At 38.7% G+C, this 72,089-nt stretch overlaps 1 protein-coding gene across 2 annotated transcripts; it reads right to left on the reverse strand.

Annotated features, from left to right (window-relative positions):
* Nucleotides 1-3,899: 3,899 nt before the first annotated feature.
* Nucleotides 3,900-49,232, reverse strand: CMC1 (C-X9-C motif containing 1). Of its 2 annotated transcripts, XM_049799294.1 has the most exons (4): nt 49,021-49,224; nt 37,148-37,240; nt 5,535-5,625; nt 3,900-4,161 (listed from the first exon to the last, which is right to left on the reverse strand). In XM_049799294.1, the coding sequence occupies exons 1-4, from the start codon at nt 49,043-49,045 to the stop codon at nt 4,047-4,049; spliced, it is 324 nt and encodes a 107-aa protein (XP_049655251.1). In that variant the 5' UTR covers nt 49,046-49,224; the 3' UTR covers nt 3,900-4,046. The 2 variants fall into 2 exon arrangements, with proteins under 2 accessions (XP_049655251.1, XP_049655252.1); XM_049799295.1 differs by lacking the exon at nt 37,148-37,240 and having other exon boundaries at nt 49,021-49,232.
* Nucleotides 49,233-72,089: the final 22,857 nt, after the last annotated feature.

The following is a 72,089-nucleotide window of genomic DNA, read 5'->3' on the forward strand; positions in this document are numbered from 1 at the left end:
GAAGAACCAAAGTCCTACAAGTATGTTAAGTGACACCAAAAAAACCTTACCTTGAATGCAAACTTTGAACATTTTAAAACTTCACCCAACCCACTGATTTGACAATATTTAATTTAAGCAAGCACTAATTCCATATAACAGAAGTGGAAGACAGCTTTTGGGGCAGGAGGAGGTTGTTGCTTTGCACATTTAAGCGAGCATATGGCAAGCTGATGAATATGTATTTGGAGAGTTGGACTAACCTTCATATGTCAACTTCCACTGTTTTGTTCATTTTAAATATTTTTTAAATCTGATCATTTTAAGTCTCCCTGCCAGTTTTGTGGGTTTACAACTGTTTAGTTTTCCTCTTACATGAAATAGCCATATCGAAGAAAGCAAACTGCCAAATTAGCTGTGATGCACTGTCAAATTTTTACAGCTGGAAAAAGACAAGAGCAGTACTAGACGTATGCTGGATTTACAGGAAGACCCACTCCAAGTAATTTAACACAGCTCCACATAAGTATAATACGAACTATACTGGTGATGTAAAGCACATTTGATTTTATTTCAAAACCAAATTGCAGTAGACCTTGAGACTTCTGCAGTCCCACACCTGTGTTTGTACTGATGCTGTGGCCTGGTAAAGGAAGAGTGAAAAGCTCTGGTACCTGACTGACCCACCTGCATTTTCTTCTGATCTTCAGACAGGGCCTGTGAAGAACAGCGTTTGCTGAGCGGTAAGGCATTTCCCTGTTGCTTTGTGTAGTTTGAATACAAAAAGGCATATGGGGGGTTGTGTGGGGGTTTTTTTAATTGTTTTGTTCTTTTAGGGGTCAGGCTTTTGCCCCTTTCTGTAGGGGGAGTGGTGTGCTACTTGCAATTGTATGAACATAGGACAGTGGACAAAAGTATTTCATTTTTTTTTCTTATTATCAGCACTAAAGGTAAATGCTAATTTTAATCGAGTTGCAGTTGAACCATTTAAAACCAAAACAAACCAAAACTGTTGTCTGCAGTAAATGTGATGTGAACTGAGATCAGTGTCCAGCAGAATTCATTTCATTATATTTTAAGATGGAAGAGACAAAGTGGTTCAAACATCAAGATACAGTAATTAAGCAGTAAGATGATGGTATTCCGAGTATTGATGTTTGATCTAGGAGAGAAGTATGAAAGAAATAACCAGCTGCTTACTGTTACTGAACTGATTTTTAACTAGATGGAACACTTAACATTTCAACTGTACTTGACCATTTTTGGACCAGTAGAGTAAACAGAGAACACAGGCGTTACTTGGAGGAATTACCTGAGGAGGAGGAGTATGGGCTGTACTAAGTATGATGCAGACTGGGTTTCTGGCTTACAAATTGGGTGGTGTCTTAGACTGTAAGAGTAGGTAGTTGCACTCCTCTGAAAACCCTGTGCGTTACAAACTGCCACTCATCTGTCCTCCGAGGCTTCATTTTACTCTATGAAGGCAAACTTTTTAAATAAGCATACGGCAACTTTTTCCTCCTGCCTTTTAGATCTCACATTTGTAGGGGTCTTGTCTCAGGAGTTTGAAGAAGGCTTTATTACACTGGAAGCACGCAGTCTCAAGTGAAAAATGTGGGTGTTTTGGGTGCTTGCCAAGTCCTCCCAAGTGCTACGAAGAGGCAAAGATAGGGCCCTTTGCTGCAGAAACTGTGACAGACGCCTTGCTGCACCCTGTGAGGGAGCTAGGTGACAAATCAGTTAAGACCTTATTGCATCAATGTCAATCAATAGTGCCACAGGGTGGGTGGTTTTAAACTGGCTGAGCACATTTTCCTGTTCCATTCCCGTTAAAGGAGGTAAGCATGGGGTGCAGGCTAGTTGTACAGCTACAGGGAAAGCCGCGCAACTTTGTGAGAGCTTCTAGCTGTAACAGGCAATGTTAAAACTGGAAATGTAAACACTTGGTAATGCCACCTTAATTTTTAAGAAGGCCACATGTTAGAAAACATCAGGCACTTTACAAATGTTAACTATGATGGGGTAGCGGCATTGCCACGCTTCAGACTTTGGATGACCTACCTGAGTTAGTCCCTGCCTCCGCACTTACGTAACCTTTTTATATTAATAGACTAACTTGAAAACACTGGAGACGCGCCTAGATTAATTCCACTAATTGTCTACTCCTACGCAGAATAATAACGTATGAGAATCCTACAGAATTGATTTCAAAACGAAAAGACACACACAAAAAATCTAGGGACTGTTAGAGTTGCAATCCCCGGTTTAGATGGAATGGCTAGCTGAAGTACTGCACATCTGCACTGATGTCAGCTCTCTTCCTCATTACCCACAGCTGGCTACTCTCAGTAAGTACAGGCAGTGAAGGTGTTCTGTTGTGTTGGGAGGTCAAAGGGCTGAGGGGGGGAGGTCCAGAGCTAAACCCTCTCATCGTTCACAAGTAACTTGTGACAAAATAGAAGTAGTGCTTTTTAAAAAATACTCAACATGTAGCAAAAAAGCCTCCCGTTCACTGCTGAAGCACAGTTGAAGGCTTCGTCGACTATTGATGTTTTTTCACACCGATTAGTATCGAAGGCTGCTTCCTGTTAACCTGACTGGGAAGGAGAGGTTGCAGCCGAGATAAAAACAAAACTGAAAGCAAGTTACTAGTATGAGTTTGTCACTTCATAGTACTCATTCTTTTGTTTAAACTTTAAAAAGATGTAAATGCAATTAAAATACAGGATACTGCAATTAAAATACAGGATACTGCACAAGAAATTAAGTGAAAGGTATGAAATCAAGAATTCAAAACTAGGAAACATTGCATTACAGCCGTGGGTGTACTACAGAGGAAGTTGATGCCGAAGCCGAGGGGAAAGCCCAGCTCTAAGCGCATGCCACAGTAAAGACAGGAGGAGCTGCAATAACCCAGTTCTTCCTTACACACCAGTGCAGGTAAAGAGAAATGAATGGCTGACAGCATAATTCAGTACATGCAATTTCAGTCTTGACAGTAGACCTTGGTTATTGGTGCAGGAGTTGTCATAGTCCTTCACATACAGCATGTATAGAATGGTAGGGGAGTAATACCTGCAGGTTAAACTGGGCTTTGTTCCACTACAGGTGTTAATTCCTTCCCAGCAGTACTGGTCAATGCACTGGGGTTCCCCCTCACCTGCTGAACATACTTTCTGCTAAGCCAGAAAAGGGGAAACCCACACTGGTGCTGTTGTCTGTGTTCAGCATACCTAGCTTAGTAGTTTGCTCACCTCTACCCATAATAATTTTGCAAGTGTGGTCACTCGCTCAATCCTTAAGTGTGGAAGCTTATACAATCATCTTCATTCTGAAAGAGAAAAGCAGGGGAGGCTACTGGTCTCAATGATTTTGCCTTCAGCATGTGTTCTCCCCATTCTCAGGGAAGGTCTAGATCAGATGACTTTTTCCTCTGGAGTGAAAACAGTCAGTCTGGGCCACACAGGGGCATGGGGCATCCATCTCTTCTGGCAATGTAGACTTGAAAATGAGTCACAATGTAGGCAAAAGTACTATCAGTCTCTCATATGACTCAACATTTTCAAGAGAAAGATAAATCAAATTGGTCCAAGAAGCTGTTCCCTTCTGCATTTGCCACCCTTCTCTTCTAGTAAGAGCATCAAAAGCATCTCCATACACCCACAGCTCCAGATGACAAATAGACCAATTTTAATGTATACCCAATTTGTGATCAGTTAATACAACTTAAGTTATTCACCCTTAAGTTTTTACGTAGCTGGCCACACATAACTAGACGCAAGCTTTAAATTCCAAAAGACCATTTGTAAATCAGTAACAAAATCTCAGGTCTAGACAGAAGAACAGACCTTTGCAACTTTCCTTGCAAAGTGTGACAGCATGCCTTGTAACTGTAATTACAGCAAATTAAAAAATTGACATTTGAGCTCAGAGATTATTTTATTCTCCATTCATATTGTGTATTTCAGTTATAGTCCACACAGAGGGGTACAGATGATTTAAGTCTGTTTAAATCAAGTCAAATCAAAGTTGGATATAAAATTTGAAAAGTTCACTTTAAGTTTTAACTACACATTTGAACTAAGCTTCTGTCTTTTCTTCTTAATTCCAGTTGCTCTGTATTCTTCTCTTTGCTTCAAGTATTCTGTTTTGCATTCTTCATAGAACAATGGATCAGAATAGCTACAAGACAGACAAATACATACTGTTTTTCATCTTGGAATATGGAACAGATATTGCATCAATAACACTCATAACTGATCTTCCTTTCACACCCAAAGAAAATTTGCCTGCCTTCGATAATAAAATACCTTTTTTATAAAGTACATAAGTGTTACAAAGTTATCCTGTAAACTCTAAATACTGAGTTGGTTTGCCTTCTCGTGATAACTGCTCTCTCTTGAGGCACAGTCATTTTTAAGCCTCTACAGTGAAGCCATGAAGAGGAAAGGTAGAAAAAGGGAAAGACATTGGATATTTCAGTTCAGCTAAATAATTTGTTGTTATTTGCCATTAGTTTCTTCAACATGGGAATCTGCTGGAGTACACTTATATTTTTTTATGCACCCAAGCAACTACTGGGAACAGGTTCAAGTGTGTGTCTCAAACAATAAACATGTAGGTCCTTGATCATTAAATTAAATTCATTTGGCTTGTAACTTTAAGTGTATTTATTCAAGCACTAAACTTTTTTTTTCAGTAGAATTTTGTTTGTGTGTTGCTTTGTTTTGTTTTGATTTTTAAAAAAGGCAAAGGTACAAATAAAAATGAGTAACTCCAGCAAGTTCTCACTGCAGTTAGGCCTGAACTTTTGCCTGGCTGCACATGTTTTTTTCATTAGTTCCCAAATACTTGAGAATAACTGTGACTAGTTCAAAGGCATTTAATCTTAATCTCTGGTTTAACAGGGCAGGACACACATTGCACCAAAAAGCAAACCAGCCAAGTCAAACTCAAAAAATCCACAACCCTCACCCTGTGAAATTCAAGAATCTAACACTTCAGCCTGATGGCACTGGGGATAAATTAGGACTTCCAAAAGAGACGTTTCAAATCCACCATGGCATCAAGTTGACCTCTCTAATACTGAACAGTTTCCCATTGCTGCTGCTATTGCTGTTCACAACAGCAGGACACTTTCAGGACAAAGACTAAATCTTAAAAAACAGTTCAAGCAGCAAAATCAAAACAAACTTATCCTGTCTCACTAACAGGGTATGAAAGTGCTTCTACTGCTCACCCTCATCCCCACATGTCGTTCAGCATTGTGAATACAAAGCTATGTGTTGTCTGGGCTGAAAATCTAGATCCGTCACCATTTAAATCAAGAAAGGAGTCTTTATAGTCATAGAACAGCTTTATTAAGGAAATAAAATCCTGTCAGGTAGGGCCCTGACCAACATGTTTTTTAATAAAGCGAAGATACAATTTTCAGAAAATACGTCAAAGTCACTAACCTTGCATAAGCCTTTTGAGAAGACTTAAGATTTCTACTCATTTCTAGATTAATATAGGCCATGCAACAAAAAAACAACAAAAACTTGTGAGGGACTTACTAGCCAACTAGACAGTCTTTCAGTGCTGTGTTCTCTTGCCGACACTTCACCACCATAAGAAGACCAGTTTCCTGACAGCATTTAGTAAATGCTGGGAAAAAAGAAGAAAAAACACAAACTAAATTAAAGTTAGAAAAATGACCATTGGTAAAAAAATTCTCCTATGTCTATACTATGTCATTTAAGAAAACCTCACAGACCAGATCTGATTTATTATTAATATAACCATAGCGGGCCTGGAGTCTCACGTTGTTTGTAAGGTCTCTGTCACTTGTTTAGCAACAAGATTTTAATTGGGATTCTCCCCTCATATCACGTAACACGTTCACACACATACTGCTGTTGCTAATACCAACAAATTTCTGAAGTTATTCTTGCAGCAAATCCATGATTCTTGTGCCTGCTTTCCATACCAGCTACTCAGGGCTATCACAGCAAAACAAAAGGAAGCATGAAAAATGAGGTAAGCCAGGGTTGTTAGCATTTCCTCTACAATGAAAGCTTTTTAAATTATGGAAGCACATTTGTATCTACAAATGAAGAGGGCAGTAATGTTGACAGCAACAACCTTCTCAAAGAAATTGACTGGCATTTCACCTCCTGTGAAGGTTCCCTTGGGACAGGAGATAAGAAACTGTGCGGTCATGGTTCTTTCCTGGCATTTCCAAAAATGTCTCCTGGGAGTGCAAGGAGAAAGCTGGGAGTGCCAGGCTGTACTCCATGGCACTATACTGCTCCAAGAAGCACTTCTATCTTCCCTGTATCTTCTCTGCGTTGTGTAGTGGCCTGTAGCTGTTCTTCAATATGGAGTTTCTTCAAAGTCCAAATGTCTAGTAAAGAGCATTGCCCACAAAAATATTAATGATCATCTACCTTTCTGGGATCATGACCTCTGGCAGAACAAGGGAATATAAAAGGGGGAAGAGACAATGATCTGTCTCTTCCCAACCTGTTTGCTCAATGAAGTAAAAATACCCGGTCAGTCTTAAGGGTCTTGAGACTTAAAAACAAGTCAGTGAGATGCTAGATACTGAAACAGAACAGCAAAGTCATGGTTAAGGGTGTGGGTTTTATCTGGGAGTAACTAAAATTATACCTCGTTGTTACCACCACCCTGTACAGATGTTTCACTAAATAGTAACTCTAGATAAGAATTAGCTGTTATTCTTATCAGGAGATTTCAAACTATTTTGTTATAAGGGGTCTGAGTTAGTAATCATCTGCATTTACATAAGTGAAAGAGAGGGAGAGAGAAAGCCAATTGTCCGAGATCAACCAGTAGCCAGGTGAAGAACAAAGTCAAATCTACTGTGTCCCCTTCCAGAGTTCCATCCATTTCTACTCTTCTGACCTTCTCCTGGTAGTGGTTTAATATCCAGCAAATTTAGGGCATACAGAAATTGTTATATCCTTGTACATCTTTCGCAAAACTTAGAGCTAATCCAGTAACATCAAAACTTAATGATGCTACATCATACAAAGGGTAAATCACATAATCTATACTCAGCGTACATGTACACTGAAGTATACGCACATGGAGTGTCATATGTGTGTATATATGCTCAATGCATTGCTCTGTTTTGTCCAAAAACTTGTACTTCATGTACTCGCACTAGAATCTTCCACTTTTCATACACAGCAATCAGATACAAAAATTGCTATTTCTGCAAATACTACGTATCACTTCCGTTCTTGAAGCTTACTGTATAGATATACCTCTGAAGTCATGCTGGGCATCAAAAAGGTACCTCAAGCACCTGGAACGTATTGACCATGTGACTATATGGGCATGACTGTCAAACATATCAACTGTAGCACAGTCCTGTACCTGTCCTTGTATGTTTTCAAGACATTTAGCTGAAGTTTCAGATTTGCATACTAAGCAACTTTTGATCCTGTATGATGATGTGATGTCCTATACATCAAAACTTAGAAGAAAACAGAGATTTGTGCCTATAAAAGCAGCAATCCTGTCCTTCACTCACAGCACATGCCCACTGAAATGAGCATTAAGCAATCACAGACCTCAGTGGAACCAAATCCACCTTCTAGTAGTATCCTGGACACTACTGGCAAGACTTTAAAGGAGAAGTGATCCAACAGCTGCAAGCAACCCCCAGATGAGGCTAATCTGCTTGCCCATGGCTATATTAATTAGGCTTTTAATAAAATCCGTGTTTGCTGAAAGTGTTGATGACAGTCTTAAGTGTCCTTACACTGCCAAACTTAAATATATCTTTGCAAAACTCTGCAGAGAATTGACATCTTCTCTACTTTGAACATATTATTTATGAACACTTAAAATGTGCCTCAATACAGCACCTAACCTTAAACACTGGTAACATCACCATATGCCACCTGAAAATGTATCAGATGAAAGTATGCAAAAAAATGGGTTGAAATTAACCAGTTAATTACCAGTTGGGAAGACACTGTAACCTGTGCTTAAAGGTATCTATTAACAACCATACTCAATTTCTAAGATCTCATTTGGTATGTGTTTTAGTTTTAGACCTAAAATCATCCAAATACATATCCACAACTTTAAGGATACTTCTGGATAGCTGACGTTTACGAAGCAGTGTAAGCTCAGAACAGTATGAGAAATATCAGGTTATCAAAATATTTCTTTGGTTTTAAAGGTGAATCTGACATTTCTTCTGTTCTTTCCTGGACTGTTTACAATGAATGTCCCTACATCAGCACCTCAGAAAAATCATACCTATTATCACATTTCTAGAAATGTCCTTTGTTTTTTCTGGGAAAAACATCAGAAGCCTTTGAAAGCTTATGGTTTGTCTAGTGACCAGTTTGATTTCTACTCTCTGCAGACACTTCCTTAAGTGCTGTTCTGGTTTTTTTTGGTAGTAATCATTCCTTCTGGAAGCTGTGAAGTAAAAAAAAACACCGAAGACAACAGGAGGTCCCTCTCACTTGTTAGCTCACCAGTCTTGATTGGTTACAGGCGTGATGTCCCAGCGAACAAAACCTGAACTGCAATTGCAAGCATTCCCTGGCTTCAGAAGGCCCTGCTTGCTGTACGTGGCCAGGCACTGCTGCAAAGTGATAAAACTGCTTCCAGGTATCTAGCTTTAATGTCGCTGATGCTTAACAACAGAGGGGAAAAAAGGAGCAGGTTAAAGCATATCGGGCATCCTCATATAAGCACACAAAACTTGATTATCCTTCTCTTCTCTTACTTCCGGCACTTTAAAATCCTTTTGGCAGAGGCATAAGGAATGTGCTGCAAGATAGGTTTAGCTGTAAACGTTTACCAGAGACCACGCAGGAGTCTGGAGCATGTTGGTTTATTTTTAATTATGCTCTGTCTTGCTCACAACTTTTTCATGAAACAAAACATCTCAATGTTGAGCAGCACAGAGTGTTAAAACTACTGGTTTGGAGAATAATCTCACAAATTGTGCACAATAGTTCCAGATATAATCTCAAACCAAGAATTAATCTCCATCTCCATAATCTTGACAAACACCACTCATTCCTCACTCAAGCAATATCTGCATTGTAGACCAAAGCTTCAGGGTGCTTAGCGAGATACCACAAAAGGAGCGGATACCCAGCATCTGATTACAAACCCATTGTAGTTTAACACTTTAGCAGCTACAAGCAGTAAGCAGAATGCTAGGGAAGCGGGTCTCACACTCAAACGAACTCCTTCCTGATATACTGCATGTGATACAAAGAACAATTGCTCTTTCAGAGCAGAATTGATCTTTTCAAAATCTTGTGCATCATCCAATCTTTACGACTTTAGCGAATGGCTTTCCATGACTTTTCAAGTTCATGGCCCGATAAGATGTCTTCTTTCTCCTTGCAAGCAGCAAGCTACCAAAACAGAACTTCAGGCAGCAGCGAAACTAGATGTAAATGTTGGCCAGTCTGCAAATTCACTGCAGATTGTAACACAACAGAAAGAAATGTTTCAAACAATAAAAGTTATCCCCAGTATTTACAAATACAAGCTAAATGAAATGAGGGATGGAGCTCAACACAACAGGAGTCAAAATGCCTTGTTAGAAAAGGGAGAGAAAGCTTGCCTTCTTTAAAATGAACCCTGATGAGGCTTTGCCAGGACAGCTACATATGTCTGTCACCGAGTGCTCTTTGCACAGATAAGGACAGATCCAGTACTGCGTCAACGAGCTGCAGGTGCCTACCAGTTACCACGGAAACTGGCTATGGACCCCTCTTTCACCTGCAGCAGTTACAGTTCATGACATCATATCTGACATAGGTTTGCCCCACAGGCTCTTCTCTGTGTCACAGGCTGTGTCTAAGGGGACACACACCGAGCAAAGAACTCTTCTCGAGGCTACAGCTCAGAAATAGTTCACTGAACAGTTCCGCACTGATTCGGGGACAGATTTCGTCGTCTTCCTCTCTCGCGCAGAGAAAGCTTTGCAATTCTTTTTTAAGGCAAATCCAATATGAGTTTTGGGCACAGTCCTGAGAATTTTAAGTCACATTACTTTTGGACCGTTACAGCCACGTAGAGAGATTTTAGCTGCTAAAGCAAGCTTGCAATTTAGTACCTTCTCTACATCAACCAAGTATGTAAGGCCAAAAGGTATCTTTGCCAAGACGAAGGTCTGCTTTCAACTGAACAAAAGCTGAACAACCCCATTTGAATACAGAGCAATTCAGTTTTGCCAGTTCCCACCTGCTATCTATGGCATGCGAGCATATATAGGTGATCTGCCTATGACAGGAGGACCACTTAGCTCCTACGATTTTCAGGGACAGACGTGACAGCTTTGTGGCCGAGGCCAGTGATGAGTGAGCCCTTCCATGGGCTTACTCTTCAGCAGGGAGCATCTGGGGCCCGGAGCAGCTCAGGGAAGCTGCTGAGTTTGGATCCCGGCACCTCCGTATCTCCAGCTGCCCAGGATCCAAGAGCAGTATTTCACTGGGTCTCCCTATCTCAACTTAACTACTCGAGAAAGCAGGACACAGAGAACAAAAGGAAAAACATCTGCTTTTGTAGATCCTGGCACATGTAAGGTCACAGAACAATGGAAGAAAGAGCTTTTAAAAGCCTTCTAAAAATTATTTCTAAAGCTGTCTGGACATGCAGGTTTTTATTTTTTATAAAAATCCTATTCTGAGTCTTTGTATAATTCTGTTCAGATACAGACGTATACAAATAATGTTGGAGGTATCATGAACTATTTTTTAATGTCTGACTATTAGTATATTTGATGGTTGATTAAGAACTGCTTTAAATTACAGAGCACTCTTTTATTAAGGTTTCTTTGATAATTAGCTAGAAGGTTGACACAGTAAAGAACTTTGTTTACAAAGATCTTTACAGTCCACATAAACCTTTGCTGAAAAATAGTATCTAAGAATGTTTTCCTTTAGTGGTTTTAATAGCTTTTTCCCCCAACTCTGTTTTATAACTTTACTACAAGATAATATGGGAAGCAGATAAAAAACGAAGTGAATCTGGGTAACAGTTCACTTATCTCAGACTAAAGACTGGACAATTAATTTCCCTGTCTATCCAAGCAGTCAGAGAGGCATATTCAATAATCAGCACATTAAAGTGTTGATTTTCAAATTTTAAAAGATCAGATACATTACCAGAAAGTTAGTTACAACAAAGTTGGTGGGGGTCCACCAACAGACATCCTGGTACATACACTTCTTCATAAAAAAAAAAAAGGAAATAAAAAGCCACAGTACTGCCCATTTTCATCTTAGAACATATTCAGAGGTTCAAGAAATATTTGCTCCTATATGACAAAAACGAAAACAAACTTGTAGGATTTTGACTCAAAGGGACAAACCAAGATCTGACGAAACACAGAGCCACAGCTCTGCTGCATAAAGATAATGATTTTCTTCTGCAGCATTAAACCAGACAAGGTTAAATTTAACATTCTTAATCTCAGTGTCTGCAGACCTACAAACAGTGGACAACAAAAACAAAGCACCATATTTAGGATGCAAGTGTTCTTTATGTAGCCTACAACACCCCTCCACCCCCAAGGAGAGGTAGGCTGGTCTCTGCACTGTGCTGCATTTAAAATGAAATGGCAGAACCAGTGTGTTGGACTGCAAAAGTTTTAGTGACATATATGTAAAGGAAAGACTTTATGAAGAAAACTGTAACGCCCTGCCCCCAGCATTAAAAATAAACAAAAAGTTTTTATTTTTTGGTGATTTAATGAAGGGGAATGACCAGCAAGTAGATTATATTTGTAGGCGATTTGTAAAGTAATTTTTTTTTTACTTTAAGTATTTAAAAATATTAGATACTTAATTGCTTCTTTCTGCAAACATGAAAGCCTTTTCACATGCAAAGCAAGAGAAGAACAAAAGTGGGACTTAACCTCCAGACAACCAGCTGCATTGGAAACTGTGTTGATATAACAATACCAAGGGACCACCATTATTATTTTCAGTGTATGAACTGTATGTAGCATGAAGGCTATGTCTAAAAGTTCTTTTTTTGCAGATTCAGATTATAACAATACTTGGCACTTCCGTATTGACTCATATTGCAAAGTGTTGTGCAATTCATATAATATTAGAACTCTAGTTTTATAAATCATAATTATGTATCTATTTTGCAGATGTTATTGTACACAAATTAAATGAAATATTCCCCATTATCAAGATAAATTGATCCTCTCAGGTCTGGCTCTAGTTTATCTAAAGACTTTACAATTTTACTACTTAAGAGAAAGTCCTACAGAGGTGTTATCTCACCATTTATATTTTCTCAACACTTATGATACTGCTATCACACTCTTAAAATAAAAAAAAGCAGCTTGTATCATGATCCAGACCAGGCTTATGTTCTATTCCTGGGATAGGTTTTTTCCTTTACACAGAAAAGGAAATAGTTTTGTCCAATGTTTGGGTCATTCCTTGAGCTCTACCACTGAGTGGAGAAAAGATGACCAAGTAACAGTGGGGATTTGGGGGGTGATGGTGGAAGGAGGACACAGGTTCCTTCAAAATGTAAACAAGGACAAGATTTTAAAATCTATTTTTGTAAAATGTGTACAAAAACATTAAAATGAGACAAAACATTATCAGCAACATTTTATGGCAAAGTTATTATGCTTTTAATTTTGTATTAAATTGTGATTTATTAGCTTGTTACTTTGAAGATTACTCAGTATGCACAGAACAGATGACTGGTGCATTTAATGAGCCAGAGGAAGTAGTAGGATGAACATGAAAAGATTGTTTTACATTGTAGAGTACAAGCTATTTGATATTTCCAACACAGTACAAAAGAAAGCTTCTCTGTAGATTGATCATGGTTCAGTTAACATCACTGAATATCTAATACCTCCAACTCAATTAATTCTCACCTGATTAAGATCAGTCTGATATTCAAACTAAATCATCTCTCCAGTCAAGTAGAAATCAATATTTCTGATTTTACTTTTAAATTACAGTAACAAATAAAATACATGCATCGTCAGTGTGCCAGGAGTAGCTTTCCTATTCTAGTCTACTATGGCATGCATAACACAGCTGATTAAAGAATTATTCTAATTTGAGCAACAATATATATAAGACAGATTAATTTGAATAGAAGGAGATAGCATGAAATAATTAAATGCATCTTATATAGGGCAAAGAGAAAATTGACATAAAATAACCTTGATTCTTTCAAGTGAACCTCTGTTATCAGATCAAATACTTTGTCTCCACAAATACTTATTTGCTATAACATAAAAGTAATCATACCCTTTCCATTTTCCTCCCTATCACCACCACCCCAAAAAGCTGCTCCATTTCAGCTTTTGTAGCTCCAAGGTACTGATGGGGGCATCTGCCCTAGGGCAGATGATCAATACATAGTAGCACACGACAGAGGACCAGGGAGGAGAGACAATTCCAGGAATCCAGGAATTTTAGGGAAGGGATATTCACTGTGTTAAAGATGTCTTCCTCCCCAGTCTTTTCCAGGGCACTCTCAGCATGAAAAACCAGCTTTGTCTTAAAATATACAATGCAAACAGAGGATCCTCCAGTAGATTAGAGCATCTCTTGCACACCAGTATGAAATGCTGAAAAGTCACTTGTCTCATGATTGAGAGGTGAACATACAGCAGGAGAGAATTGTCAAGAAGGCAGACAGCACAACTGTGATCTGCAGAGAAAGAGTATTTCCCAAAAAACTAGAAATGGTTTCTCTAAACACATTGTCTTGGGGTAAAGAACACGTGTTATCAATATCCCAGAAACAAATCTGAAACCTTTGCTTTAGGGGACATTTAAAGTTAGAGATCAGAAAATAACATACCGAATCAGACAAAGGGCCCATTTGTCCTGTATACCATCTTTCTCAGAAGCCAGTAATAGCTGCTTAAGAAAATGGTGCCAAGAAGGTCTGCATTATGGAAAAACATTTTCTCAAGTGAAGTTTCTTCCTAACCCTTATCAGCTGTAAACTTGGCTTATACCTTGAAGCATAAAATTCTCACATACCTTTCAAAACCCTTACGATCACTTGCACAGTGGGCCTAAACTGACAAGGCTCCAAGAGAAGAGGAGGAAGAACGAGGAAAAAAAACCACCCCAATACCAAAAACACATATGCTAGCCTGAATTCCTTCAACATCTAACTGCCCCGGCTTGCTTAAGTCCTGCTGAAGTCCCAACTATTGCAGTTGTGGTTATTTGTGTCATACCAGGGATGCCTTTTTCATTAGCAAGTTTTCAAAATCCTGCTCAAAAATTAACTGGCCTCAAAGTATGCATCAGCTGGCTGTAGAATAGGCCAAAGCAGTAGGAAGGAAAGGCACTCTGTGCAGATTAAAAATGTTTGGGGGTTGTTTTTTGTTGGGAGTTTGTTGGTATTTTGGTTTTTTTGGTTTGGTTGTTGTTGTTGGTTTTTTTTTTTCCTCTCAGAACAATGCAGTTATTTGCTCTGTAAATGCCATCTACCTTCACTGAGAAGCAACAGTCTTCAAAGTTTTCATTTCTTAAAACACATAGATAAGTTTCTAGGTTTGGTCAACTGCTCACACCTGGCAAGAGCATTTCTTTTCTGAAATGAAGGCTTAGAAGGAGCTTTTCAAATTAATATAGGAAATCAATGATTATTTAAACTTTCTGTTTCAAAAGTTATAAAAAATTACTGGTTTTTTTTCATTTGTGTTGTTGGGTTTTTTAGAAACCACAATACCATGCCAATTCTAAAAACACACATAAGGCGCGTAGGAATTCTCCAACAACACTTAATTCAAAACAGAAGTCATTGCTCAGCTGCTGATCTACTTTTTATTACAGGAACATTAACAGGGTTTCTGTTGTTTTCAAAGCCAACAATCATTAAAGACCAAATCTCTGGAAAAAGAGGGTTCTAAGAAACTAGCATCAAGGAATGACAAATAAAACCAAGAAAGGCATGAACAATGAAGACACAGTCCCATTCCCATACGATGCAGAAGCTCACTCTGGGGGCACCTCCCTCAGACTCACTATATATGCTCCGCAGTCTAAAATTTGCTCCTATTTGGACTGAGAATCGTAGATGTTTGTCAGAGGTATATCCAGAAACCTCAAGCAACAGCAGGGAAGTACTTCTGTCTGTCCCAATTAACCCACACTTGTCCACAGTAGATTGTTGGACCTTTTCTTCCTAATTTCATAATGAGCACTAAGAGACAGTGAATGAAAGTGAAAAGCAAATTTAAGAAAGGGAAAAATGTTTTCATTTAAAAAAGAGTGAGGAACACAGCCTAACACAGTAATTCAAGTCAACCCAATCAGTACAACTAACAAAAAATAGGCAAATACTTAAAACTGTTAAAAAAAAATATGCCAGATCAAAGTAATTAGAGTTAAAAAACTGAGTTCTGAAAAAAACCCAACCCTTGGAATCTCACAGTCCTTTCAGCAGCTCTCAGTTCTGCCGCTTGGCCAATGACAGGTCAGCTCTCCTCATTCTACATTTCTGTATCAGTCCTGCACACATGAGATCTGACCAAAATGACTTTTGGGGGATGAGGGGTGGAAAAGTTAAAGTTAGTTTTCGGTTTGATAAGAATTCTGAATGAACACATGAAACTTGACTAGGGAAAGTGTTTTCCTAAGTAAATCAGAGACCCAGAAAAGATTATTTTTTTCAAAAACAGACACCTTAAAATGTCAAGACAGTACTTTCTTGACTATTGCTGAATGCTGATGAAATGCTGTAGTAGACATAATTTCTTAGTAATATGTGTTTAGTCACTAGAATTTCAACTGAACTTGGACTTCAACAACAAATGGAGCTTTGGCACAGATGATAAGGAGAAATATCTACATGTTAGCTTTAGCGTAGTGGGCACAAGCTTGACCTGATCTGATCTCCCATCCTGGATTTCCAGATTTGTCAGCATTTTTTGTCTGTGTGTATACACACATACCTATACGTGTGTTATTTTGCCCCAAACACACAGAAATATAGTACACTGTCACATTTATGAAATAAGTTCAAGCAACCCAGCTCTTTAAGAGCTAAGAGACAAGTTCTCCTGCTTCTGACTAAGCAAGACATCCAGAGCACAGTAATACAAAGAAGAGGGTTATGTCCTCAGAAGACAGGGGAGAAATAGCAAGGGCATAACTATTATGTATAAGGCTTTACAGTGACTGTACTTTGTCAAGCAAGGCAGATTTAAGTGCCCAAAGATGACAATCTGCTGGGCTATTCAGGCAGATTTGTCAAGAAAAGCAGACCTCTTTTTCTTCCCATAGAAATTACACAAAAAAAATCCTTTTAAGCAAAGTAAACACATTGCTGTGAAACAGTTTACTTGGGTAAATCATTTGTCTACTAAAGATACTTGCTTTAAGAATGTTCTTGTCAAGTACAACCATTGCCTTCTATAAAAAGTTTCAAGTAAAGCACGCCCAGCGAGTACAGCCACCTAGTTAAACTGCACTGTTTTAAAATAACTGCTTCCTTTAAGACTGACTTGATCTAATTTTCCTCCTACCCCACAGTAAGTATCCCTGACATCAAGCATTACCATACCAGGCACTGGAAGAGGCAGAACTGGAACAAATGCAAGTTCCCCCATGGCTACTGTCTGTCACTGCCTGCTTCTATATAAACAAGTGCATCCAACTTGAGCTGTGCAGAGTAGCCGCACTGCTGCTTATCCTCCCACCTCCTTTGGGAGCTGCTGAGCCACTCAGGGACAACTGAGAAGTTAGCATAACAGATGATTAAAAGAAACAACATCCCCCTCCCTCTGTCCCATAGTGACTGACTCCTTAGCTGAACTCCAAAGTTAAAAAAAATACCTATTTATAAAAGACAGAGATTCACCAAGTGGCAGGAATAGCAGTTATGTCCTTCCACCACGCGGTGGAGATAGAGCAGGTAATTTATGTAACTCTTGGAAGAGACAATTACACAGCTATTCCACCATGACACCACCTCTAATTTACAGCATGCTGTTTCGGGGATAATTCCCCGCCCCCCCCCCCCCCCCCCCCAGTTCAATTTACTGTATTTCCAAAAGTATGACTTCAACGCAAAGTTCCAATACCAATGGGGGGGAGTGGGGGTATTATTATTACTACTATTAAAGTATTATTTCTCCCTCCTCTGAATAAAACAAAATACCCTCTAAGCAAAAGTGAAACTGATTTCAGGGTTCCAGCTGGAGTCTGTGGGTGGGATGGGGTATACAGAATAGGGTCCAAATTTCAGGCCTTCTGAGCACTCCAACAAGGGTACAATATTAAAATTAATACACTTATGCTCTTTTAAAAGAGGAAGTGACTTTCCCTCACAGGTCACAATTCATCCTATATTCCTTCCCAAACACCATTCCAACATCTCCAGAACAGGCTACTACGTACTTACCTTAGTTTGCAGTACATGTTTAGCCTCTCTCTTTTTTTTCAAAAATTACTAGCCTTCAATGTATGCCCGTGTGGAGGCGTGGGAAGAATTCCTGCTCAATGAGGTACTACTATTCAGCATTTATAAGGATGACAGAACCAGAAGCGCAATTCTTCAGAAAATAATAAAAAAAAATTGTGCTGTCTGTATTCTGAACTGTATACTGAAAAGTAACTTGACCTTTTGCAAGGGTGGCCACAGTGTGATAAAATTTGTATAATTACTTTTTCAAAAGAAAGTGCATCATTGACTATGTAGGCAGTCAGAATTTCAGACTTCCCTACTAATTTAATGATTTTGAAGAGATTAGTTTTAATGACATGGCAAGAAAGCACACTACCAAAGCTTAGCAAGATCTGAAAAGTTGGTAGTAACTGTGTAACATTTATCTTTCATCTTCTGTTAATGCTTTTAAATAAATGACTGTGATAACCAGATACCTAAAAAGGACTGAATACCAGACAGCAAATAATACAGCCACCATACTCTTCCTGCATCTTTGTCGCACAAAAGCTTTTTTCAAATGACAAAGCACTACAACTCAGTATTTTGTTCAGGTCCTGAAAAAGTCTCCATGAGCTGTGAGCACTGCACGCTGCCCTGCACGAAGAGGGCAATTACGATGCTTCCCATGATCAGGAACTCCCCCATGCCACACACCCTCCCTGAGCTAGTAATACATGCTTTCTTCAAACTTTTCAAAGACATTAAACTGAACAGATGAGGCCAAGGCTATTCAGAACAATGCAAGACTAGCAGCTTATTACAACTTTACTTACAGAGCAGTTCTGTTCTGGACCAAAAGCTTGCATAAAGATAGCGGTCAGCTCAGGTGCTTCTACTCATGGAGGGAAACAGATCACAGAAGGGAGGAAAAAAAAAAGTTCCTAAAAACAACCAACCTACCGTCCCCTCTAATCTACCATCTCTTTTGGTCCAATGCACTGCCCAGGCAGATTGGGCATGGACATCAAGCATCAGAGAGTAGAGGGCAGAACTGATAACATAGAGCTCTGCTGATAAAGTCACTGGGTTTGACAAGGGAGCACCAGGCTGAAGCCATGATGTCATACCCAAGCATGCAGCAGATACAACCAAGCAGGTGCTTCTGTGATGCTACTGGCTGTTGGAACCAAACAGTACCAAGCCAAAGCATTATACGTGTATAAGGGGTTGTAATAACAGACCTGATTCTATAGAGAAATTAAGAGATTAGGCCATTTCTCCATAGCAAAGGTTATAATTTTGAGGACAGCAAAATGAAATACTTGTAGACAGAGGATTTACAAACAAGCTTTTGACAAATCCACAAAGCAAAACAAAATGTACCAGGAACTCTAGTATTGTACCAAGAGGAACTGTTCTTCAGTGTAAAACTTAATGGGCAAATGGCATAAAAATCTATATAACACCATAGACTTCATTGGCATAAATCCAGACTGTGTTTGCTATAATGAAGCCTCGGGGACAGTACTCTTAACTTCTGACAGTCGACTACACTGTGCTCCTCAAGCTGTATGCACACATATACTCAAGTTTGGCAGGAGGTGCTTGTGTAAGTGCATCTATTCTGCCTGCTCCAAGTTACCTTGTTTCTGAAGCAAAAAGATTTGAGAGTAATATAGGCTCAACACTTAAGAAAGAAACAGCAAAAATAATCATATAAATGTGGTTTCCACGTTTAGAAAAACAACTACACTTTAAAGAATTTATTTAGCAATTCTTCAAACAAGCATTAGCAATGCATCTACTACAAAACCATTGGCAAAGGAGACATTTGTAAGTTTAGACAAGGAGAAATATATATGTAGCTTTAGTTTAGAAGCCATTTTAGTCACATTTCTTCCCATGGCATGAGGATACTTCCTATGAAATATCATATGCTACCCAAACAAACAAGAACTACTCAGTTTTTGTCAACTGCTTTCTAAAGAAGGAGACAAAGTTCATTTCTAACAAGTTCAGTCACAGGATCCATACAGGGCTCAAGCTGCTGTAAGGCAAGATGTGACAGAAGACCCCTGTGCACTAGCCAGTGGCAGCTGAGGACATTAAGAATTCAAAGCAGAATTCAGTGGCTAGGACACAAGCAGAACCTGATGGAGGGTCTTCATACTGCCATTACTGTGGCCTCAGCAGCACCATTCCATCCCCATGTAACCTTTTGTCTTCCATGTCTACTCAGGACTGAAAGCTCTTTAGGTTGTACCCCTACTTCTACGTAAGGATCTCTCCTGGCTGGGACCTCTCAGTCTACAACTGGATGACTGTGAGTACCTTCTCAACTGGTACACTGAAATTACAAGAACATAATCTGGATAAAATCTTTTCTCCATTTTCTGGGTTCTGAACTAAATGAGCTTCACTCACTGAATGCAGATGTACACATGCCTCCACCACCACAGATTTGTCGTATGTAAGTTTTTCCAAAGACTTCTCTCACCTTTATTCTGAAAGAAAAAAAAACAAAAACAAAAAACCAACACCCAAAAGCTAACATATGCTGTATTAATGTAAAACCCCTAGAGGGCAACTAAGCTTCAATTTCAACCTGCATAAATATTCAGCTCCTTAACTAGTTTACAGATTATGTAAACTATTTCCTTCAACCTAGGGTTTTTTTCCCCTCATTTAAAAGAAATGAATCCTTTTCATTCTCAAATCACATTACTGCTGCCTATTTAGTGTAAGTTAATCACCACTGCCCAACCAGAGACTGAGTTCTCAACCCAACAAAGCTCAAATGTGTGCGAAAGAGAACAATAAAGAAAACACATGCAAGGGCCTCATTTAAACAAAGACAGAAAACAAGCATATGAAAGTCTGAAATCACTTTCTTTGCGTTAAAGACCTTTAACAATACATCTTGTTTATTATTCAGCTTAGTATTAATTTATTGCATGGCATCTGTTTTCTTGTACAGCAGGCTGGTTGCAAGTCTCAGATTTATGAATTTAAGTTTATACTGCTGGGATTATTTGCCTGTTTTCCCTTACCTACTATGATTTCAGCCTTATATATGATAAGTATTTGGGGACCAAAAAAAAAAGTGATGAAACAGGAACTAAGATGTCAAATTAGTTATGGAAAATAGTTTCATTTATTCTTCAGTGTAGACTAGAGTCTGGGCCTGCTGCTAGTGGTGAAAGAAAACAAGATGGGAAGTAACTGGGACCATAAAAATAAAGAACCTTCATTCGATTCCAAGTGTTGTCCCCAAATTTTAAAACCGGTAACTCCAGCTGAGCCCTGTTTCTAATGAAGTAGCAGGCATCAACTGCCTTTCCCCTACTTTCCACCAAATCTTGGTGGGAACTGAAAGACACTTACTACTGTGTCAGTCCACATCTGCACAGAACCTGCAGACACACTTATGTTTAACATTAGAGGAGGCATTAACAAATCAATGGGACTCCCAAGCAATGTGGAACCAACCTGAGATAGGGAGGGAAAAAAAAGTTCAAAGGAATCCTTAGCAAATGCTCACAAAACCCCAAGGGTTTCTACATGGCTTTTGCAGGAGATCAAATACCGTAACAAAAATTCATAGCATAGCCATCCTTGCTTTATGCATACCAGTGCAACGCCACATATGCATTAACCATGATAGTTCTTCATATATGGTCTTATCCTCATTTAACTAAAATGACTAAAAATGACTACCAGTGGAATTCACTTTACCTAATTTTAGCCAACTAAAGCTGATTCTGGAAGTACCTTGCTGTCTTGACACAAAACAGAGAGAGAGAGAGAGAGAGTGCACAAGGTACTTCCAGCATGCAGTTAGGTCCCACTGAAGAGATTTAAACAGGATGACTGGTTTAAGACTAGACATAGCTTTCAGATGGCTAGAATTGGGATGAAATGTCTCCCATCCTACATGACTTACCAAAAAATCATAAAAGAAAAGTTCAAGGAGCCTACATAAGTCTCCAAGGCTAGTGTGCCACTCACAAGGGTCTCCTCTCTGAACACTGTGGAACAGTATGAGGTACCTGCTGCCCCACTGGAGCTTTGAAGGATGGTAGAAGGGAGAAGAGAAGGGCTAGACACTGCTGCTTTTTCAGATTCATTCTCTCTGCTTGAAATATAACAAGCTTTAACTGATCATTCTGACTTTTTGCCACAAGTTCAGCTAAGCCTTAGAGAGTTGAGTGCTGGAGAACTGTTAGTACAAAACCTACTCACAAGAAGTTACTGTGCAACCAGTTACGGTTTGGACACACAAAACACCGGTTACTACCATCATTTCTTCATACAGATGACTATAGCACATGGTAGAACCTAAACTTTAGTATACCAACCTTGTAATCAAACTTAAGACATTGACTATATTATATTAGAAACTAGGAAATTCCACCTGCTTCACGTAAAGCAATGATAGTCACTGTTACAATTTACCCTTTATGTGGAATATATCTAAGTAGACCTGAAATATGGTAATGCAAACACTAAATTACTTGTAAGTACTTTTAACACAGTCACAGAGGTGATTTTTTTTTCTCCTCATTAGAGTGGCTGAATTAGCTTTCAGACAAGTCAGGTCATTGCAACTCAAACATTAGGGCAAAGGAGATAAGTAACATCAGATCTAGAACAAACAGCACTGCACTGAGACCACCGCTTATGCCTCAGACCGAAAAGATTTTGTTAACTACAAGCCTTGGGTAAGACCATGAGATCAGAACTAGGTTGCACTAATAGAATTGCCTGTGAAATGTTGCATCGGTTTCCTAAGTTTAATTTGTTATCATTTAGAAGAGAACTTCATTCTATAGCCATGCCTATCTAGCAGTTTTCCACAGAGACAATAATATGCTCTTGCATTTAAAAATCCAACATGAAATCTTACCGTTCATTAACAACAGCAATAATGAGACAGTAATTAAATTCAGGTACATAAAAGCATCTTTGAATATGTAAGTAGTTATCTAGAAGAGAATGGAACTAGCATATTTAATTGAGGTAAAAAAAAAAAATAAAAAAAAAAATTATCACCTGCCATATTTTCCTGAACTGATATTTAAACGGCAAGAGCAGAAAAGAAAGAGATGAGACTAGAACTATCCACCTGAATTACTAGTCTGTTGGGAGAATGTAGCTAAAGCAAAAGTTGCCAACTCTATTAAATATCTTCTTTCTACAGAAGCGCAAAAATTATTTTTTGGAGTTGTAATTTACTAAGTATTCTCTGCCTAACACTGAATGTTTCTCAAAAGTTTATGCACAGTCAGTAACTAGTATTTACATGAATTTGATGGCAGAGTGAAGAAGACAGATTCCCCAAACAATATTCTGTTTCAAAAATGCTAAAGTTTCATAATTACTCAACAGATGAAACATATCAAAATGAACTTACACAATAGCCTTGCTGAAGCAAGAGAATTTTTTTCCACACCATTCTCACTCCCCACAAAGGACTTAAAACTTTCTCAAGCAGTTTTAAACGTATAAAATAAAATTTAAAAATCCATCACATATACATGTATATGCTTTTTATTTTCCAACCAGTTAAATCAGGAACAATTTTCAAAAGTGTAAGATGAAGACACCTCTATCACAAAGAGGAAGCTGAAGAACCATTAGTACTATTACTCAACAGTAATGAAGCATCATTAGATGTAGATAACATGTTTTAAACAGGACATTGATGTCATTGAAAACACCACAGAAGCTCTGACCTCTGTTAGTACCCTGTTAAAGATTAATTAGCATAGAATCACAGAATCATTTAGGTTGGAAAAGACCTTTAAGATCATCAAGTCCAACCGTCAACCATGCTGACTAAACCATATCTTGAAGTGCCTTGTCTACACATTTTTTTAATACCTCCAGGGACAGTGACACCACCACTTCCCTGGGCAGCCTGTTCCAATGCCCAGCAACGCTTTCAGTAAAGAAATTTTTCCTAATATCCAATCTAAACCTCCCCTGGCACAACTTGAGGCCATTTCCTCTCATCCTAATTAGTTAATTAGTAATTAATTAGTAATTAAATCTTTGGTTATATAACCCCAAACAGTATACATTCTTTTATATTCTTCTTTTCCATATTGTATGGAAAGCAATAGTATGTTTCTGTTCATTAACGACATATATGTCGAAGCCTATATTAAGGTAATAACGCACAACAGTGCCTTAAAACAATGTCAGAATGTAAACATTATGGCCTGGCAGAATTTTATCCTGAACTTCCCAGCAGGCAGAATGAATATGCCCATTTGGATCCCTAACAGTCTATGTGCTTGCCCTGCTGCACTGGGTCTCACTCAGCATGCCATGTTTCTTCAACCATGGTGACTTTTGCTTTCAAAAATCTGCCTCACTGAGGTACTCTGCAATCTGAAAAGAAATAGAAGGGACCTTCCCTGCACACCCAAACCCTGTGTGACCTGCATTGTTGGGGTAGGAAATGGGATGGCATACAAGACAGGCACCTTACTCTCCAGGTTACTGTTCTATAGCTATACCCAGGATGGGTATCACCGGCAAACTAATGCTTGTCCAAAACCTGTAACACATGGGTTTTCCATATTTAGGAGCTCAATTTCTTCAGCCATGTTTAGACTATACTTTTGTTATGCTTCTTAAACAATGAACAGAAGGCACACTGTAAGTTGGAAAGTTTATATACATTAAGAAGGAGCATTAAAAAAAAAAAAACACTTAGAAAACAGAAAGCAAAGAAACAAGAGGAAGAAATCAGGACAGATGAGGAGTGACAAACATTAATTACACCAGAAAAAATAAAAAGTACTTTTCATCATTGGTCTTATGAATTATTTTGACTGGGTTGTCAGATTCACTGTAGAAAATTAGCACCCCAAAGGCAGAAAAAAAAAGTAATGTGCCACATAGTATAGTATTTGAAGTTGCAGACTGTGGTCACTCTCATTTATTAGATACCATTTTCTTCAACCTGAAAGCAGCAGTTCTCCCTGTGAATTTAAATGTCATTTTTTACATTGTGACATTGAAGTTTGAGTTTTTTGGTTTATATTCTCCATACTCCTGAAAACAACTCTGGAATCTCGGGGTCCAACACCTTCCCTAAGCCATCTCAGGGACTCAGCAGTAGGAACAGTTTTCCAGGATGGTTACTGAGCAAGCCTTGTATTTTCCTTTTTCTTTTTCCCCTTTTTGCCTTTTTTAGATAAAAAAGATTGTCCTATTTCTTCCATTCAAAGTGCTGTTTTTATTCACACCACTAACAGGAATGTGCCCAATGTCTGCAGAACATCAATGGCTTGATATACAGAGAAAAGTTAGTTTAGACATTAAAAAAACCCCAAAACTTAGAAAACCAAAACACATTCCTTGCACAGTAAAAAACAACTAAGCATTGGAACAGCCTGTCTATAGAAGCTGCAACATTAATCAGATTACAGGACAAACACAGGCATAATAGATATGGCCACAAGAGAAGACAATGGCCTGAAGTGTCTTCTAGAAGTCCTTTCCAGCTCTGCATTCCTCTTATGCTTGATAAATATGCTGTCCAACAATGAGGTAATTTTTTAGAGCACTTAAGTTTGGCAATCTCTTTATAGAATTGAAGGTAATGCTATTAAAGCAGTTAGACCCATCTAGATTGCATCAAGAAGTCCTGCTTTCAACTCTCTATGTGCTTCCACATTATACACTTCCTACACATTTCCCACATATTAAACAATAGCATTCAGAAGTTCTTTTTGCCAACATAAGCTATGCCTCTACAAAATTACTTTTAAAAGGTTAGATTGATAGTCTACAGCCACAGGCGAGATTACATCTCAAATCACATTTGCAGTGCTTTTTCACCAGCTTCATGAGCATCCCATTATCGCAAAGTGTATGGGATGTTTCTGTCACCAAGAAACAACGCAAGACCTGTATCAAGCCTGGTATGCAAGTGTAATGACGAATTTACACACATAAGCAGACTGTGTGGTTTAGTGTTTCAAAAAGGACTATTTAAATATCCTTAAAATATGTTGTTGATCTGGAGGCTTGGAGGCCATATTTAGTTTATACTGAAGAGGGGGGGAAAGAATGGCTAGATACTTCCTTGAGAGATTCTGGATCACAGACAGGAAGAAGTGCAAGACATTCTATGTCATAAAATTCATACAAGGGAATCCTGAACTTGACTATAAGAAGTGAAAAAAGGCATTTCAGACTTAAAGAAACCTTTCCTTAAGCTCATTTTAGGAAAAAGGTTAAGGCGGCAGATTGCTTAATACCATAAAATTAAAGTCCAAAATTTCCTACAACTATTTCAACTCCTTCCCAATACAGTGGATATCAAGAGAAGAATCCCATCCAAAGTTTTTCATGCACTGCTCTTCTACACTATCCTCTCAAAAATTCCTAATGTTAGTTCCTTTCCTACTTATTATACTATTAGAACGATTACTTTCCATCCCTTCCATGATTCCTTTCAAATACTTTAGTAGTATCCCTCTCATACCTCAAATACAGCAGACAAATCATTTTTCTTGCTCCCTGATGATAAATTTAAAGCCTTATCCATACCTCCACATCTCTGTACAGCTCTAGTATTCCTTGTCCATCCCCTTTCACATCCTATGACCAACTCTGCAGCTCCTGATTCCTCATGCAAAATACTTCTCACTTTCTGTCATATGCTTACACTTCATGTAAATGTATCTATCCTGATCTTAGGCAGCACACATTCCAGGTGCTCTTTTCTGCAAGGTTTCTTTCTTCTTGTTTTTGAGGGTGATAAACTGTTAAAAATAAAATTCATACCGATGACAATAGAGCACAAGTGTTTTATGACCTTTTATTAGTAGCCTTTACTCCCTTCTTAGGCATGAGACTTGTAAGTAGAACACTTGTCAGAGCACAGATCTCCCTACTCTTTTTCTATACAGCACCACAGAGACAACTATTGGACAATTACAATAGCAACAAAACTAAATTTTGGGTGGGAAAGAGGGCAATTATTTTTTATTGCCATTATTAAAAGGACCTGAATAATAATATACAAAAATGTGATTTTACTCAGCAACAGACATTGTTTCTACTTTTAAAAAAAGTTGTGCATTGTCAGTGTTTTTACCACAGGATCCATTAACTTCTATATCAAAGAATAAGTGCCGGAGGGACCTTAAGCTAAGCTAAGCAATCTTTAGAACTACTATTCCACATGGAAAAAGAAGTTTAAAATGTTTTCATCCCAAACCATAATGAAAATTTGAGATTTCATTAAACACACTAATTTTTCCAGAACACCAAAAAGCATGAAGAATACTCAGACCACTACATCTTGTTGAAGTGTGTTTATTTGCCAAACTGTATTTCCACTTTAACTTGCATTCCCCTATTGCCTGATAAGGCCTGTGATTCCTGCCCTTTTTTTTGACTGACTGCTGACTTGTCGTATTCCACCCAAAGATATGTGCAACAGGTATAGCTCTCCCATCTACAGGAAATAATGGAGATCAAAATGACAACTCTCAAAATGCACTGCCTCATAAAACCAAAGCATATTAGATGAAACTGCAGCTACTATTCTCATCCCCATTTAGCTCAACTGGCAATAATACTTTCATCTCAATTTTTGTGATTTGGATAAGCAATTTTTCAGGTGTTTTCTAAAGAATGGTGGACAGAAGTTTTCCCCTATTACCTTACCCTGCTTATCATACATTCTTTACTAGGTCAATACACTGCTTGTAGGCTATTCGAAAGCTCACTCTTCATTTTATTTCTGAATACACAGTAGCTACTTTTTGACCAAACTAAGTTCTATTTTCCACTGCTGAACCTAATGGTATCTACACAACACATTCTGACTTCAGCAGTTGAAATATAACCTATTTTCTGTGTGAAAGTAACCCCAGGGTAATATTCATAATTCATATACAATATAAATATTTATACACATGCAATGGGAATATAGCATGACCTCTTAAAAGTATTAGATTTATTTACACAAAGTGCTAACTGTGTTACTACTGTTAAATGTAGTATCTAAGAGTGGTTTATAATCCAAAACTGCAAAGCAACTACTCAATACATCATCAAGGGCATACAGTAACCGTTAGTTTAACTGCAAGTCACGTGTACTGTCATTAACAATGCATTGCTATGTGCAACTATGCCACTGTAATACAATACTGTAATACTCTAATACATAAGCTACGATATGTATAGGTTCTCACCACCACCAATGAATGGATACAAAAAAACCCCTACAGAATCCCAAGTATGCCCTCACTTGCTGGCAGTAAGAATGACTGACACAGAAGAATCAAAACATGTCCGTTGGGAAAGAAAACTACGGGTATCAGCAAATACTGTATGTAACATCTAGGAAAAGATACAAACCTGGTATTAGTAAGAGGATGTAACAGTAACCACCTTAGCCTCCCCCTTTAATTGGGAGAATTTGACCATGTCTCCCCTATCCACTAGCTGCTGCCCTATGGACACTCAACCTCACAGATAGTCAGCAAAAGTTGTTCTCTGAAGACTGATCTAAATACCACAAAATACATCAAGATGAGTAGCTACAGGCAAGTTTGAATTTCTCTATTTTAACAGCTTACAATAAAACAACCTCACGAGGACCCTAAGACACGGAACGACCTATTCAACCTAACAGTACAGAGTTTACCACTAGAGAACTGGAAGTCATTAGAGCACATAAAAGGCAATATTAGCCTCAAAGAACTAAACAGCAGACATAACCCAAACAGATTCAATTCTTCAAAAGTCACAGGATATACATTAATGCTAGCACCCTTCCTGAAAGAAACAAGTTTGAAGAAAGGATGTCAAAGAGACTTTTACACTTTTCTCATCAATGGGCAAGGAATTTTCAGGTACAGAAGTCACACAAAGAGAGAACCAATGATCCAGATTTGATGGGGAGTTCATCAGGGAGTAGTGATAGACTAAAGGGTAGAAGAAACAACTGATGATCTTGGATCTTAATTTCAAGTCCAATAATCCAAGAAATGGTACAAAAGGACAAAGGCAATTGTTTTTCTCATTTCTTTATATACAGTTAAAGTACTTCCATTCTGCAGATGTTAAAACACCATCAATCCACAGCCTGAAAGAACAGTTTTCCTCCTAAAACTGGATCACCAACTTAACTCCACAATATAATTGTATCTTACCATAAAAGGGGCAAAAGAAGCAATCCTATTGTTCAACCTTCAACAGTTAGCTTGGTCAGTGCTCGTCATGGATATTACTACCATGTACTACAATAATCCAAAACCATACAGGCATCCTCTATTTAAACCATGTAATTAATTTAAATCATGTAATTAATCTATGCTGCCTTAATATATTTATGCTGGACAGGGAAAACGAATTGAAATTCAGGATCTTAACCTGTAAAATCCAGTAAAAATCTCTAACTTGAGAAAACCAAATTGAAAGGCTGGACAAACACAGGTAACCTCTTGAGGTTGTCATCTATGAGCTCTGAACTACCAATATCACTTTAGTATCTATACATAAAAATCTCTACCAGGTAGGAGAATCAAAATTAAGACAGTGGTTGTAGGATATGGCAACCTGGCTGAAATTGATATTCATTAGAGTACTCTTTGCATGAATAGGAACATTTGGACTCTGTGGTCTTTATCAGAGCCCCAGCTGGTAATGGTTGAAGGTTAATGCCTTACCCCATTCTGTTCAATTTTCTGTCCTAATTAGTCCTCCAAATCTATAGCTGTGAGCACCAAGTGTCTGTGCTCAAAAGAAACTAATTAATGCTAGCAAATTAGATCAAGTCCAAAGATCCAACAGCCAAACTCTTAAATGCTCCTTGTTAATAGGAAGTGTAGCTGTCAATAACTGCTGTTGGTGGCTATAATGAGCCTCTTTCTTTCATTGAAAGTGATTTCATTTCTCTTTGTCCCTGTAAAAGCTGTTCCATTCCCTAATAAAAAAAAAAAAAATAAAAAACCCCACACAACTAAGTTGCAGTGGTAAAGCTAGCAGTCTGACCCATTTTTTGTCATCAGCTGGGTTGAAATGACATGGAGGGGGGAAGGAAAAAAAAAATCAAATAGGGTAAGTTCCCTCCCCGAACATTTTCTTCTAAGTCCTAACACTAGTTAGAATACTTAGATTTCCATCACCAACCAACACAATATGCTCCCATATTTCTTTTCTATAAAATCCCCTAAATTAGCTTAGGGTAGTTAAAGCTGTAAGTATCATTAAAAAAAAGACCATGAGATCTAGGATCTCATTTCTTCAAATTGTAATTTACATATAGCTGTTCTCTCTGCCCAGTTTGTTGGAGCAAAGCTCAATATACCATAATCCCTCTAGAGATTGTACTAATTCACATAGCTAAATGTGATGAGAGTAAATGTTCATTGGAAATATATAGAGCTGAATCATTTTTTCAAAATAAAAGGTATTGTGCACGAAGAAGAACATCATGTAAAAATTCAGCACCTTACTCTCGAGAAACGCTAGCTAGGGAAAAACATGTATTAATTTATCACCAGTACTAAATACAGCTGTACACTATCAAAACATCTAAAATAATTTAAATAACTGACAACTGCGCATGTTGAAACAGTAATCTCAATAGCTTCATATAGGGTCATGAGGTCACACAAAATATGACTATAATGTACTTTAATATTCAGATAATAAATACAGCAAGAGAGGATAACATTCTTCTCCACTTGCAGTTTTGTCATTGTATTGAAACTATGTTCTCAAATTATACTAACCTTCCTCTCACGAATATGAAGTTGCAGGTAGTAACACAACATTCTTTTTTGATCCTCATAAGAGAAGGCTATTCCAGTTATAAAATCTATGATGCCTCCTATGTAACCTCTCAGGCTTTCCATCAAGCTCTGAACAATATGTACACAAGCACGTATAAGCATTTCTGGCCCCAACAGCTCAATTAAAAAGAAGTTACCAGGAGTTGTCATGTTAACTCATTGATTTTTTTCAGTTACTTGATCTTTTTGCTTTGGTCAATTAGAAGACCACTATATTCCCAGATACTCTTAAAAAAATTTGTAAGGACTATTATTTTCACAATGAAGCAAAGCAGATGAGCATACTTCGGTAATAAATGGTGATTTTTAGTTTTAATTTGCTTCAAGAAAGTAAGACTGTCATGTAATTGCCCACTACTATCAGTCTTAGCATCTTCCAGGATCAACCTCAGAACCATGACTGTAGGTGCCAACAGGTTAATCTGCCCCCAGCATGCAGCAAGGGTTTGCATCAATTAACAGTACTTGTCCTGCAATACAAAGGAAAGTGAGCAACTCCACTGAGTAACATCAAGCTGAAATTTGCTAAGCACTTCACACATTTTATTATCTGCATTTCTGACAAGAAAGTATATATAACAAGACCTTTTTTTTTTTTAGAATGAATATCTAAAGGTGTGCTTGGGCATTTAAATGTGCAGCATCACATGTAGTTCAATCAGAAATTCTTTGGTTTTATGGGCCTTGATGTGTCAGGTGTAAGGGTCATGGTCTAGAGCAGGTGGCCCCTACGGGGACAGAGATAATGTCAGTGACAGGACTGTTGAGTAACTGCACATTATCAAAACTCTGGTTGACACTGGTCATGCTCAACTGTAGAGAAGCCTGCAGTAGTGTTGCATCCCATCATTTTCACTAAGTATCAACATGAGCCCTGAGGAGGAGAGGGCTAATGGGGAAACGAGCATGGGAGGAGGGTGGCTGCTTGGAAATGTCCTTTTCCAGCCACACTTTCCAAACCATTTTTAAAGACTTGCCAAGTATCAAGGGTTTTGTCAGCAATAGGAATCCAGTTGCCTTAATTACACAGTTCCTACAGACAACAGAACCAACATAAAAAAAGGACAAAACAACTTGTCATCTTGGCCAAGTGCATATCTCCCACAACAAGCTTCAAACAAGAAATGGTCACGTTCTCATTTGCAGAGTCACAGGCAGAATCAGGTCTTCAATCATCCAAATTGTTTCCCTTACTTCACTACCTTCCTAATGGCAGAACCAGGCTAATTTGAACTATCTATCCCTGTCTTCACCCTAAAAAGTGTGTAGCTCAATTTCCTGCTTGAATCCTTGAGCCTTACAAATGAGTCACAAGTACAGAAGACATCTGAAAGTCACTCTTGGTGACCCTGAAAGGCCCAAATGCAGACCATGTATCAGTAGTAGACACCAAATTTAGAAGAAAAAGGTTTAGAACTAAAATCCCTTGTCTCTGGAACAAGATTGATTTTCTCCTAGCAAAAAAAGATTGTGAAGTTTTGGAAGGTGAGCAGAACTGCTTTATAATATGACAAATACACAAAACTTATACAACAAATATAATACAAAATTACAATCTCATGACTGACTCAGTAATCCAGTAATTTCTTTTTGGGTCCTCAACTTAAGACAACTTCTTCAGAGTCCAAACCCACAATCCATCAAAAGTTAGTCAGCCGTTTCTGTTTTTATTTTCCAAGTCAAGGAACCCAAAAATCAAACTGAACAGAGTGTACAATCCTTAAAGTTTGTACATTTCTGTCCTCAAAAGTTCTTCTCTACCTAAACCATCAAGTTAAATTTCAGAATCAGTAACTCTGAACAGCAAAATAAGTGCTCTTAAGAAATGGAACAAACATTTCTGTAGATATGATCAAGATCAACCAAAGCTCTTGCAGTTGTTTTTTTTAGTGAGTGTCCCTAGTTTCAGAGCAGAGAGGAGTTATGGAAAGCACAGCACAGCTAGATGAAACTACAGAAGTTTTGATAAGCTAAAGATAACATTTCTGATGAAAAATGCTAACTTCAGGTTCCTGAAATTTGCTATTATTTTTCTTCAAGGAAGTTTACTCAAATTTAAATTTTATAACTGAAAATTAAAGCCAAAAACTTGATAATTTTAAAGGAAAACAGCTTGCTTAAGAAATTACTTCATAAAAGCAATAGATGAGGCAAAGGCAAATAAATGTTCCTTTTAGCTACTTCAGTTTGAAAGCACGTATTTTTATATGCCAAAGACACACTGATACAGAAATACATTGATTTAATATTATTTCAGATGAACTCATGCTACAGTTTGTACAAATACAGTGAAAAGTTCCTGTATGACAATGTTGTTGTGGGTTTTTTGTTTGCTTGTTTTTTAAGACACTTTTGACACTCCAAACTCACACACATTGTGCCCACAATATCACATACATACAGTGCATGGATATTAACACAATAAAGCATATTTACATAATGGTCATGGAAAACTAACTAGTGTTTTGCAGAAAGCATGTTCACCCTCTTAACAAAATTACTAATATATCCATTTTCCCTGAAAAAGTGCTTGAAAATCTTAAACACAGAAAGTATTCTGCAACTGAGATGTACTAAATTCTTGAGGAACATGCAGCACACACAAGAACTATACTGGAAAAACCTGAAAAAAAATTCAAAGCAAATTTAAAGAATCTAAGTAAAATGAAATATGACAGACACAATCCTTAATTTTTCTTAAAAATTATCAGGTGGACACATTTTCAAGGTTATTTCATCCCTAAGCTACTCTGGTAACGCTAACAACCAAGCACAGCAATGGGTCACCCATTTAACCATGCTAGGGTAGCAGAATTACCCCTGGAGTTAACAAAACCTTTATTTTTTATTTATTTTTTAACCCTTGGGGTTTCTGTTCCCTGGATGGCTCTTGAACACGAGCTGGACAGGCTGTCACTACTTGCATTATTAGCTCTGATAAGCACACAGCTCTAGGTGGTATAGCTGCAGGCTAAGGTAACGGACTGTATACAGATGGACCCCCGTGCTCACGCAGAGCACTATTGAATGTGTAGGGGCTCCCCATAGGGACACATATGAACCTAGCGTGATCAAGTAAATTGTAAAGGCCCATACTTGTAGAACAGCTTTATTTCCTGTATTACCAATGCATTTACCACAATTTCCTAAAGACAAAATGAAAGAAAGGTGTATTAATTAACAGGAGCTGTTCAGACAAAATTAACATAAAGCAGAAAAACCCTACACTGAGAGCAAGTTACATGAGTAGCTATGCCACTTAGTGTAAACAGCACAATTTCATGCACATGTGTACACTCTGTGGCATGCAAACTGTACCGCAGGAGTTCGGATTACTTAATTACACAGCTTATATTCATAGCTTATAATTGTTTACAGCCTAAAAACCATAGCCTATTTACTCTGATTAACACCTATCCCTGTGTATTAACAAGACAAATCTACTCCAGGAACAATTTCACAATGGCTTTAAGAGATGATAAATTCTCCTGTTCACAAAACTGCTTAAGCTTCATTTCCCGTGGTTTGGTCTCTCTCCCTGTCCCATCCAGATTAAATGGTATACAACAAAATAGCTGAACTTATGCTACCACCTTTTTTTAAATAGGGATATCACTGTGGATTTTGCTTGTCTCTTTGATCATAAAAATTATATAAAAAATATTCAGTTTACACCTCTAACGTCCCCACAATTTGATCAAAGCTGGCTTACAGGTGACAGAGGAATGAGGGGGAGACAGATGCATCCACAAACCTCATTCTCCTAAAGATACACAACTGAACTCTATTCAGGAGAAAGAATTAAAAAAATATAGTTCTGCCTAACATCACAGAAAGAAAAAAAACGATAGCATTTTGCTTTAAAATTTATGGAGGCAAACACATGGAGAAGCTATAACATAATGGTCCACAACTCACAGCTCAAGACTCTCCAATATTGGTTGCTGCTACAGAAAACTAAGATGCTGAAACCAAAGTCCTCATCTTACACAGAGAAAGTTCAGAGGAGAAAAAAAACACACACACACTCCCTTTGGTTTACCCTCAAACAAGAGTATACAAATAGCATGCTCTCAAAATACTTTTAACTGACATTGTCTTTCCATGACCCACATTACTGTAATTGCTTTTCCTCTTCATTGTTTTTTCCCCTAACAGGTACAGAGTTCAAAGTAAAAATGATTCAACAATCATTCAAATGAAAAAAAATGTGTATTAACTCCTTCTGGCAGCACTGGAAGTTACCTGTCATGTGATGCCACTTTACTTCGGCAGATATTCCCAACTCTCTTCCCACTTACTCATCTCAAGTTTATTGTAACACTATTTTTTTATGTCTTTTGGAGAACCCCTAAAAGCAGCTGCTGGAAAAATACAGTGGTCCACTTTAACTAGACTTGACTCTAAACCTAGTGATAATGTCTAGAAGCCATCTCTGAAGTTTCTTAGGTAACAGTGAAATACAAAAAGCCACATACCATCGGGGAAACAATTGTTCTTCCTGCCATGGTAAAAGTCACTCAAATAATACACGCCAAAACATTATGGCAACAAACTAAAATGCATACCTTTGTCAGTGAATACTATTGGAAGATGCGTAGAAGATACTGCTGAAGACTTGAAGAAGCAAGTATTAGAACAAGTTACACAGTGTGGGAGGTTTGCTATACAGTTGGAGGAAAGTACAGACGTTTTGAACTTCTCTCAGCTTATGGTATTTGCATTTCAATAATGAAATGCATGAAGAACTTTTTTTTTTTGTGAGCCACTCAAGGAAAGATGTACTGGAGAAAATATATTCTCAAAAAGAAATGGCTTCTTTAATGAAAACAATGTTTTATGGAAAAACTGGGCAAGTGTAACCACTGATGGAGCAGCTACTTTGACTGGAATAAAAAAGGGATTCCAGGGTAAGGCTACAGACATAGCACCGCATGTGAAACTCCTTCACTGCATCACTCATAGGCAAGCTATTGCAGCAAAGAAGTTGGAGCCAGGAGTGCACAAAGTACTACAGGATGACATCAGTGTGGTTAACTTTATAAAAACAAGCCCTTCAAACAGTAGCATCTTTACCAGACTTTGTAAAGAGATGGGGTGTGACCATGAAAATCTCTTGCACCATGCAGAGGTTTGCTGGGTATCTTGTGGCAAAGTGCTTAAAAGAGTTGTCAAACTTTACACATTTTTCTTTTACAAAAAGAGAAGTGTTCCACATTTGCTGACCTTTTTGGTGATGGCAGGTGGCTGTGAGTAGTCTGCTACCTAGCAGGTGTTTCCAAAAAATAAACACACTTAATGTGCCCCTTAGAGGTGAAGGTGATGTTTTAACAATGAGTGAGAAAGTAACTGCTTTTCAAAAGAAACTTGTACTATGGAGAGAGCATATTGAAAACAGATGTTTGGATGTGTTCCCCTCTTTATGTGATTTTTTTTTTTTTTTGCTTTGGTTTTGGTTTTGTTGCTGAACACAATGCAAGTGTTTCACCTATAAAAACCTCTCATATCTGTACACTTTAAAAGGACAGAAACAGAATTTTCTAACCTGTTTAAAAACCTTCCAAATGAGAGTTTCAGTGGTTTTTGAACCTATTTGTTAAAAATATAAACATGCAACACCTTCTGATTAGTTTGGAAGAGCAACTGATTGGCATCAGGGAAGATGATCATTTACTAGCCCAATTTCAAGCAAAACCTTTGCAGAACTTGTGGATGGGATTGAAAAATGAGTATCATGATTTAGTAAGTGCAGGCAACAATGCACCTCTTCCACTGGGATCTGTGTATCTTTGTGAGGCATCTTTTTCAGCTATGACACCCATTAAAACAACTACTGAAATAAACTGAACTTAGAACCAGACCTTCAAATTGCTGTATCACAAAGTGTTAAACAAAGATTTAAAAAATAATGAAGCATATTCAATCATATAGCTCTCAATAAATATATTGTTACTAATAGTAATATTTTAAGAGCAGAAAGGGGTTTGTACCATTGATAAATAACACAAAAATTATTTTAAAGTACTGTTTATTCCATCTTTATCTCATCCTTTTTTAATTTCCATTTTTTTGTTTTACAATATACATAATATACTAGTAGAATGGTACATGTATATCATTTATAAATAAATATACATATAATGGGATTGCATTCTCAGAAAATGTTACTGATGGAGTGCATGAACAAAAAAGTTTAGAGAGTACAGATCTAGATAACAAGAGGCAAGTGCCCTCTACTGAAAGCATGCCACTTGTATAGAATAATTCTGTGGCCTAAATTTTTTTCCATTCTCATATCCCTCTTATAGCAACATTCTCAGCTAACCTGTGCATAAGTAGCTCTATCCTTCTGGTACTTCAAAAAGCTCCAGATTTCTGCGAGGAATATATGAACGGCTGGGTGTCAGAAGTGGTGATACCCAACTTTAAAGAGTTATTGCCCAGTACTCTTCAAAAGAAAATTAAAACATGCAAAAGCGGGCCATACCACCCTATTTCAACATGTGCATGTATCATTAAAATATTGGGCCAGGGAAAAGATGCAGTTAATTGAGAATATCTAAATAAATTTAATGTAATGAGGGAGACTCTAACTGAAGGCTCACATGAAAATTTCATTTATGTAAGTATCAAATATTATGTACAGGAATACAGTAACTCTTGTGTTGCTCTGTCATCACATAATCTAGACCAAGATGTGGAAAGTTTTATATTAATCATACTGAATTCCACAGCCCTCAAGAACAAGTCATTTTGGAAAAAAATCCACATCACCAACCAGCCAAAGCCAACACAGAAGATTTATATGCTTTACTACTGGTTTCACAGTGAAGAGATAAGATGCAGATCATACATATTCATTCTCTGACTACTTGACTTCAAAACCAAGGATTATATTCAGGGCACAAAAGTGAATACATCTGATCTCTCAATGAATATTTGACTCTTACCTTGCACTTTATCTGAACACAGCTCCTTGGCTCGATCCCTCATTATTTGTGGAATCAAAATATCTTTTTCTACATGTCTCAGCTTAGAACTTTCTGCAAGAGTGATAAAAACAAAAAATAGGGAAAAAAATTTTTTTTTATCTCTACATCAGAGAAAGTCCATCTACAGAAATAACACAGCATTGTTTATATAAGATATACTAGTATACTAGAACTGTCACAAACTAGCAACATAAAGTACCATGGAAGGACCAGACAGATCAAAAGGCAGGAAAGTCCAGGATTTAAAATTGCTCAGATACAAATGTGAGCATTATCCTGAATATTTCTGTTCTGCTCAATGTGCACAATGAACCAAAAATTATGAAGAAAATTCTGGCAGCACATTCTAATTTCTGCCTTACTAAACAGAAGGTCTGCATACAGACTGCACAAATGTTGAGAATTACTTTTATTTCAGGATACTAGTATTTTTCTATGTACATTATCTCTACAAACTAGCTTTTTTACTCACTGTCATAAAGCTGAGAAATACAGCACATATTAGAGCACAACCTTAAATTTGTATTGTTACATGGCAGACTTCAGTTCTTTAAAGCAAGAAACCTCTTAAATGGAGGATCTAGGAGTTTTTCGTTGAGAAATTCAACTTAACAAGAACAAATGCTGCTGCCTGAACTCTGTGCTTAAAAGTATACTTGCAGTTTGCTTTCAGTTGTCTCAGAACACAATTCAGTACTCTTGAGTACAGCTAGTGGTTTTGAATAGTTAAACAACACAGACCATTTTGAAAAAAAGTGCATTTTCAAATCCACTTTTTTCAAAACAAAGGGATGAGAATTTACCAAGCACAGCTTTTTACTTCTTAGCTTCTGAGTTAAAAACCCTTTAAAGGATATTTGTTCAGAACATTGTATAGTCCAACACAGTTTTACCAAATACCTGGTTTTCCTCCTTTGATGTTGATATTACACTTCAGAATAGCATCAGCTGTGGTGCTCACATTATGAAAACTCTACTGTCAGATACATTGTTATTTTGAGTGACAATCAATTCATTTAAAAATTGCTTATAAAAAAATTTAGATGAAATTAATTAGAAGTGTGATGTATTGAAATTAAGGAAAGAAGCAGAATTTAAATTACCTACTGCTTTCAAACACCACCTATTTTTCAGAGCATCTGCATCTACTTCTAGATCAAAAGGCAACAGAGACTAACATTTCTCTAGCCATTTCTAAATCATGTTTTAAAGTTTACTAATGCTATGAGGTTACATTATGAGGTTACACAGTATTGAATCTATGATATTACTAGGGGAATCAGGTAATGAAACAGAGGATTACAATGAGCAATATACAGAATCTGAACTAAAGACTTATTTTTCTCTTCAAAAATTTCTTACTTGGAATTTCTACAGTGAAAGAAAGAAAACAAAGCATCTGCTGTAAATACAGCAAAAATGCCAAACAAATAGCTCATGACTTAGATTTGCTTCAATGCTCCAATTTTCATGACTGAGATAAAGTAATTACAATTAAATATCCTTCATTTTAACTGTCTGCAGAATATCAGTACAATTACTCTACCGAGCATTTATTATGTCATAGACAACACAAAGCTGTCATAAAATTTTACACATTTTTTAAAAAGCAAGATACATCAGTTCAGCTGAATGACCTGGCAGGGACAGCACCACCAAGCTGCGTACCTCAGCTCTACTTTGAACAGCTTCAGTCAAAGCAAGCCAGCAGTACTGCAGTCCTGCCTCTCCCAATCCCTGTGATGCTCTGCCCACACAGATGTGCTCTGCAGCCCTGTGGTGAACTGAAAGGGGAAGTTAATTTGGTCTAAAGGTAAATAAATTTCTTGTCAGGCAATTCTTCAGCCAGACAAATTCTCCAATCCAGTTCACCATAGAACAGCATGAAAGCACCAGGAAAGGGAACTGTGTAAGACTAGGAACATGCAACTGTCATGAGCACCACTGGCTCAAACTATAGCCTAAGCTTTTTGTTGGCATTTCTGCCTCCCCCCCCCCCCGCCTTTTTTTTTTTTTTTTTTTTTTTAAATTAGTTATACTGGTGGTGCTTCAAGTAGGCAGAAACTAAGCTGATCTGTGAGTGTGGATACAGGTAAACAAGTGGATTGCTAGCTGCCACCAAAAGGCAAGTTTTGACAGTCCCCCATTGCCCTCACCCAACCCTATCACATGAGCACTATTATGCACTTAACAACACAGTAAGCGACCAGTTCAACACAGAAAATTAACTGAAATATATGTAAAAAAGCGCTTCTCAACTGATTTACAGTTTGGGGTACAACTATCAGAGTTCTAATAATTACTTTATTTAACTTTTATACATCAGTATCTATTCCACCATACATGGAAATGTAGCGGATAGCACAGAAGTCTTAAGGGCCCGCGAAGTGCAACTGGGCTTCCCCCACTGGCAGCAGTGGCTAGAGGCAACCACAGTTCCTCCAACAACAAAGCACAGGGGTCCAACGCAAGGATCAGCCACCCACTACTGACAAAGAAGAGAAGCAGATAGGAATGCAACTGAAGGCTAGAAAGGAAACAGGACAAGAAAAGGCCTCCCTGTCAGCCTGGAACAGTCAAGGATTTTGGGTTTTATCTGAGCACAAGCACCCAATTTTCTGCTTGATTATTCAAAAGGAAAGGGGCTTAACTCTGACAGCAAGAAGTAGCTGGACCGGTGTTAACACAAGCTCAACCAGAACCATGACAACAGAGCTGTGCTCCAGGCAAACTCCCTCTGTTTAGTCCCCTGTTGTCAAACCTGCAGAGGCTAAAAACGCAGTAAGGAGAGGGCACATCAGGACACAGGGAAGTGTCCAGTACAAAGAATCAGAAGAGACCTACAACAGTAATTCAAAGGTAATTATTCAACAGTATAAAGGAAACAAAGACCACTTATAATCTCATCTACAGTTTTTAAAATTAAGTTTGTTGGTAAGTATCAGGTTTTAAACCATGAAAAGCGCAAGCAATTCAAATCATCATATAAACTCTAGGAGGTAGTTTTAGGCATCTGGGTGCCACCATCTCCCCAAATAGCTCAAATTCAGAAGTTCAGTTTGGGCCGTACCGCAACTCATGAGTTTCAGGTGTAACGTCTTAAGTATTTTAATACTCTTCCTCGATTCTAAACTGCCCGTTGCATCATGATTACAGTGATTTTCCTTCAAGGACCTTAAAACACTGTACTGAAGTTGGTATCTCTAACATTTATACAAAATATTAAGGAAAAATAAGGCACAAATACTAACAATACTGAATACCAGCTAGAAATATATGTTTACGTGCAGAGTAACTGAATTTCTGATATAAGCACTTGCAAGGAGATCATCACCAAACCAACCCAATCGGCTCTGCAGTAACATATATGGCAAGACCTTTCAAAGAAACAACACCCCAGAAGAAAGACTTCATCAAAAAACATGAGACAGCCATGATGTGAAACCATCCATTCCTTTTTTCAACTATATTACAGTTTCTAGAATAAGTACTTTTCTTCCCCTTTTGAAAGTTCACTATTCTGCACTAAGAAAGGTAATTCCTACTCTAATACCAGGTTTGCTGCAGACTAGTCCCTACAGAAGAATCTGCATTACAACAGACCTACTACTGGTTTATTTTATCTTCAAAACATCAGTAAAATTATTCCCAGACAAGTAAGAAATACATTTTCCTACAGTCTGCCTTCTGCATTTGAAAGTTGGTACTTCTGGTTCCCACCCGCATGCTCCACACACTTTGCCTGGTCTTTTGGGTAGATTGAGATGATCATGGCCTTTGGCCACAAAGTGAACCAACAAGAACACACTTTCTCTCAGCTTGCAGAGGGCCAAACAAACATTAGCAGCAGCTTTTCCTTTTCCTTTTCCTCCTGTCAGCCAAAACTCGGGCATGTTTGCTAGAGTAACTTAATATTCTGACATTCTACCTTTACTTTACATTCTGTTGAAACTTCCTAGTACCATCAAACATTACAAGGGACATATGGATGAACATGAGCTAATTGAGTAAAGGCTACAAAAGGCAGACTAAATACAATTAACAGTAAAACCTAAGTATTTTGTAAGAGTATATACAGAAGTTAAGCCAGAATTAAAACCAAATACAGGCTTGCAGGTGTTACAGCATCTAAATCACTAGCTCCTTGAAAATGTGATTATGGTTACAGCCAAGGAATGTGTGGTGAAACTACTGAATGTTTCCTAAAGACAGAGATCAACACATTTCAGAATGCTGCCACTCCTTGTGGGGATGAAGAATAGAGGAGAGGATAAAGAATGGGTAGAGAGGTTATAAGCTTGCAGTTGCCAGAAAAAAAGACAGAAGGGGAGAAAACTACAGAAAAGGGAATACCTCTGGGAAAGTGAAATTGTTTTCCATACCACCTCAGCCCAGTGTAAGAATTAAAGGAAGAAGAAGAAGAGACAGATTACTAAATTGGGAGATACCCCTATTCAGCAAAACACTAAGAACACATTTAAGACTTTTTTTTTTTTAACAAATAAAATCTGCGGGTTTTGGCAATTCTCAATGCTTAAATTGTTCTCTGGTTGCATAAAATATGTAGGGCACAAGACTACAATTGTAATAGCTTTCTGTGGTTCATCAAAACCCTCAGCTGCAAAAGCTATTTATTGCCATGGAAGGCCAAGGACCACAGCCATTCGGTTTAACCGTTTTCATTATTTTTCTAAAAATGACCAAAAAAAAAAAAAATCAGTAAATAAATGCATCAATAGGAACAAAAGCATCACAACCACTAGAACAGCACAGAATACACATCAAATCCAGTCCGTATGGAGGCTGGGAAAACAGATGACAAATACTCTCCTGGCCTCCTTGCCTCTGACCACAGGTTCCAGGAAGGCCTTGAGAAAAAAGGAAGCACGGTGTAGACCTGTGCTGTAGGCAGCAGACCTCTAAGAGGACAAGAAGAGAATGAAATACAAAGCTGCTGTACCCTAATAATGAAAGCAACTGTAGCAGCTTGTCATATTAATTAGAAGACTGTCACAAAAAGGGGATACCAAGACAAAAGCTTTCCTAGAAGAGTGTACTGAGAAAAGTCCTGTCATCTCCCCTCTTCATTCAACACAGCTGGTAAACGACTTAGCCTTTTGTCACTATGTCCTGCTGGTAGTTTACAGCTCTGTTTTTATCTCTCTCATGACTTCAGGTAGCAGGGACACAGATTACTCAGGGAAGTTGAGAAAAAGTTGAAAACTTGTCTACCCAGATATTTACAGAAGCCTCATACCTTCTGCATCCAAGAGGAAGCGAGTCAAGTGATTCCAGTAAGAGTTTTTGAAATGTCAATTTCTCATTATACAACCTTTAATTTGGATTTTCTTGGTCCAGTTTATCTATGCACATTTTTAAAAAATAGCTCAAAGTAGTACTTTAAATATTATAGCTATTTCAGTAAGAACCACAGTACATACAAAGAACAGAGACAGTTTTACTAAGTTCTTAACATTTTCATTAGCAACTGTTATACCACATGTTCTTCTTGAAGTCCCAGTTACATCAACTTTTAGACATCAGTTTTGTTATTTACTAGCAAAAATACTGTACAAAGTTCAGTAAAGGTTCAAGACTCCAAGTTAAAAGTATAACACTATTCAAAATATAAACATTTTAAAACAATCACTTTCATTATTTTGAGGCCTTGGTTCAGAAATGTGGAGCCATAAATGGGACTTTTTTTTTTTTTTTTAAATACACCTTACTATCTTTTTCCTATGAGCTGCCACCAAAGATAAGCAGTTGTCAGTGAACAGATTTCTAAGATGCCTTTCTTTTTTAAGAAACAGAACTTGAAAAAGTATTAATGAAAACTTCAGTGCAGAAATAATAGAGTTATTACAGTGAAGGGGAAGAAAAACAAGAAGATACATGCAGAATTCCCATTCTTTAACTTACACCACATTTAAAGAAAATCTCCACTCCAAATAAGTGTAACACAGATCTTTTTCCTGGAAGGGAAGGTCTTGCTGTCATCTGTGATGAGTTTACTAAACAAGAGTTTGCCAGCCAATCTCTCATTTTTTTCCATATGCGGACCTATAGTATAAACAACACTTAAGACGGGCTGCAGAATGAATAACAAGTTTATAGCTAAGTTATGTAGGTGCATTAATTTTGGGGATACAGCTATTTTTTGTATCACTTGGTAAAAATTATTTCTCTGCTGTAAATATTCCATTTCATCCTGAAGATTTGTTTTAAAACACTTGCCTATGAGCTTATTATAAAACTACACTGAAAAAGTACACTTTTATTAATAACAGAAGTAGCAGCACAGTGTTAATTGTGTGTTTATTGGCAAACATTCCTTTCATCAATCAGACTGTTGGCTCTAGAGGTTAAATTTTTTCAAAAACCATTTCAGATTTATTTTAGTGTACTTGTAACACTGTTTTGAATAGGCAAAGATAATTATAGCTTACTACTCCTCCAGGAAAAGAATGCATTCAACTCAAAATTTTCACCTCCTTTACCCTGCCTAGCTTATCCAATTTGTATTAAATAAAAGTTACCAATCTTATGTTAATTCATGCGAAATCATTTGTGCGTATCTGCATCATAAAAACAGTTATCAAAAAAGTCTGTATCGTTGAATATATTATCAACTACTTAAAACCTCTATTCAAAAACACTAAGTCACACATTGGAACAAATTAATTTAGAGATAGACCCATTAAACTCATTGGAGGAAAAAAAATGTTCCTAAAATCTAAGTTTTTTCCTACAATTTTTATTTTATATATCAATGTAATTAATACTTTTAAGTACCCAGTCCAGTAGACTGTGAGGGGGCTCCTGTGCCCTTACTGCCAAGAGGTTCATGGGGTCAAAGTGACAAATAATTTCAGCATACGGCTTTGTAACCTCAGTCCCACAAAAACCACTCAGGATCCTGTTAAAGGCAATGGATTTTATCAGTCAAAAACATCCAGTGTGAACTGACTGATGATGGACCAGGACCAAACACCTTTATGCACACGTGAAATGCTACTGAGTTTGGTAATTTCATTTGCACATAGGTGTTTACATACGAACTAGAGTCTTAAGTACTTTGCTCTCTACTAAGGTTTTGAAGTATAGAAGGACAACATGAAGTGACAGAAGTGTTATAATCCAAGTTAAACAACATACGTGTTACCTTGAAACCCTGATTTAAAAGCAAAAGAAGCTGATCAGTGCAGCTTCTCTACATAGCAACCATTTTTTCTTCTTTAAATGTATATGAATAACTTTATTTGTATTTAAAAAGTTACAGACTTAGAGATCTATCTAATACTGTCATCATTTTAAATTAAGATGGAGTACAGGGATGACAACACCAGGGAAAATTTCCAAAGCTTTAACTTCTCACCATTCTATCATCACCTCAAAGTCAATTTTCACCTTTTTCACTGGCTGAATTTGTTATCTTACATTTTGCTTTGGGGCTCATGTTCTTGCAATATGGCAGTATTGGATTACGAGAATACTGACAAGCCTGTTTGCTAAAAATGAACAATGGCTGTATTAGAGCAAGTCTGTAATATCTAGAAAGAAAAGGAAAAGCAGACCTGACAAAGCACACTCATTTGTTAATTACATGTGGATTGCAAATGCTCATACATCTAGTAAGTAATAACTAAAGCCAAGCCTGAAGTTGCTTGTGAAGATTTTTGACACAAGGAGATTTTTTTTTTACACTCTTGATCACACAGCAAAGCCAGTTCCTGAAAATTAATTACAGATCAGGGCTTAATATTTACTACTGAAAATAATGCATGTTCATTAACACCTAGCCTGAACTACTGTTCGACAGACCTGCCAGTAGAGTGCAAGCTACCTGTAAGGGGAACACCCCACCCCACCTCAAATCCCTTCTGACAACTGTGGAATGCAAAGTTTTGAGCAAAATGCACAAAACACAGTCAGTAACAACTAGGGCTGTGGACTGGCCAAGGACTAAAATAGCAGACAGCCTTAATTCCGCCATTGTAAAGTTTCTCAATGCTTCACTTAGTAGCTCATGTAAAATCCTCAACACAACTTTCTGTCACTTAAACAAAGACGCCATGCAGCAACATTTCAGCAACCAAATAAACATTCTGGGTTTTTTTCTGGTATGGCAAAAATACAGAAACAGCACAGATACAATTGGATTCCTATACATCGGGTTCCACACTTTTGAAGCAAAACCCAAACTTCTGAGCACCTATCTGAAACCGGTCCCAAGTGTACAATCCCTATTTCCTCTATGCCCTTTCTAACTAACAGCGGATGTTGTCCAAGAATTTATTGCTTGCTTCCACCTGGAGTAAGAAACAGAGAAAGGTCCTGCAAAAATCACTAACTACCTGAAGTATATAAACCAAACAGACCACATAAAATAGAGCTAAGCAGTGACCTCAAGAACTGTGCAATAATTTGCATCAGAAACAAGAGATGAGTAACAGGTAAAAAACTACATAGAAAGAAGTACCCGGCATCTGGATGAAGAAGGGATGCAGGAAAATCTAACAACCAGTGAAACGCCCGATTTATTACAAGAGGAGATGCTAACCATCTACGATTTCCCACCATGCTCCATAACACTAATTGGTGGCTACAGCACTACATACTCCTTTTTACTGATTTTCAGAATTGTGTGATAACGCGTAAAGAAAAACCATGTAAATCACAAATAAGTTTCATTTTAAAAAAAGATCTGATCAAACTCCTTGAGAGCTTGAATATTTAGCTCTTTAACCACTCCTTTCAAGATAAAATTTACACCTTTCATTCCAAATAATGAACACCACAAACAAATTAAGAGCAAGGCTTTTGAGTAACAGGACCAAATACCTTTCTTCCTGCCTTTTTCTTTTTTTTTAACTGGAAATAAGGATTAAGAGACAAGAAAAAACAATGCCTACCTTTGATTTCTGTAGCTATGTATTTAATGAACAATCAGTACGAAGATCTTAGAAACTAACATCGTGGATATGACCAAAACACACAAGTGTTTTCAGAATTTGCAGAGCGTGAGGTGTTCTAACATGAAGAGAAGGCTGAAAGCCTTTTGGTTACATTAACACAAGGACTGCAGATGTTATTCTGGATTTTAAACTCTAAAGAATCCTTTCAAACCGCTCAGTCTTATAAAACTCAATGGAATGTCCCAGTACATCTTTCATTTTTTAGTTCTTTTCCCAGAACAGTTCTTTAAAATGTGGTGTCAAACAACTTCAGGAAATCACAATTATCTTCTCCCTTCAAGTTCCCAATACAGGTCAAAGACACTAGCAATATCGAAAAGGTCATTCTCATTCAACTCCCTTCTTGACGGTGGCAACTTATGTTCTTCATTGCAAATATTATCTAAAAGAAGTTTAATTAAAAGCTGAAACTCTTCTTCTTTTACTTAGATATTTTTGCCCTTTAAATTCAACACTGCTTTATCTCCTATTATTTTTTCCTTTCTATCTTTTGAAGCTATAATTTCATTCCTTTCACTATGTTCCTCTAGCTCTGTCTTACTGCCCATGCCACTCTGAAACAAGTCACAGTTCTGCAAGCCTGATTCTCTCATTCTATATATATACTGCTGCTGTATGTAACAGCCTAGATTTCCACATGACAGTAAGAGACATTTTAAGCAGTTTAGGAAAATTATGAAACCAGTCTTCAACACCTCTGTTTTTAACACCCCCAAAAATGTCCAGGATAGGTACCAAAACCTGTACTGTCTATCTAAGCTACTCTCAATAACCCTACTTTTCTCGTTACACATTTGTGAATCTTCGACTAGGGATCCAGACATCAGCATCTGAAAATGACAGCTATAACCAAATGCACATTAAAAAGAAAATGAGCTTTCTAATAACCCATGACCTCTTCTACTGAAAACAGCACCCTACAGAGTTCTGGAAGTGCTGCATGCAAAAATCAACTTCAATCCTGGGCTGCAGCACATTCATTCTGAAGAAGGATAAAATAAAATAGTGTAACATAAAATTTTGTCAAGGGATTTATCTACCAAATTGTTTACTGGATGCAATCACCTAATAACACAGCCACAGTTCCCTCCCAAACTGTGGCTGTTAAAAAACTCCTCCCATACAAATAATGACATAATTCACAGGTTCTACATTCTGAGCTTCAGAGGACTCCTTGATATTCACTCCCCACTGCCTGGCAAAGCCATGAGAATACTTGTGTCTTTTGTGACGACAAAGTAAAGCATCAGACACAGTAACAATTTAGTAAACTGTGATTCTCCCCGTTTTTTCTCGTATGCGAGCCAAGAGGCAGTTAACAATGATGACATTGAAAACTACTGCACTGGGGTATCTGAGTTAACACCTTACTGATATGAACAGGGCAGCTCACACCCCTCACAGCTATTGTTTGATTTTCTGGACAACCTCACTTAGACATTTCTGCTTTTAGTTCATGTTCTGAGGTTTTCAATATACCTGTAACAGCCAGGGACTTGATGGTAGGGGGGAAGGTAAGCAAAAGATACTGGATAAGAAGGTAGCAGATTTAGAGAGGCATCAGTAAGCAATGCCACTGCCCAGCACATGAATCTCAGTATTGGTGTCACATAGCATGTACCCGAAGTACACCTTCAGTAGTCCTACCACAGCTAACATACAACTGCAACGTGGATTAGGAGGGACATATAATGTCATTATAGACATAAATATGGAAGCAGAATGCTGATGAACCCCAGTGTTTGGAGCCATCCTTTTTGCTATACACTGCACACACAATAGCTTGAATTAAGCTAGTGTAATAACTAGACTTTTTCCAAAGGACAACTGGGAAGCAAAATTACGCTGAACAACCACCACTTGAAATGCAGCGATAAGTTTTATAACGTTTTCTTAATTTGATAACAGATCGATGCTTAGACAATACGATCAACAAAACCAGAACTTGGTTACTGCACAAATGCCTTGTTTGCAGGGCCTGGAGAGCCAGGCCCAGGACAGGTTTCCATCAGAAACCGAGAGCTTGGTCTTGGCCGGCACCCTTTGGCTTTTGAAGAAGTAGTCACAGGCAGCATGGACCGAGATGCAGAGTCACAACTGCTGCAGTTCACCACCAACTACAGGTGTCTCGACACCCGGCGTTAGCTGAGGCATACCAACACCTCGCTGGGTTCGCTCTGCCGGGGGGACTGGCCTTTTTACACCAACGTACCCAGCCGAAGGCACCCGCCTCAGGAACTGGGCGGAAGAGCGAATATTACGTGGGTGTACAGACACGGGCTTAAAATTCACTTCTAGGGATACGCGGCTATAACTGTTCGGACGAGATCTGGGCAGCACAGAGCCGAGAGCCATGTAACCTTGGCGTTTTGCCTTTACGGTTGTTACACAGCCAGGGAGGCTACAGCAGGCCGGGCGGCGGCGGCAAGGCCCCGCCAGGACCTCGACGCCCCGGAGCAGCCTGCGCCGCCGCTGAGGCGAGGCCGAGCGCCGCGCCTCGCCGCCGGAGGTCACGGTCACGGCCGCAGCGGGAAGGAGGGCGCGGCAGGGACAGCGCCGCCCGGAGGCCGCTGCGGAGGGCGGGGCAGCCCCGGCCCGCCGCGGCTGGCGGAGGGCGGACCGAGCCGCTTCCCAGCAGCCGCCAGCGGTGCAGCCCCGCCCGCTCTCCTCGCCGCCGCCTGCGAGGGCGCAGCGGAAAGCGACGGGGATTTCCCACAGGAAGCCCTGGCGAGGCGGGCGGCGGGCCGAAGCGGCGGCGGCGGGGGAAAGGGGCGCTCCGCCGCCTCCCCCCCCCTCCCCCTCGCTGCACGTGCCGACGGCCGCCCGGCCAGCGCGTGCGGCAACCGCCCCTACCTGCGGCGCCAGGGGGAGGCTCCATCTGCGGCTCCACGCGGCGGCGGCAGCTGCGCACACTGCGTAGCCCGCCCCTGCCGCGCAGGCGCGGCGCAGCCGAGCCCCACCCCCCTCTTCTCCGCAGCGGGCAGAGAGCGGGGGCAGACGCGGACAAGGCGAAGGGCGTTGAAAAGCAGGCGCGGGAAGGGGGAGGCAAGGCACATGCACATGCGCCAGCTGCGCGGCGGCGGCGGCGGCGGCGGCGGGGGGGGGGGGGGGTTGGATTCTGTGCGCATGCGCCCTGTGGCGGGGTGGGCGGTGGTGAGGTAGGGGCGGGAGGCTGAGCGCATGCGCTGTGTGGCGGGTTGGGCAGGTGGGCGGTGGTGGGTCGCTGGGGCGGAGCCGGCAGCCGCCGCCTTCCCGGTCTTGCGCGCCCTGCTCCTGCCGCCGGGGCAAGCTGCGGTGAACGGGGCTGAGGGATCGTGGGTGGGCTCTGTCTCTGGGAGTCACTTAGGGGTCCCCGCAGGTGCGGGTACAGAGAACATCAGCTTCCCCGGGAGCCGCGCGCAAACTTTCCGTGTGGGGGTAGCCCCTGACAGGACTGCAGGCCGGGTTGTCGCATCCTCTGGCCGAGGGAGCCCTTGGTGTGTCTGAGGCTTTCACAGCAACGGCTTGCAGTGGGAGAGAATTAACAATGGTGGCCATTTTTACCGATGAGTTGGTTTGTGCCCTTTAAAAAGGGCTTCCCAGTTTATGGGCAGGAGACCTTCTCTCCTCTCTCTGTATGTGTCTGGCACCATGTTCCTGTGACATGTAGTTCAGGTGACAGAGGAATCAGGAAATTTAGTGTCCCACCAGAAACTTGGGCAAAATACTACTATGGAAATTTAGGATGGTATGCTGGTCACCCTAGCAAAATGCAGCAGCTGGGTTACTCCACACAGCTTACGGGTTTTTTTTACCTCTGTTTGTGCAGTTCAGCACCAAGGGTTTCAAGTAGTTCCATTTGATATTGTGTGAATGTCCTGTCTTTTTTTTTTTTTTCAAGCATTGTATATGTAAGAGAAGGATCTTGCCATGTAAAAAATTGCATAATAAATGCTAACAATCAAAAGGTCAAACAGATGCTTTTAATATGCTATAGAGAAATAAATATGGACTACTGGCTGGCTCGTTATTGAAAAGATGCAGGTTTTAAGGCAAAATTTGAATAGCTGTGGTTGCTCATGAAAACCTTATAGAAATTAAGTCTATAGAAAGAATACAGAACACTTTTTTGGTTAGTATCACTAAAAGTTTGAGAGTGTTAAAAATGACTAATTTATCTGTGTGTCTTTTTGGTCTGCCTGTGTAAGTAAGCATTGAGACATATGTGAAGTATACTTTTAATGGCAAAGGAGTAATTCTGGTGGTATCTTTTATTTATGAGTCTGTAGTATATTTCACTGATCAGTCTTTCTTTAGTTATTAGTGCAATGAGGAAAGGCTGACCACTTCCAGCAACAAAGCATGGAATTAAAAAAATGGAAGAAATTGCCATACATTTAAAAACCTAAGAACATGATTCCCCAGAAACTAAGAGATGAAAAACAAGGAGACATAGCTGAAACTCAGGACTTATTTTTAACAAATACAGTCCAGAATTTTGAAATGGCTGTCGTGGTTTAACTCCAGCCAGCAACTAAGCACCACGCAGCCGCTCACTCACTTCCCCCATCCAGTGGGATGGGGGAGGAAATCGGGAAAAAAAAGGTAAAACTTCTGGGTTGAGATAAGAACGGTTTAATAGAGCAGAAAAGAAGAAACTATAATGGTAATGATAACACTAATAAAATGACAACAGTAGTAATAAAAGGATTGGAATGTACAAATGATGCACAGGGCAATAGCTCACCACCCGCCGACCGACACCCCGCCAGTCCCCGAGCAGCGATTCCCTGCCCCCACTTCCCAGTTCCTAAACTAGATGGGACGTCCCATGGTATGGAATACACCGTTGGCCAGTTTGGGTCAGGTGCCCTGGCTGTGTCCTGTGCCAACTTCTTGTGCCCTGGCTGGCCATGAGAAGCTGAAAAATCCTTGACTATAGTCTAAACAATACTGAGCACCAACTGAAAACATCAGTGTTATCAACATTCTTCGCATGCTGAACTCAAAACATAGCACTGTACCAGCTACTAGGAAGACAGTTAGCTCTATCCCAGCTGAAACCAGGACATGGCCTACCCTCTTTTCCCATCTTCAACATTTTAGATTGACAGGTGGTATGGAAAATCAGTCATTTTATGCAGTAGCCTCTTACACGAGGCTGCAGAAATTCTAAATGTAGCATTTCCTCTGTCATCCTGCATTGTTACTTCCTGTTCAGTGGAAAGGTGAGCTTTAAATGTTACATTCTCAGGGAAGTGGGAAGTCCAGGAGCCTTCCCCAAACACCAGATAGACCTTATGTGCTCTGGAAGATAACAATAAGCAGTCTACAAAAAAATCAGTAGGAGGAATTTTAATCGTAATTACCATGTTATTTATTCTTAAAATGCACATTCATTAAAGTAAAGGTATGAGTTTCAAGTCCACAGGTTTTTGCCAGATTTACATTATTTTCCCCATACGGAAATTCAGTCTCTTTATTTGAAAATGGATTGTTTCAGCTTGAGGCCACATTAAGAGCCAAGTACTTTGTGCTGATACGTTCACAGAAATTAGTAGAGCGTGATGTAGGCAAAATCTTCCACACGAATGCCTTTGGCCTTACTGATCTAGAGCATTTCTGTTATAGAGCATTAAGTGTCGTTATGTTTGGGGTTTTTTTAATCCATAAGTTTGATCTCATTCCTTAGAGTAAAATGTGGATATTACAATTGTTTTCTGTAACTTTAAACTACACCACTTCAGTTACTCTTTACACGCAGATTTGAGAATTTTAATTGAACAGGGCTGTGAAAATGCAACATATCAACTTGTTTGTATTTGTTTTATTAAGGAGTTTTGGACTATGCCACTTCTGCAATGAATGTAAGAGAGTGTTGAAAATAAAAGGATACCAGACAATCTGTGAAGAGTTATTACATATATGCAATGAGAAAATACAAGAAAACACATGATACAAAAAGGAACTTTCAGCATGAGAACCAAAAAGGAGCATGTGCACTTAAAACAGTAGGTTGAATTTAAAAAAAAAATAAAAAAATTGAAGTTAGTAATTTTTGCTGCTCTTAAACTCTTGGCTACTGATGCTTATATATGCCCTGCAGAATCAGAACTGTGAAGCTTTATTTTATTTAAGATTAAGATCTTTGAACTTACATGTCAGCTCTGTGTATTGTGTTAATTTGATTGTTTTCAGGGACAGGATACTAGGGTAGACAGAACTTTGCTTTGAAGTAGTATTTCTGTCTTTGATGAAGACAATAAATATGAAAAGAAAAGTCCAACAACTTTGTAACTTGGGGAATTTGTCCTCTGCTGCTGCTTCATCAGTAACAGGACCTGGAAAACAGAAACAGCATTTTTCTGCAAGTCTTATTTTCATGTCTGACAGGCAAGAAGGAAGAATGCTAAGAACTGCAAGGGAGTAAGAGACATCTTGGGGAAATAAAAACAAATACAAAGGAAAAAAATGGATAGAACAACTTTGTTCTGGAGCAGAAATAGTTTTTGAGTGAGGGCATATGCCAATGTGGGTCTGATAATAGTCTTACTCTATTCGGGACTATTGGAAAGTATTGGAAATGAGAAAGTATCAGAGAAAATGTTATCTTGACAGATAAGTAAATGAGACTGACATTATGTGGAGCAGGAATGGCATAAGTAAGACAGTAAGACAAAAACTGTCTACTAAGGGCTTTAAAGTAAGATAAATAGCTTGTGTCTGACTTGGGAGTCAGTGCAGTGATCCCAGGAGGTGGTGCAGTGGCTGAATCAGTGACACAAGAAAATTATTTTCTATAGCAGTTTGAATGAATATAAGCAGAAGAATTTTCACGACCAGAAAAGAGGTTACTGTGTTAGAGATGTGAAGTGTTAAGAGCCATATCAGGAATTTTAGTAGCTTACATAAAAAAGCTAAACACTTTGTAAATACATGTTCTGCATGCTTTTATATGCAGTCTAGATGTTAATAAGATCATCAACCTACATATAGAGAGAAAAGATAGATTTACTTACTTCATTAATGTGGAAGTGCCTGTTATGTGAACTCTGTCCTGTAGGAGCATCCAAGGGTATAAAGGGATGGTTTCATTAAAAAAAGAAAAAAAAAAGTGCAAAGTGGGTCTTCCTTAAACATGAGGTCTAACTTGCATCTTATCCCAGGAGAGAGTTTTGAAATGATATCTGGAACGTGTAATTTTGTTTAGTCAAATCTTTTTTAATGACTCTTGCACAAGTTCTGCAGCCCTGTGAAGTTATGCTGAAATGTATGGGGCTTTTGCTGTGTAGCACTTCCGATACAATTTAGTACCGTATGCTTCATTTAACTGACATACTTATCCAGAAAACTTGCCATCTCCTGGGGCATTGGTGTAAGACGAGTAGTACTTAATACACACAACTGTTACTTAACAGGGCCTTAATGGGATAGTGGCTACTGCTTACTAGTATCTGCTCCTGGTCATTCAGTGCTGCTTATGTCATCTGTCTGTTACAGTCTCTTGGAACTTGTCTATACAAGGAAAATGTTCCTTGCGATTAATTCCCTGAGGATAAAATACTGGGTGCTCTAGTGGAAATAGACAGGTGATGGTGGTAACAATTTCTGCACTGATTATTACAGTGGGGAAGATCTGGCAACTTCCCTTATAGTCTTGAAAGGTGCTTGAGATACTGTTTTTCTTCTAAAATGAAAAATAAAAATATAGTCATGAGTAGTGTTGGATTGCAGTCATTTCTGTATTTGTAAGATTCATATTGTCATTTGATTAGTTAATCGCCCATTTTCAAAAGTGTGAACATATTTTCACACTTCAACCAAGACAGTGTTAACAATGAAACTATAGATAGCAATAGAGATTAATTATCTATCGCATAAGTCTCCGCACCTTGTTCTTACCAGATAAAGAGAGCCTGTCTGCCTGCACACAGGTGTGATTTTTTATTTTTTTTTTCCAACTCCAAACAATAGCCTTGGTCAAATGAGTTCAAAAGAATATTTTTCAAATGGCACCTCTTAAACATGTTTGCTGTTGACATTTTTGATCTTGTTTCATCAAATATAACTTCAGTAAAAGACTGTGATTCTTTGCTAAGTTTACCCACGTGAAATACATTCACTCATAGGTGAGAGATGTGGGGGAGCTTTAAATGAGAATTAACATTTAGAATCAAAGAAACATTTCTTTCTCTTCTTAAGGGAACATACTTCTACTGAAGACACTGTAGAGTTGTTCAGGGCCTTATTTGCAATTGCTATCTGAATTTTCACTGGCTGGAGACATTTCTTCCAGAAGAGGGAAAAAGATGAAGGAGGAGTTTGTAGTGTCTTTTTGTTGTGCAAATTGCAACATTTTGTATTTATTCCCCCATATAAAATTAAACCCATATAAAATTAAACCCATCCATTTGTCTGGTTTCTAAAGTTTTAAGCATCAGAGGTCTTTACAGCAGAATCTGCTATGGTAGGAAGAAGCAGCACTGGGCATGCTGAACTATTTCTGTCCTGTGTTACTAATCTATAATTCTGCTTGTTTTAGCAAGTGGATGCTAGTAGCTTGCAGACCTCTGAACCTGCAGCCTGTCAAGTCTCATAACTGATGTGAGACTTCTGCATTATCTTCAGAGTGCAAGCACTAATGCTGTGTTGCCTTGGCCTCTCTCTTGCTCTAGAAGAACTGCAGCTGGTGTGTCACTAGGTGGCACGCTCTAAGGTGGCAGTGCCTGTGTCAAGTCCTGTGGCACTGATCTTGCCACTTCACCAAGAATGAAACCTTTCCCTTCGTGGGCCTGGCCTTTCTACTCATGTTTCAGGGAGTTGGAAGCATCCAATCAGGGTGACTACCGTAATTTTTTTGTTGTCTTTCTAGCAAGACGTCACTGAAGTAGTATCTGGGGAGCTGGCCATCTGCTCAAGTAGAAAAATTGCATCAAATAATAATTACATTTGCCGGTCACTACTAGATCTGATTGGCAGAGTGAAAAACACTTCAGTTCGCTTCCCTTCCTGAAGTCCACACACGGCAGCACAACCTTTCACTGGCTTTTGTTTCCTTAAAAATTCCTCTTTCTTTTATCTCAGTGGATTCAGATGTACCCCAAAGTTATAAACTATATACCAAATGTAGATGACTGGCATCAAGATTTTCAAATAATAGTAGTTCAGTAATGTAAAAGGAAGGGTAGGTCCACCACCAGAACAAACTAGTTTATAAACTTTCATCGTTTGATTTACCCTGTTTAAAAGAACAATTACTTTTCAGGCTATGGTCAGAATGTTTTCTTGTCTGAATACATTCATGACAATTATGGGGTGACTGTCACTTGCATTGAAGATTTTATTTGGAAACTTACTTCAGCCATTGCTGAAGCTTTGGATTTTCATTTTCCTTCCTTGTGGCTCTGTGTGCAGTCACAGGGTTTTTTTGTGTTCATGACTTTCTTTAAAAAACTACTTAGCCATTCTCTTGCTTCATCCTTTCCCATTTTTTTAAATGCCATGCCATACAGAGAAGGGCTAGTCCCTGATCATAAATGTTTGAAAGGAAATGGTTCAATGTTCAATGTGGCTTGTAGGCCACAGTAACCACCGCGTGGTGCAGTCCTCTAGGTGCGTGAGCTGGCACTAGAGCCTTCTTGCTATCTTTCCATTAGTACTAGCCTGGACATTTCCTAATTACTTCCTGGTCTGGTTTTAATCTGTTTGGGTTTTTAGTGCCACAGTAGAGAATGTCTCTATGGAGGAAAGCTCTGAAGTTCTAAGGTACTTTCCAATCCATTCCTTAACATAGACAGGTATAGCAGCTCCACCCTTGGTGTCAGGAGTTATTGCAAGTATCGAAAAAGAAACAGAGTAAGCCTTTAATACCTGAAACATGCTACATAGTCCGGTTTGAGCGCTAAGTCTTGTTTGTACATACTCTTTTTGTGTAGTAAATCCCTGCTTAGAGACACAAATCCTCTTAACTGCTGGCTGATTCTCTTAAGAATCGTTGTCTGTTTCTTTAGTTCTGAAAATGTTTGCTTCTTATAGGACATGCCACCCTGTAATGCAGGATCAGCATTCTGCCTTGAAGTTCAACTGCAGTAGTTCCTTCTTTCATCTCTAAACCTCGAAAAGCCTGATAGATAGGGAAACAACAGTACAAAGAGCTGAAGCAGTTTGCCTAACATTGTGGAGGAATGCTAGTGGTAGAGTAGAGGTCTGAAGATCAAGCTCCTCAATTTATAGTCCACTGAGATGACACGAGATCATAACACTGCTCATAGTTCAGGAAATTAGGCTTTGCATTTGGATTGGTGTCATTGGAAATGGTAAGACCTGAGTCATCACAGCAGAAGACAAAGGTGATGAAACAAAAGCTACTTAATGTATGTAGACAAGGATGCAGAAATGAATAAGAAAAAATGTCATTGCTGGATGTGATCCTGATACTGTCTAAAAAAGTCTTTCAGCAGATGGCTTCTTTTTGCATGCATCAAACTCTCAGTATTTAGCTTATAGTAAATCCTCATACCTAGCTGTACCCAAATTTACAGTAGCATAGTGTTATATAATTATCTACAATATTATATTTGCATACTTCTTAGTTTACATTGTTAAGAAGTCTGTGGTTGGTTGTCTCATTCTCCATAAGATATAAAAACCAATCTGAGATACTGGGGTTTATGTTCCTTAAAACTTAAAATGATTAAATGAGTTTACTACACTTTGACTTGTTTCAAATTCAAACTTGACACTTCAAGACTGATAAACAGGATGTGAGTAGAGGAAGATGCTTTTCCTACCATGACAGATATGATCAAAACGTATTTTTTTTAATAAAAGCTTTTCCCCTCCCTTTAGTTTTCAGAGGTGTAAGAGTGATGCAACAATAATAATGCTGAACACTTAGCTTCTACATATTCACCAGTCTGGAAAATTCAATCTGACTTTAAATTTAAACGCTACTCTGCTAAGAAGCCTCAACTGGCCAGCACTGATTCCATGGTTTTACTTACTGAGATATGGGCATCATGAAGAGGTAGTATTGACAGTCATAAAACTCCATAACCTGAAGTTCAGTAAGGGGAAAAAAGTCTTATGTGCTTCTTTGTGTTCATCCATTGCTTTGGAAATTAACTTCTCAGTTCCTAGTATCCTATCTATGTTGTGCAGTTAAGCACTTGCCTGTTTGTAAGTAGAGGACTCATTGTTGAAGGCAGTGAAATTATCATGTCACATATTTTTCAACTGAGAAATAAACTCTCACTGTAGATGCAAACAAACATGTTTTCTATCCCTGTCTCCCTTTCTCATCTTTTTTATGTTGCTGAGTATGGTTTTATAGCTGCTGTACTTTCATCTACTGACATTCATTTCAGTGTTAAGGGAGCACTGAATGCAGGGAAGGGAGATCTGATTTGAAAACTCGGCTCTCAACATGTATTTCCCTGCAATATGATTCTGGTATGTTCCTAATTATCTACCTTACTGGGATATTTACATCCTTAAGTAATACAGGTTTTGTACGACTCCTGTTCTGATGGGTGGTTGGTGGGGGTGCAGCAAGGGTTAGTTGCTGTTGATGTGGCAAACCATAGTATCGTCCGTAGAATCCTGGGATATTTTTCAGACTGATTAATGTAACATATTGTAATACATGAGTCCAAAAGAAAACTCAAAAGATTTAGCCCATGGATTCCGGTTGTGTTTAGAATGTCGTAAGAGCCTGACGACTTTTACATTCAAATTCTTTGCTCCAAAGCATTTAATTAACCATCTCCTTTGCTTTACAACCAGTGTTCAACCTTTATTCACAACTGAAAAGTATGTGAGGATATGTAATGGAATGAAGCTGGATGCAAAAATGGATACTCAACGGAAACCCTTGGCAAAGCTAGTAAAACAAATCTTGTAAGATCTTGGAAGTGCTGGACAGTTCTGAAATTTCAGTGACAATGGTAACAATTTTAAATTAGGGCAAACTGAAACTGGGAGTTAAATACAGATACTATGATTCAGGATTTCATAGTTAATCTCTTTGCTCTCCAATTAAATAAGTGTTTAAGGTGTGTCCTATATTTCTCAACTTTTCCTAACATGCTACAATTTGGGATTATAGATTTTATGTAAATATATTATTTACCTATATCTCCAACATTAGTCTGATCATTGTGCATTGTTAACATCAGTATCAGGGATTGGAGTCTGTTTCTTCAGGCATTGTCTGCATATCTGTTCCAAAAATATAAACAATTGAGATGACATAACAGGCAGAATTGAATAAGGGCAAAGAGAGCAGGAAGACATTACAAATGTTGTAGTTGGTATGAACACATCTACTGCATATATGTTATCATGATGCGTATGCAATATATGTGGACTGTAGTATATGTATTATATATAGGTATTTAATTATCTTTCCTACCTATCCTATAGAACTAGGAAGGAGCATAGTAAAGGTCAAAGAAGACCTGATTGAACAGTGATTTGTTAAAGAAAGTGCAACTTTCTTTATTTTAACTTTCTCTCATGTTTTTATGTAACTAGGGCAAAGTGTTAATCAACTCAGAAAAGCAGGGATTTTTGGTCAGGCTTTTTTGAATTCATTGTTTCTTGGAGTTTCTTTACCCCACTTTTTATAACACCTTTTATTTAATTTCAGTGACTAATTCACATTTTAGAGAAAAGAATAGTCAGTTCTTTAAACTTTCAGTAAGGTTCATAGCATCTGTGAGATTTCCCAGAACTTCCACAACAAAATTATGGGAGACCAAATCTGGTATTTCTGGTAAATCAAAGGCTTGAAACAAACAAAAAATTATTCTTTTAAAAATTAACAGTTACATAAATTAGCATAGAGAAGTAGAAAAGCATAGAAAACTATCCTCCCAGTCTTTCTGTGTTTTAGTTTGAATAGGAATTCGAAAATGTAACTAAATCCACTGCAGAGGATAAATCAACTTTTTTTTTTCCTGAGCATTGTGCTCTATGACACAAACATGTAAATCTCCCTCAGTATCATAATTTGTATTCAGTTAAGTACCAAAAAGTTGATTGCAGAGTGTGATGAATCAATTCCCATGCTGATATAAGCCGTAGAAAGGGAAAGCTGAAGTTTGAATTTCATCATTGTCTGATATGGAACAGCAGATTATGAGTAACAGCAAGATTTTAACCCCTGTGTTCTAAAAAAACATTGGATATGGAATGTCAGAATAACTCTTTTTCACCTGGCTGTGCTATATACTGTTGCTAGCATCTGTAGAAATAAAAGTTCTGTTTGTTCTGAAGGCCCTTTCTCCCTGTTTAGAAGAGAAGGTTTTAAGACGTGGAAATTTGCATTGCTTGGTATTTATTTCCTCAGCTAGGAAATCTTAGCAAAATGGAGGCAGCCAAGTTAGCTGGAGAAATCATAGCACCTTTAGAGAATTACAATTTATTTTTTTTAGTATGTTTTTATTGGGTCTTTAACAAGCACTTCTTACACCTTCTTGTTATACTGTTTGATTTTTCATTCCAGAAATATATACTGTAAGTATAGTAACTTAATGTTACATGTTTTCTTCCATTGCTATTTCATGCATAGAAAAACTTTTATTATTCTTTTGCTCTCTATTACAAGTGTGACAGCTTGGCCCTTCGTAATGCATAAGGATCACTTTTTGTCAATTTTAGCGGGAGAAGAAGCAGTATGTTGCAAAACTTTATCTACCATCTCTGGCAAATGGTATTCTTGTTATGGTTCCAATTTCAAACCCATTGGTACGCCAGTTACGCTGCCATCCAGTATCCTCCAGTTCATTACTATCATTCAGTTTTTACCACAGTTCATCTCCAAATTTATCATATTAATTGTCTTTCTTGCCATCCTTTGTTGTCCATGAAAGTTTTTGTTTACTCTGTAAAATATAAAGGTTTGGTTGGCGGGTGGCACCTGATCTGTACCAGTATTGACAGATGTACCAATGCCAATCAGGCGTGTGGCTGAACTGGTGTTTCTGCGATGCACTTTTACAGTGCCTTCATACTCATCTGCTTCTTCCTTAGCCATTTACACGTTAATTGCTTTTTACCATAAAAAGCAATCCATAACCTGGCATGTCAAGTCATTAAAAATACTGCGTGTGCATGGATGCTACCATTTTGAAGTACTGGAATGCATTTGCACTTTTACAACAGCGATGGTAGCTGTAACTGAAAGTAAATAAATACCTTTGTAATTTAGCCCTCATTCTTTGAATTGGCTTGAAATTAAGTCTTGTTAGTCAAAAAACTAGGGGAAATTTTGAGTATTTTTTTAAGCTCACGTATGGTTTACACAAGTAGGAATATCTTTATTAAAGATATGCTATCTCTTTAAGCTTGTAGAATAGTGTGATGTTTAAGAATGTCTCACATAGATTTCAGTTGTAGATTTCATTGTGGAAGACAGAGCTACTCATATGTGAGAGACTTAGAATACAATCCTAACTAGGACCATCTGGCATACGTGCAAGCAAAGTACCTAGGAAGGTGTAACCGGTTGTGGTGGCAGTTTAAGCTCCATTCATGTTTGTATCACGTCTTCAACAAAGACAGAAGTGTAAAGGATTGTTCCAAAATAAATATTACGGTACCTAGCTTTGTACAATTAAAAGATCATTTTGAACAGTTTAGCATTAAACTAAAATGACTGTCCAGATGATGATTAGGACATCCATCTATGGAATGCAGATTGCATTGAATTCTGTCTTATGTAGCCCAAGTTCTGCCTGAACAGCTAGAACATGGCAACTGCACAGACATAATTCTTTTGATGTCAGGGCCACACATGCTGGCCATTTTATTAACTGTCTAGTCATCAAGCCATGTTCCGCTTTGAACCTAAAGAATTCAAAATGTCCACTTCAGCATAATTTTTTCCTCATCATTCATTCCATTGGTATAGCAAAAACCCCACAGTGTACCACCATCTGCAAATTCTGAGTACCAACCAGGTTAGGCCCCTGCAGGCTTCCAGCTGAGGAGGAGCTCTGGTTCCTTGGCGGGGGCGACACTCAGTCTCCAGGGTCGAGGCCATAGGAGACACCTTAGGGAGATCTCCTGCTGATGGTGAACCAACACCAGGAGGGTGAGAAGCAGCTGCAGCCAGAGCTGCCCGCCAGCTAGCCTGCCTGCTGGGGGTACGGGGCTACAGCAACACAGAGCCAGGGTGGGAGAAAGCAGCAGAATCTCAGCAGCGTGGTTCTTGCCAGGTTAGGGAATGTGTAGCAGAGCAGCTGTTGGATATGCAGTGACAGTTACCACGACCACCATGGCTTTGCTGGCTGACAGCATGTCTCCCAAAGGGGGGTAAAGCATGGGCTACTCTAATCAGATGTTCATTCGGAGAAAAATGAACTTTCTGTCATTCAAGTCCTTGTGGGTACTGCAAAGAGAACAAAAGAATACAGTCATTAAAAAAAAAAATAGTCACTGGCTACTGACCTACCTGTCAATAAGCATTAAAGAAATGTGATGCTACTGCTGAGAAACTATCAAATTTGCTTTAAAAAGCAATGCTAATGTCAAATACAAAGTCAGAAGTGGTGTTGATTTGTAACAATCAGGCTGGAAAACAAGAGATGCTTTTGGTTTTATTGTGAAGGAAAAAATCCTCCACAACAGATATTGCATTAACAAGGGGGAAAATCTGCTGCTGAAATAGGGAGAGAACAGAGGGGGGAAAAAGGTAGTTTTTCATTTTAGGCACAGTTTCGATACAGTATATTTCTCACAGTTCACAACAGTGATTAGGCTCTGGAAATTGGCAATAAACCCTGAGAAAGGATGAACATATTGTCAGAATAGTTGTTTTTTTGAAGAGGTGCGTTCAGTCTGACTCAGGGAGGAGCTGGAGTCTGCAGAAAAAGGGGAGTAGCAAGCACTAACATACTTCTAACTCATTGGAGTTAGAAACTGTGCTACTGTACGTAAACCAACAATTTTTCTAGGAAGCATCTGCAAGACCCTCCTTAGAAGAAGACATGCACACATTGGTTCCATTGCTGCAGACTTAAATTCATACACTGTTTCAGAAAAGAGAAAGAGCTTTGTGGTCTCACTTCAGCTTTTACTGGTTTTGATGTACATCAAAAATACCCTCCCAGGTTTTCACACACTATCAGTCAGAAGACTGCTGTAATTCTGTAAGTGCTGTGCTTTTCTGGCAAAGTGGTTTTGCCATAAACTTCTTACCGCTTTTTCATTCAGTTTCTCTCTCCTCTGTCACTTACTTTAGACCACTTCTGACTTCTGCAGTAAAAAAATCCAACTTGTAGTGTATATAAGCATGAATGATGCATGCTTAAAACAAGTGGTTCTTTTACTTCTGTCCATTCTGTAGTCATGTGTGAAGCTTCTACATTTTTCTTGCATTTTGGTGGTTAGTCGGAAGGCCATATAGACATTTGGGCCTTTGGGAGAGATTCTTCCTGCTTTTCATTTGAAAGCAGGTCACTGCTCTTATTGATTTCTGGACTACCAGATACTGTATGTGTCAATGTCAAGTTTTAGGTCTCCTCTTGTGTTGGTATTGCTGATGAAGAATCCAGTATTTGTGTTGTATGGGGGCACACCTAGGTCATTTTACCATTAAAATTACCAGAGAACCAGAAATTCTCTCCTGTTTTCAACTAACAAATCTCACCGTTGTTCAAATATATTAGAAAGTTCATTTGTATAATTGTTTTGGGTTTTTTCCTTCTGGCATTTCCAGCAAAAACTCAACAAAGGACTTTTTTTCTTTTACTATTTTATAAGAACTAGTCTCATTCCTAGAATGTTAATATTAGTGTTACCCACCTGAGAGAAAAAAATTGAGATTAAGAGAGGGTGAGTTATTTTCTTGCAAATATGATGATGAATGATGACAAAAATGTCCATGAGGAAATATGTGTGTAGGAATTAAATGGTGTTTTATTTAAGATTTTTATAATCTTTCTGAAATACAGCAAACTTTAAAAAATGTTGCCAAACTTTTAGCTAGAAATGTATGAATTTCTGTCCAGATCTTACTGTAAATGTTAAAATTAATTCTGACCCACATTTGAAAGGGAAGATCTTATATTTTTCATGTTGAAATTGTTGATATTTTAATATTACCAGGAAAAATTATTGATAAAGCTTACATAACCAAATGCCATTTTGGTTGGGAAAACTATCTTATCCTTGTCAAGTAGCATTGGAGATTTTGCAACATCCAGAAGTGCAGACCAACAGCAGTCTCCTTGAGGAGAGGATCTCAGAAGATTCAGAACCTTTAAAACTGCTCAAACCTTCCCATAAAACTTAGGAATACAAACAACAGAATAAAGTGGGTGTGTTTATTAATAACACTCTTTTTTTTTTTCCCCTCTTCACTTCCACTCTCTGGAGACAGCAGCAGAAACCGTGACCAGATAATTGCCTTTCAAATAAGTTCTTAAATTAACCTTCTGTCCTGGAAAACATAAGCAAAACTAAGAATACCTTAAGCAACCACAAACATTTCCAGATGTGCGCATATATTTGGTGGGACAGGCACATACTATTTCTTCTAAGCATAAATCAGTGTATTGAAAAAGGAAAAAGTAAACCTGATACTTGTATGTATAAATTAAAAAAGAAATCATTGTAAGCAATCTAGGAACTGGTCATGCAGCTGACAAGGTTTTTGTCTGAAGTCTGCATATGAGGTGCAGTGTGTTGAATTTCCAGTCTGAAGTCCAGACAGAAAAGAAACTACTTCAACAATTACATTCAGGTATGGAGAGAGAAATGGACTCATTCTTACTGACTGAGTGAGCTTGGCTTTGAATTGGCTGGTTTTGGACTATAGGAGCAAACTTTCTCCACTTGTGCCATATCAACTTACCTTGGCCAGAGTTCAGTTTTTCCAGTAGAAATGGGACAAAGTTACCAATCAATCAGGTTTTCTGTAAGCCATCTTTATGTGGTTGAATTGATTCTTTTGTCCTGTTAAGTCACCTTTCTGGTCTGCTTCTGAAGGAGCTCTGACAACATCATTGCTTTAAAAAGTCCAACAGCAGGGTAAACTCTGCCTACCTTTAGCAGCTGTCTTCTTCAGATTCTTTCATTCCCTCCTGAGTAGGGTCAGACTTTATTTGCCTTATGCCTGTAACCTACAGTACCCAGTGGTCTACTCTTCACAGTCACAGGCTTTGAAAATTGTCACTACTCACTTGATCTGTACTCGATCTGTGCAGCTGTCCTGAGGCAAGTGGCTTAAGGGCAGATATGATTATTTCAGAGTTTTCTGACATCTGAATTGTAACATTCCAGGCAGTTTTTAACATATTATCTTTTAATAGTAGCTGCCCATTTTTTTTGTATGTCATCTTTCTGATGCACCTGGTCTATATTTACCAAGGGATGGTCCTTCTTCAGCAGGAAATAAAAATGGCCCTATGAAGGGGCCATTCTGTAATCTTCTTAAAATTGTGAGTCTAGAGGACAAGAAAGAGAGTAATAGAGGAGGCATGTTCAGCAGCGAATGAAGAAGAGCAATAAATTACTTTTGTAAGTTCACCAGGATATCACACAGCTCTTGAGATAACTAAAAGGGTTACTACCAATCCCTTCAAAGAAGTCATGTGGAACCTATAACCCAGCAGTAATTACAGTGACCAGACAGCTCTGTTTTTTGGTGTGGGAGCAGGGATTTTTCCACCCATCCCACTCCATCAAGGCAGTGTATTAGGCCTTCTACTCAGCTGGAGGGGAGAACAAAGACAGTTGCTGTCCTGATCCAAGCATTAGCATTCAGTTGTTTTCATAGGCCGTTAAATGTCTCCTGGAAGTTCCTGTTTATTGCTGAAGTGTCTTACTTTGTGAAAGCAATAATATGTTTAGTTTGTTTTGCAAAAAAACTCTCTGGAACCCAAAATCTAGTACCCCCCACTAGATTTGTAAAATTTACTAGCAATTACTCAAAACTGTAGAACATGGCAAGGCCAGTGTATTGATGAAGCTGCAAAAACTAATATTAAGTGATGTGTTGCTTGGCTATGGCATATTGTCAGTGCTTTTAAGACCTTCCCTTCACAGTTCAGCACCTCAGTGTACCCTGCCAGAATGACCAGGTAACCACCCTATTTGTCCTGAGAGTGTGTCCCCCTCTCCTCCTGTAACTTCACAGATGCTCTAAACACAACATGCGTCAAGAACAACAGGAGTAGTTGTTCTAAGTGCCATGTCAGTCCATCAAACAAATAAGCAATATGAAGTTACAGAATGGAGAGAAGTGATTTTAGGACTTTCCCTGAGAGAGGGATAGCACCTGCGGTGCTTTGGGAAAACATTCCAGGAGGCAGCGGACTGGCCTGAGGAATAAGAGAAGCCTGAGGTAAGTACTTGGATAAAGGTTCTGGGTTTTGCTCTCAAGCCTCTTAATATAAATAAGAACATGCCGTATTGGTAAGGAGAGTGAACATTACATGCACTCTAGTGAGTTTAGACCATGGCTGTCTGTCAGCATAAATGCACTGATAATTTTTTCTAGTTTAACCCTATTTTGGTGATAGGTTCAGTTTGACTCATTATTACTCATTGAAAGACTTAAAGTGATGGAAACCTTCAGAGTTATGAGAGATGTTATGTGATCTCATCAGTCATTTTGTGTTTGCAACGTGTACTTGTAACTTTAATTTTTGGTAATTTGAATTATAGTTAAATGGCCAAAGTATCTGGGCTTCCTATCAAAGTTTAATTATAAGTCATTACAAAAATGAGTAAGTTACATGAAGCTGATTAGCAAAGCTTGTGAAAAAAGCTTTTGGCAAGAGGGTAGCTTAGGACGTATTTTATGGGCTTGTCCAGAAGTAGCATATTTTTGGAAAAAAGATAAATTAGGGTAATTAGGAAAATTGTAAGTAAGACAGGCTATTTGTGTTGAGTAGCAGTACAGGAAAAAACAGTGTCTGATGAAAGGTGTCACATTTTTTTCTTCTAAGTTTCCTTTTTATTGTATGAAACATTTTGAGTTTGTGTTGCCTCGAGAGAAAAATGGAGGAAGCTGAGAGATTTTTCTTTGGTACAGGAGGACAGAGGCAGAGAAAGAGGAAGAAAAGAATGGAGAAGACATTGGCATAAAATAATATTTGGCATCATCAAATCAGTAATGTATGAACCTCCTAGTTTGAATAAGCACACAATATTTTCATAGGTTTACCATTTTAAATCTTTGTGTTTGAATGGGATTAACATTTTGTATTTATCTGGTTATGTCTGGTCTTATTTTTTGACATGAAATATTTGTGTTATATGTGTTATCTGAACTTTGGGAAGTATGCTCAAAATACAGTGACAACAGTGGTTCTGTGAGGCTTGCTGAAATCATATAAGCTCTGTGCCCTTTGGATAAGATCATTTCTCATCTCATTTTTTGAAGATTTGCCTGTTTTCCTAAAATACTGAATAGCCTGTGTCAAATTCTGGTCTTCAGTGCAACAATCGAGTCCTGTTTTGGGACCACCGATTAGTCATGCAGCAGGGAGCAGAATTTGTTGCTGTGTGTTTGCTCTTCTGTTGCTGTTCCTTCATATTCTCCATGATTTGTTTGACAGCACATTAGGAAGAAGTCTTATCTAGTGGTTCATTTAAAAGAACAATGTACTTCAGTTTGTTGAGGAAATAACTACTACTGCTAATTTGAAAATCCTAACTGTCCCAAGATGAATCCCCAACTGTTGGTTGCCTTACACATTAATGCTCACTGGAAGAAAAAATTGTACTACAGACAGCTACCACATCAGAAATAATTTGAAACTGCAAGAAAGAGAAAAATAAAAATAACTGAAGCTCCAGACAAATTGGCAAGCTGGGTTGTGTAAATAAAATGGCCAGCTAATTGTATTCCCTGGTGAATCCAGTCCAAATGGACCAGACGGGTTGAGTGCATAATAGAACACATGCACCACAGTTTGAAAATCTCTGGGAATACTGAGCTGTCTTGTGCACCCCTGATGGAGCTGAAATTGTAGTGAACAGAATGCTGGAACCATGTTGTATTATCAGAGGACGTAGAACCACTTATTTGAACTAAACACTTAGTGCTGTCATGCTGGTGTGACAGAAAATGGCACTAAAGCACAGCTGAGTGGCTGTTTTTGTCTGGATAAATACTCTGGATTGTCAAGCTCTGTCTTCAGATCTGCTAAAGCACTAGGGTAGAGTTCAAAATTAGACATTAACAACTTTACTTTATGTTAGCTCAGGAAGAAGTATCACCTTTTTTTTTTTTTTCCCTGTGTGTAATTCCAAATGTCTAATAAATTAAAGTAACAGGTCTCGGGTTATTCAAAGAGGATACTTAAGCCTGTGTTTCATATTGTATTCCATAAAAGCAAATTTTGTATAGTTACTTGTTACTTGATTTCAGTTCATCAGTTTCTGGCATTGCTGGTTGTGGATGTAGTCTCCAGTTTAAAAGGCATCCCTTCTTAAGAGATGGTCTTTACTATATAAGTGTATTGGTTTTGTTTGGCAAGGTTTTGGTAGCGGGGGGGGGGGGGGGGGGGGTTACAGGGGTGGCTTCTGTAAGAAGCTGCTGGAAGCTTCCCCTGTGTTCGAGAGAGAGCGAGCCCATACTAGCTGGCTCTAAGACGGACCCGCCGCCGGCCAAGGCCGAGCCAATCAGTGATAGTGGTAACGCCTCTGTGATAACATTTTTAAGAAGGAAAAAAAAAAAGTTGGGACGGAGAGAAACTGCCGCCGGAGTGAGGAGTGAGAACATGTAAGAGAAACAAGCCTGCGGACACCAAGGTCAGTGAAGAAGGAGGGGGAGGAGATGCTCCAGGCGCCGGAGCGAAGATTCCCCTGCAGCCCGTGGTGAAGACCCTGGTGAGGCAGGCTGTCCCCCTGCAGTCCAGGGAGGTCCACGGTGGAGCAGATCTCCACCTGTAGCCCGTGGAGGACCCCACGCCGGAGCAGGTGGGTTCCCGAAGGAGGCTGTGACCCCGTGGGAACCCCGCGCTGGAGCAGGTTCCTGGCAGGACCTGCGGATCTGTGGAGAGAGGAGCCCACGGAGCAGGCTTTCTGGCAGGACTTGTGACCCCGTGGGGGACCCGCGCTGGAGCAGTGTGCTCCTGAAGGACTGCACACCGTGGAATGGACCCATGCTGGAGCAGTTCGTGAAGAACTGCAGCCCGTGGGAATGGCCCACGTTGGAGGAGTTCGTGGAGGACTGTCTCCCGTGGGTGGGACCCCACGCTGGAGCAGGGGAAGAGTGTGATCAGCCCTCGTCCTGAGGAGGTGAAGCGGCAGAAAATAACGTGTGATGACCATAAACCCCATCCCTGTCCCCCTGTGCCGCTGGGGGGGCTTGGTGGTGAAATCCGGGAGGGTAGTTGTGCCCGGGAAGAACGGAGGGGTGGTGGGAAGGTGTTCTGAGATTTCATTTTACTTCTCATTACCTTGCTCTGGTTGATTTGTAATAAATTGAGTATGTTTTGCAAATTGAGTCTGTTTTGCCCGTGACGGTAATAGTGAATGATCTCTCCTGTCCTTATCTCGACCCGCGAGCCTTTTGTTATATTTTCTCTCCCCTATCCAGCTGAGGATGGGGGAGTGATAGAACGGCTTTGGTGGGCACCTGGTGTTCAGCCAGGGTTAACCCATCACAATAAGTATGACCATAGTTCCCACTGATAAAATTATCCGTACTGTGCTGGTGCACTAAGGGTATTTGCTTTTGTGTTCCAAAACTAACAGCAAAGTATAAAAAAGATAGAGGTTACAGATCTAAAGATTAAAGTCTTACTGGCTGAGCAGCCAGGCTTAGGATATAAGTGGGAGTTCAGGGTTTCCATTCTTGAACTAAAAGTCTAAATTTATTGCTTGCTTAATAATTCTTTGGCAGCTTTTTGTCGTTAAACTTGGCTTAAGTTGGGTTTCAGGTAGATCGGGGGAAAGTCATAAATTTAGGGTTCATGATTCTCTGAAGCATTTTCTGCAAATGTGTAAAGATGGACCATTATCCCAAGACGTGTTCATGGCACCCTGCAGCTGGGGAATGCTCTGTGGCAAGATGAAGAGGATCAGTGTGAGGCTGTTGTCTAGTGTCAGGGTGAAGAGCCAATAAAGAGTAGGTGGATGGTAGAGAAGTACTTCAGGCATATCTCAAGGCACCCCAGGGGCATAGTTGTCAGGATACAAAACTGAACAGGGAGCCTCAGCGTATGGGCTACCCTTACGGAAGGACTGTGCTTCCGTGCAGGAAATCTCCTGGCTTTCTGGCAGGACTGCTCGAGTGGAAATTTTTTGTTTGATCAGTAGTCAGAACTAGAAGTTTAAACTGAGGTAGTACACAGACTTAGAGAAAGAGCTCAACAATGCTGCCTTGAGTATAGCTAGTGGGTGTTCTTGCTAGGCCTGCAATTGAACGCTGCTGATGTTGCCTTGAAGCCAGGAGCAGTATGCCCTGGGAGAGCAACGGGAAAAGATGAAAACAACATTCTGCATCTCTGGTCCCCTAAAGGCAGTGCTCTCAAGCTTTCACTACCTTCTTCCTGCAAATGAAGAGAAAGTGGTTTGGTCACTGAAGAGTAGTTCTCTCCTCCTCTTTGTTTTCTTTCTTTTCATTTGATCTATTCTTTGCCTGCATCTGATCTGTGTCATATAAATAGTGGCATCCAAGATACTGAAGTTAAAAGTTGAATATTGCTTTAAAAACACGGCTTATTCAAAACTTTTTACCCTTACAATTTTAAGAATTTTTATAACCCATTTTTAAACTCTTTGTAACACTTATACTGATTCACAAGAGTTGTCTCTAAATTTTTAGGTCAAAGTATATTAAGAGGTAGAATATCTTCTAAAAAGTTTTCTTTCTGAATGAGACATACATTGTACAGCCTTATTGTGCATGAATATCTGTGGGGAAATTTTAACCTCTAGTCAGACTTGAGCTGACTTCTGGGAAATCTCCTCCTGCTAATTGTCTGGTAAAAGTATTGCCAGGCAGAAACTAAATAAAATGAAAGTTCAAAATCAATAGATTTAATATATTAACATATTTTTAGGGTCCTAGGATGGAAGGATTTTCTTCAGTTGTATTTCCTTGGTTTCACTGAAAATAAATAGGATTAATAGCTAAGGCCAAGATCTGCCAAGTATTTTTAAGTGCATTTGGTTAAATCCTCTATATATTTTATGATTTTAAAATATATTAGCTGGATACCTACCACAATTCTTGAATATAAATATTCAGTGCAACACTGTTGGCCATTCTAGTAGCTGGATAATGTACATACACAGAGGAGTACTGAGTTATTACAAGTGTAGAAGCATTGTTGTTTGTGGCATTGCTCATGGTGTTGCTGAAAAAAAAAAACAGGAAGCCAGGTTGAACGTAGGAAGGGGGCAAAGAGAAAGTGTGATGGAGAATCAAAATAGTTTGTGTCCATTTTAGTTGTCAGTGTTTTTTAATGTTGAGAATTGGAAAGGAATTTTAAAAGTAATATGCTTATTTGACATTAACAGTGCCTGTTTTATAGCGATAGTTATAAATACCTTGATAAATTTAGCTTATCAGAAAAAGAAGACTAAGATGAAGTTTGGTTCTCATCAGCATGCAGTAAAATACTGGGAGAAAATATATGATGGTTCATGCTGTATGAACCCAGTAGAGAAATACATTACAAGATTCAGAGCCTAGAAGCGAAAGCAAGACGAATGAAAATGAACAGCATCATCTAGTTTTTAACAAGACAAGTAATGGAATCAATATTAGTCACTTTTCCAATCAAAATGTTTATTTTCTTGCGGAATATCCTGTAACTCAAACAGAAACTGTAGTCTTCTTGGCTCAGGAAATCAGCCACAGTAGTCAGAGTGATTCATTCAAAATATGTATATAAATACATGAAACTAGTGGAATGCACGTATAATCTGTAATAGATTCATTACCCATCTAAATCAAGAGACCTTGACAACACGGGTGGAAGCAGCAGTGGTTCTGCAAGAATGCTTAACTTGAGAACTCCTATCTCAAATATGTATTTTTCACTTTTCTACATTGTATTTAGGCACAATATTCTTTCTTTAGTCTTTAACATTTATCCAGGTTAATACAAAATTATTTATATTACAGTTCTTGTCACAGTGTAAATATGCTTAGCGTTAGGATGGCCTGATATGCCTTTAGCTTTCAGATATAGGAAGCCATACAGTTTGAAATTCTTCTGGCTGAGTCTGCTTTGAGGCTAACTTTTTTAAAAAAGCAGCAAAACAAATAAAATCCATCTGTTTTCTGGAAAAAAACCTAGGGAAAAATATGTTATTTTCACTGTGTGTTTGTTTGCTTAACTGCTGCTTTGGTGAGAAGTTCTGTTGCCTTAATGTTTTCAAACAGCGCTTCGCAATTTTCAGAGATTTTACTGTGCGCAAATCTGTTCAAGATTGATGACATGTTAGTTGATGCATGTAGGGAATGTATATTCTAAACAAATATGTCTTACCATTTTACTTTTTCCTGCATGTTCTATTTCCAGAACCAGAAAGGTACTGAAATAAACTGGAGTCTTTCTGCCTGTGGGATATTCATCCCTGCTTATGCACACAGCTCCATTTTGTGCAGGTCAGAAAACAAAATGCAATTATTTGAGCAAATCAGAGTACAAGACCCTGATCAATTTAGTTTTGACTGACTCTTATCATCAGGTCAAAAGGGAGTGGTCTGAGACTATAGCATATGCACACCTAAAAAATCAGATTGAAAACCACAGATTTCATTATGGATTTTTTGTTCTGACCTGTAGTTTGAATATCTACATAATAACTTTGTTGTTCATTTATTCTGATAATGCAGTTACTTATTTATTTTTTAAGGAGAACCAAACGCTAATACTTTGAGGCAATTGACTTGTAAATTTTTATTAAAGTTTTTGGTTTCACCTTTGAACAGGAAATAGACTCCTCTGCTACAAGGCTGCATGTTG

Source organism: Accipiter gentilis, chromosome 4, assembly GCF_929443795.1.
Source record: "Accipiter gentilis chromosome 4, bAccGen1.1, whole genome shotgun sequence".
NCBI classification, from domain to species: Eukaryota; Metazoa; Chordata; class Aves; order Accipitriformes; family Accipitridae; genus Astur; species Astur gentilis.

Bases quoted from the DNA above. Each gene is read 5' to 3' on its own strand.
- CMC1 (XM_049799294.1), bottom strand. From the start codon at position 49,045: ATGGAGCCTCCCCCTGGCGCCGCAG. The intron at 37,241-49,020 runs GTAGGGGCGGTT...TCACTCTTGCAG, and splicing joins GCCTCCCCCTGGCGCCGCAG to AAAGTTCTAAGCTGAGACAT. The intron at 5,626-37,147 runs GTAAGAGTCAAA...CTTTTTTCCCAG, and splicing joins GTGTTCAGATAAAGTGCAAG to CATTTACTAAATGCTGTCAG.